Raw genomic sequence first — 72089 nt, forward strand, 5'->3', positions numbered from 1 at the left:
AGTTTATCAGTTGTTCATCCGGTATTCCATGTGTCCATGCTTCGAAAGTATCACGGCGATCCATCTGATGTGTTAGATTTCAGCTCTGTCCAGTTGGACAGGGATTTGACTTATGAGGAGGAGCCGGTGGCAATTCTAGCCCGGCAAGTTCGCCAATTGAGATCAAAGAGCTACCCTTCAGTTTGAGTGCAGTGGAGAGGCCGGCCTATTGAGGCAGCTACTTAGGAGTCCGAGTCCGATATGCGGAGTAGATATCCCCACCTTTTCACCAGCCCAGGTAATTTTCTATGTCCGTTCGAGGACGAACGGTTATTTTGGAGGTGGAAAATGTGATGACCCAAAAGGTCATCTTATATTTTAGAACTCTAATATGCGCTATTAATCCTTAAAAATCTCATTTTTATGCTCCTCGATTTGCGTACACAATCCGGGCAGGTTTCTAGATTCGTGTTTTGACAGTCCCGGTGGGTACGTATCGAATTATGGGATGTGGGTGTATGCCCGCAATCGAATTCGGAGGTCCCTAGCTCAAATTATGAATTTTTGATGAAAATTAAAAGTCTGAAAATGAATTATTTTTAAGAATTGATTGATATTTGGCATTGTTAGTACCGGGTCCGTATTTTAGTTTCGGAGCCCGGTACAGGTTCGTTATGATATTTAAGACTTGTGTGTGAAATTTGGTGAGAAACGGAGTTGATCTTAAGAATTTTATTTGATTTGGTGCAAAATTCATAGTTCTATGTGTTATTTTGGCGATTTGATCGCGCGATTAGGTCCATATGATGTTTTTAGACTTATGTGCATGTTTGGTTTGGAGCCCTAAGGGCTCGGGTGAGTTTCGGATAGGCTACAGGGTGATTTGCACATAGAAAATCTGAGATTTTTGCCGCAGCAGCTGTTCTGGTGTGCCCTTCTTCGTGTTCGCGTAGGTAGTGTCGCGAACGCAAAACGTAAAATGGGACAGGGGAATTTTCTTCTTCGTGAACGTGAAGGACTGGTCGCGAACGCGAAGCATTAGGGGTGGTACCCTTCGCGAACGTGATCTATCTCACGCGAACGCGATAGTTTAAGGGACTTGGGAGAGAGGGGTCATGTTCTTCTACGCGAATGCGTCCACGGGGTCGCGAACGAGAAGGTTTGGGGGTAGCTGCCTTATGCGAACGCGTAGGAAGACTCGAGAACGCGAAGGCCTTAGGCCGATGTGCATCACGAACGCGACAGGCCTCTCACGAACGCGATGAAGGCCTGTCGAGTGACTTAAAACAGACTCCAAATACGGGTTTAAGCCATTTCTTCAACATTTTTCAATAACAAAACGGGTAGAGGCGATTTTTCAAGAGTCATTTCTTCCCCAAATTGTTGGTAAGTGATTCTAAACCATTTTCTTTCAATTACCCATTACATTTCTTGAAATTTTAACCAAAACTCTAGAGTTTTCATGGTAGAATTAGGAGTTAGGGTAGAAAGTAGGGATTTCGGGAATTTAGGGATTTAGACCTCAATTTGGGGTCGGATTTCAAAACCAATTATATATTCGGGCTCGGAGATGAATAGGTAAAAGTACTTTGGTCCGAACCTCAGGTTTTGACCAAGCGGGCCTAGGGTCGATTTTTCGACTTTTTGGAGGAAAATTTGAGAAGATTAATTTATGAAATATAATTAATTTCTTTAGCAATATTTGATATTATTGAGTCATTTTTGAATAGATACGAGTATTTTGGTGGTAAATTTCAAAGAAAACGCTGTGATTGAGAATTAAGTGGTTTTCGGAGCAAGGTAAGTGTTGTGTCTAACTTTGGCTTGAGGGAATAGGTATTGTGTGAGTATTTGCTACGTGTTTTATTTTTGAATACGACGTATAGTTGAGGTGATGGGCATCTATACGTTGTGGTCAAACCATAGCATGCGAGTGAAATTCCATTTCTTGCAAATTTGTAGTCTTAAATCTGGTTATCCATGCTTATTGTTGTTGTTGAAAAGTTGGGAGACTTGTATTCGGTTCCACCAAGGTCGATAAAATTGTGAATATTGATTCGAGGTCGAGATGTTAAATTGTAAAAGTAATCATTGATGAAATATTGATTTCTTGTTAAACTTCTCTCTATCCGTGGTTATTGAATCTGTGAATTGTGAGGAAGAGTGTAAAGCACGAAGGGTGATGCCGTGCATAATTTAATTATATTGTGAGGAAGAGTATAAAACACGAAGGGTGATGCCGTGCAGTTTTCCTTATTGTTTTAATTGCTCAATTCATTTAAATATTTTTTGTTTAATTTTGTCTTTTCATTATTCTCACTCTTTATGTTGTATTCCCCCGTTGTATGTTCCCTTCCCATTATTTATGTGTTATTGCTTTATTTACTATCGTTACCACTAGCATGATTATACTGTTCAGGTTATATGTGGGTGTCTTGTCCTAGCCTCGTCACTACTTCGCCGAGGTTAGGCTCGACACTTACCAGTACATGGGGTCGGTTGTACTAATGCTGCACTATGCACTTTCTGTGTAGATTTTGATATCGGCTTAGGTTGATGGAGATTTGCTTCTGGTCCGTTGTCCGGAAACTTAAGTAGATCTGTCGGCGTTCACAGTCCTTGAAGTCCTCGTCTATCTTTTATGTCCTATTGTTTTCTTTCATTCAGACAGTTGTATTTCTTTCAGACTATTACTTGTCGTAAATTCTAGAATGCTCGTGAATGGTGATTCTAGATCCGGGTGGTAGTAGTTAATGCAATTTTATGATATTCCGCACTTATTATATTTCATCTTAGTTAATTATTTTTAATTACTGAATGGAAATAAGGAATTGGTTAATGATTCTCTAACGTTGGCTTGCCTAGCAAGTGAAATGATAGGCGTCATCACGATCCCGTCGGTTGAAAATTTCGGGTCGTGACACTATATAATGTATTTTTCCCTCAAAGGGTGTCATTTGACACCCCTTTCTATAAGGTGGCTCCGCCACTTGTCTTTAAATTCTTGGGGCCTAAAGCAAGCAGTGGCGGAGCCACATACACCAAAGGGGTGTCACCCGACACCCCTTCACCGGAATACATTGTATAATTGGGTAATTTTTAAAAATAATATGTATATATATTATATAATGATACCACTTGACTTTTTAATGAATTTTTTTTATATATTTTAACTCTCCTTTATAAAAATTCTGATTCACCAATAAGAGCAATTGCTTCACTTGTTGTATGGTGTGGCCGCCCATGCTTTATTGACGCAGCCGCATGGACTTATCATTGATGCATTTGCTTTCTCCCTGCTATAAAAAAATAGCAACTACTCTATAGCAAAGGTATATATTCATATATTGATTACCCTTAAAAGTACAATTGAGGTAAAAGTTTAATATAAATAGCAAAAGGTCACTTCAGAGAGTTAATAACATTGGAAAATTTGGTCCATCCAATTTCCAAATTATTACTCCGTTTAAATTTAGATGATATTATTTGACTCGGCACGGAATTTTAGAAAATAAACAAGTCTTTTGAAATGTATGATCTTAAAAGCTTAAGAAGTAAAAGTTTCGTGGGGTCATGATATTTGTGTGGTTATAAAAGCTTCCCAATAAGAGTAAAATGGGTAAAATGAAGAGTTTAAAGTTGAATTATTTCCAAATTTAAAAATATGTCATTTTTTGGAACGGACTAAAAAGAAAAGTACCTCATCTAATTTGAAACGGAGAGAGTAGTACTAAGTATTTGCTAGACCTTTCACTAACTTACCCAACCTATAATTCTAGTGATCACACTTATTTTATGTTACAAAATTTAATTTGAGGGTAGGTTGAACATCTGTCTCTCTAAAAGATTTCTTTTAATTTCCAAAACTAGCCATTTCTTTCTCTGTTGTGTAATATGACAAAAACAATGTCTACATCCAAGAAGAAAACGTTACTTATCTTTCAATCTCAACTTGGTCATCGAAATTCAAAATAAATGTTCTTTCAGCATGTAATATTTAAAATGAAATATATGTGATGGAGAATAATTCAAATGGCAAAGGGTTCACATTAGATTAATGGACGTAATTCTTGATTTTCCTCTGAAGATACGTTTTGTGGACATACTAATTCTCAAGTTGGAATTTAAAGACTAATGACTCATAAGAAGTAATTGTCGGTGCTCCTATAGTTTTTCTTGAAAAATCACAAGGTCAATCTAACCATGTGAATGGCCCAAACTTAATTCTCCATTTTGGTACTACAGACTTTTATACTACAATAAAGTGATTAAGGATGAAAGAATACTTAACACTAACTATTGTTGGTTTGAGTCCTTTTGTATGGAGTCGTATTTATTAGGGAGTATTTTACCTCCCAATGTGGGATTTTTCGATGCAAATTCGAGTTGAGTTGGCTTCAATGCTAATACCGGACAAAAGGCACATGGTAACTCGATGTACAAGGTATCCCGCATAGGGTTCGGTGAAGGCCGCACCCAGGGGCGAAGGTACATAGCCCTAAGGGTGGTCAACTTACCATCCTTCGTCGAAAAATTACATTATATATATAGGAAAAATATTAGATATTAATGGTATATAATATATATTGAACACCCTTTATTGAGTTTTTTTATTTTATTTCAAGTTTGAACATCCTAGATAAAAATTTTGGCTTCGCCACTGGCTGCACCCCAAGAGGTGTGATGTAGACATCCTACATCAGAATTAGTACCAGTTGATTTCACTGCTCGAATACGTAACATATAGGTTACACAGAGACAATTTTACCATTGTTCCAAGACTTTCATGGCAAACTAAAAAGAAAGATGTTCGCTTGGCAATATTGGAATAAATTCAAATGTGAGCAAAGAATTTCTCTATGTCTTCATCAGAGTGGGTTTTTGCTGAAAGGACGGAAATGTAGCACATGGAACACTTAGACATCGAGGTTGATAGTTTGACAAAATTTCCATTGAAATTTCAAACAAGTAGGTGTAATATTAGAATATTATTGATTTTCAGTAGAAATTATATAGTATAATTACTTTTTGAGAAGAACTATAACAGAGTTTTCTTCTCTTTTAGTAATAAATCTTAAGAGAAGATTGTGCCTTTAGAAATCAACAGTCAATGTTAGATTTATATGATGCACTATAACTAATTTTTTGGGGCAAATCAACATATTACTAAAAATTTGACATCTTTATATCAGTATTTATACTCTATCTTGAAAAATGACACCTAAGTTCGTCAAAGATGTAAATATATCCTAGAAAACTCCTTAATTTATAAGGACTCAAAAACGTGTTATATGAATTTTTTAACATAAGGGAGATTATAGCACTGTGTTTTTTTAATTTAGGTTTCTTTAAAATTATGGAATTACTGCATTTCGCAGTACCTACCACATCTATATAAGGTTAGTGTTAATTCTCGAGTATGAAAATAATTTAAGTCGGTATGAAGAAAAATATGACCCCGAACGAATTAAATTTCAGCAATCATGTGCTTTTTATCCATAGTTTTAGGAATAACATGTGTTTTTTTCATAACTGTTGACATTATCTCTGCCAACTAAAAACCACAAAAGAAAATGGATCACTCCTTAATTCGTCAAATGAGGCCGACTTTTCGATTAATTAGTCAAATATGTTGATTTCAAATTTTAACTGCCATTTTTTGTATTTGTCTCCCGGAAGTCATCCTATTAGTCTAAAACGTTTTCACTTGAATAGTGAATATTCCCTAGGCTAACTTTTATGGAAGACTCCCTCTACACTTAGGCTTCATTTGTTTATATTATAATTAAAATGTATGAATTTAAATATATATTTTATTATAAAAATGCTCTCTTTACATCGATCAAGCACTATCAAGATCTTTGTTTTCAGTATCTGAATAAGTATAATTTATCTTTATTTAAACTGTAACAATATAAGATTCAAATAGAGCAATAATTAAATATTATATCTATAAACTATTGAAAAATTCTTATTTAAATGGTATTGTAAAAACTGTTTGTTTGATAAAACATTACGTGGTGACCCAAAATGTCATCTTTAAATTTAATTATTAATTCTGTGTTCTAATATATGGAAAAGTACTAATTATCATTTTCCGACTTGCGTGCGCAGTCCTTACAATTTTCCGGAAAGTTTTTATTTGAAAAATGGATTAAAATTTGAAATAGAGTTTTAAAACTCAACTGAGTTGACTGTGGTCAATATTTTAAGCAAACGGACTCGGATCAGTATTTTGACAGTTCCGGTAGATCCGTATCGTGATTTGGGACTTGGACGTATGCCCGAAATCGAATTCTGAGGTCCCTAACCCGAGATATGAAATTTTGATGAAAAATTAAAAGTTTGAAAGCTTAATGATTTTTAAGAATTTACTAATATTGGATTTATTGACACTGAGTCCGTATTTTCGGTCTGGAGTCCGGTATAGATCCACTATAATAATTATGACTTGTCTGCCAAATTTTGTGAGAATCAGAGTTGATTTGACATGATTCGGACGTCCGGTTGTGAAAATATAAGTTTTAAAGTTTTCTTGAAAATTTCATTAGATTTGGTGTTCAATTTATAATTCTAGGTGTTATTTTGGCGATTTGATCGCGCGAGCAAGTTCGTATGATATTTTAGGACTTGTGTGCATGGTTGGTTTGGAGCCCCGAGGGCTCGGGTGAGTTTCAGATTCTCAACGGACCATTTTGGACATAAGGAAGATGGCAGATTTCTGGTGTTTTGTTGCAGAAATTTTACTCATCGCGATCGCGTGAAGTCGTTCGCGATCGCTTAAGGCAATCTGAGAGGCCATCCAAAGTTGTTCTTCGCGTTCACGAATTTGAGGACGCGATCGCGTATGGGGTGTGAAGTGGTGCTTCGTGAATGCGTGGCCAAGGTTGCATTCGCGTAGAGTTAAAGAGGCTAAAGTTGAGCCACACGCTTTACTCATCGCGATCGTGTGAGGACGTTTGCGATCGCGTAAGTCTGTGAGTCAAAGCATCGCGTTCGCGTGGTGTTTTACGCATTCGCGAAGAGCAGAAAGCTGAGCAGCCAAAAATGTGCTTCGCGATTGCGAAGCATTGTACGCGATCACATAAGGTAAAAATCCAAGAAACGGAACTTAAGTTCTCGAAAATGGGATTCGTCCGATTTTCAACCATTTTCTATTTTTGAGCTCGGATAAGGCGATTCTTGGGCGATTTTTACGGGAAAATATAGGGGTAAGTGTTCCTTATCCTATATTAATTATATTTCATGATTCCATACTCATTTATATCATGAATCCGTGAATTTATGGAGGAAAAATCAGATTTTTATAAAATCCTTCAAAACCGAAAATTTAAGATTTGAGGGTCCATTTGACATCGGAATTGGATAATTTTTGTATGGTTGGACTCGTCTCGGAATGGGTGTTCGGATTTCGTAAGTTTTTTTGAGATTTGAGACGTGGGCTCCACTGTCAAGTTTTAAAGTGAATTTCAGATTTTTATCTGGAAAATTAGTAAATTCATATGGAATTAATTCCTATGATTCGTATTGAGTATATCGAATTGTTTGTGAATAGATTTGAAGCTTTTGGAGAAAAATTTAAAAGGAAAAGTTATGGTCGAGTAATTGATTGGAATTTGCAAAGCGAGGTAAGTGTTGTGGTTAACCTTGACTTGAGGAAATAGAACCGTTAAATTATTTATTATGTGAAATGCATGTGAACGACGTATAGGTGAGGTGACGAGTGTCTATACGTCGTCAAATTAATGATTTGCATAAACATTTGAAAATCCTAAATTTATTTTAATACACGAACTAATTGTTTTGATAATTATTTCTCTCATATTCTTTGTCAAATATAAATTATGAAATTCGTACAATAATTGCTACATGCTACTTGAATTATGTGTCTTAATTGCTACTTGACATTTAGCATATTAAATATTAAATTACTTATTTTCTCCACGATTTTTATAATTAATTGCTATTTGTCATTGTTTGTTCATAAATAAATTATAGTTATTGTGTACCTTGATGCTTAATAGTTTCTCATTGGACATGGTATTTATTGTAGTACTTTTTATTACATTTATGAGTTGTTTAAAGTTATATTGAGGGAACGGGTTGCACGCCGCAACAGAAATAAAAGTAAATATATGAATATTGGGGATCAGATTGCACGTCGCAACAGACTTATTTAAAAGTCTATATTTGGGAATTATTTAAAAGTCTATATTTAGGAATCGGATTGCACGCCGCAACAAACTTATTTAAAAGTCTATATATATACTTGACTAAAATAAATATATTTGTGGGTTGAAAATGGATATATTGTGGGAACGGGTTGCACGCTGCAACGAAAATTAATTATGACTAATGAGTATTTATTAAAGGAAGGTTATATAAATGATACCATGTGTCCTTGTGTTTTTATAAAGAAAACAACATCGGAGTTTGTTGTACTTGCTATATATGTTGATGACATAAACCTTATTGAAATTCCTACAGAACTCCAAAAGGCAATTGATTATTTAAAGAAGCACTAAATGGGGGAACGGGGTTATAATACTCAAAATGACCGGCCAGGTCGTTACAGTGTATATTACTCCGGAATAGAGTTTTGACGGTTCCAATAGCTCCATATGGTGATTTTGGACTTAGGAGCGTGTTCGGATGTTGATTTGGAGGTTTGTAGGTCGTTTCGCCTTGAATTGGCAAAAGTTAGAAAGTTGAAGGTTTGGAAGGTTGAAAAGTTTGAACGGAGTTGACTTTATTGATATTGGGGTCGGATTCAGATTACGAAAGTGGGAATTTGAAGTCAATCGGAGTTGTTTAAGTATGAATCAGCATTAGTTTCGAAATTCAAAATTTCATAGTTTCAATAGGCTTGAATTAGGTTGCGATTCGTAGAATCGATATTGTTTGATATGATTTTTAGCCTCGAGTAGGTCCGTTATGTATTTTGGAACTTGTTGGTATATTTGAACTTGTGAAATTGCTGAAGTTTGGTTGTGACTGGTGCAATCGCACCTGCGTATTTCGGGCTGCAGGTGCGGCACCGCAAAAGAGGCCCTCGAGCTGCAGAAGCGAGGTTGCACCTGCCCAGATGGGACCGCATGTGCGGAGGGGGCGTCGCAGGAGCATATATGAGTGTGCCGGGGAAGGAGCGCAGATGCGGTCGAAGCTCCACAAATGCAGGCTCGCAGAAGCGAGCCATTAGTCGCGAAGCATGGGCGTAGGTGCGCTTGGGTGTCCGCAGTAGAGCATTTTCAGAATTTAAGTCATGGTTGCACCTGCAATGGAATTTTCGCATGTGCGGAGCCGTAGAAGCGACTGTTGGCCCGCAAAAGCAAAATCGCTGGGCAGAAATTGGGGTAAGAGATTCTAACTCAGTTTTGGCTATATTTCACGAATCAATTGTTATTTTCATCATTTAATTACTTATTGGAGTTGGAAATTTCGGGGAAAATTGTGAAAACTTCTTAGGCTAAAATTTGGGGATTTGAAAGGCAATTTGAGGTCGAATTTAAGTATTTTTTATATGGTTGGACTCATTATTGAATGGAGGTTTGAATTTTTTAATTTTCGTCGGGTTTCGAGGCTCGAGCCCGGGTTGACTATTTGAGTTGACTTTTCATTTCTCTTTAAAAAGCGTAACTTTATTGTTCAGAGTTGGTCCTAGCGGCGTACCATAGACTTGCTCGGATTTCAGCTACCAGAGGAGACTTGAGGTATAGTTGCACGACGTCCGCAGTTCTGAAGTCCTCGTCTACTTTACTTTAGTTATGTGTTTGTTTCTAGACAACTTTATTTTATTTAGACCTTTATTTGTAATATTCTAGAAGCTCGTGCACTTGTGACACCAATTCTGAAATGGTATTTAGACACCGTTATTTTTATGGATTATTCACTATATTTCAGACCTTACTTTTACATTTGTTTCCTTGTTATTAATAAATTTAAAAATTATTTTTAAATGGATAATATTATTCTAACGTTGGCTTGCCTAGCAAGTGAAATGTTAGGCGCCATCACGGTCCCGAAGGTGGGAATTTCAGGTCGTGACAGTTGGTATCAGAGCACCAGGTTACATAGGTCTCACGAGTCACGAGCAAGCTTAGTAGAGTCTAAAGGATCGGTACGGAGACGTCTGTACTTATTTCTTATAGGCTATGTAGTTTAGGAACAATATCACTTTTTTCTTATTCTGTGGTGCGATTTTATTCTATCATCGATGATTGAACCATTCTACTCTTATTCTCTCGCAGATGGTGAGAACACGTGATATATCTACCGATGGACAGGGACCAGAGCCCCCGGTTACAACTATGGCCAGGGGTAGAGGTCGAGGCTGAGGTCGTGCTAGAGGCCAAGGCAGAGGCAGAGGTAGAGCTCAGTCTAGAGCTCGAGCAGCAGCTCCTGTTGTAGAACCTTAGGTGGAACTTCAGGAGGAGATTTTAGTTCAGAATGTACCAGTTGGACCAGTTCAGGTCTCGGAAGGATTCATAGCTACTCCGGTGCTTGAGGACGCTCTAGTCCGTTTGGTGAGTCTTATGGAGGGCGTGCCCCAGAATGGTACATTTCCAGTGGCACCAGCCGTCTCACAGGCTGAGGAAGGAGCAAAAACTCCCATTACTCTTGCTCTGGAGCAGATGGCTCCCCAGAATCAGGCTCCAGTAGCCCCGCCAGTTGGGTTAGTTCAGCCAGTTATTGCGGCACAGATCGGTGATAGGCCCGCCATGTCTTTTGAGGTCTTATTGACACTGGATAAGTTTACTAAGCTCTTTCTAGTTCACTTCAGTGGTACACCTCCTGAGGACCCACAGGATTATCTTGACCGCTGCCATGAGGTGCTGCGGAACATGGGTATAGGTGAGACCAATGGGGTTGATTTTGCTGTATATCAGATGACTGGTTCTACCAAGAGGTGGTAGAGAGATTATACATTGGCCAGACCAGTTGGATCGCCTGCACTTACCTAGGAGCAGTTCTCTTAGCTATTTCTGGAGAAGTTCATTCCTATCACACTGAGAGAGGATTACCGCAAGCAATTTGAGCATCTACAGCAGGGCAGTATGACTGTTACTCAGTATAAGTCCCGTTTCTTGGATTTAGCCCATCATGCTCTCCTTTTACTACCTACTGAGGAAGAGAGGGTGAGGAGGTTTATTGAGGGACTCACTCACCCTATCAGGCTTCATATAGCCAAGGAGACCGGAAGTGAGATTTCTTTTCAGGCGGCTGCTAATATCGCGAGGAGGATCGAGATGGTTCTTGCACAGGAGAGAGGGCAGAGGCCTGATAAGAGGCCTCGTCAGTTCGGTAGTTTCAGTGGTGCTTCATCTGGAGGCAAGGGTAATTTTAGTATGGGTCATCTTCCCAGACCGTTTCATTCAGCACTTCATGCATCTCCCGGTGCTTCAGGGAGTCACAGTCCTATTATGCATTACTCTGGGCAGCCAGCATTTAGTGCACATTCAGCTTCTATCAGTGCACCACCACTCCAGAGTTACTTCAGCGGTTATCCGGCCCATTCGGTTCAGCTTCAGCTTTAGCATCCACGACATCAGGATGGGTGTTATGAGTATGGGAACATTGGTTACATCAGGAGGCATTGCCATCAACAGATCTCGACAGGATTCCCGTGCCATCATAGCGGCACCGGTTGCTTCACTGGCTGATCACCCAGCTAGAGGTAGGGGTCAGGCAGCTAGAGGTGGAGGTCATGCCATTAGAGGTGGAGGTCAGGCCATTAGAGATAGAGGTTAGACTGTTAGAGGTGGAGGCCAGCCAGTTCGAGGCGGTCCCAAGGACGCAGTTCAGAGTGGTGGGGCTCAACCCTGATTTTATACTTTTCCAGCTAGGCCTGAGGCCGAGTCATCTGATGTTGTGATCACAGGTATTATTCCAGTTTTCCATTTAGATGCATCAGTTCTATTTGATCCAGGATCTACTTATTCCTATGTGTCCTCCTATTTTGCTTCATATTTGGTTGTGCCTTCTGATTCTCTGAGTATTGGTGTGCATGTATCTACGTCGGTAGGAGATTCTATTATAGTAGATCATGTCTATCATTCGTGAGAGGTTACTATTGGTAGTCTTGAGACTAGTGTGGATCTTCTACTTCTTGATATGGTAGATTTTGATGTCATCTTGGGTATGGATTGGTTGTCACCTTATCATGCTATATTGGATTGTCATGAAAAGACAGTGACCCTAGCAATGCCGAGGTTACCTCGGTTATAGTGGAAAGGAACTCCTGGTCATTCTGCCAGCAGGGTTATTTCTTATATGAAAGCTCGATGTATGGTAGAGAAAGGGTGTATGGCCTATTTGGCTAATATTCGCGATCCCAGTCCGGATGTTCCTTCTATGGACTCAGTACCAGTTGTTCATGAATTTTCAGAAGTATTTCCTGCAGATTTGCCGGGGATGCCACCCGACAGAGATATTGACTTTTGTATTGATTTGGCTTCGGGCACTCAGTCCATTTCTATCCCATCATACTGTATGGCTCCGCCGGAGTTGAAAGAATTTAAAGAGCAGATACAAGACGTGCTTGATCAAGGATTCATTAGACCCAGTGTCTCGCCCTGGGGTGCATCTGTACTATTTGTAAAGAAGAAAGATGGCTCTATGCGGATGTGTATAGATTATCGCAGTTGAACAAGGCCACTATCAAAAATAAATATCCATTGCCAGGAATTGATGACTTATTTGATCACCTTCAGGGTGCCAACGTATTTTTGAAGATTGATTTGAGGTCTGGTTACCATCAGTTGAAAATTAGGGCATCTGATGTGCCTAAGATAGCTTTTCAGACTTGGTATGAGCATTACGAATTCCTAGTGATGTCATTTGGGTTGACAAATGCCCCGGCAACATTTATGGATTTGATGAATCGGGTATTCAAGCCCTATTTGGATTTTTTTGTGGTTGTATTCATTGAGGATATCTTGATTTACTCCAGCAGTCAAGATAAGCATGAGCAACATGTTCGGAGTGTGCTTCAGACTTTGAAGAATAATCAGTTATATGCCAAATTTTTAAAATGTGAATTTTGGTTAGACTCGGTTGCCTTCTTGGGGCTTGTTGTATCGGAAGAAGGCATAAAGGTGGATCCTAAGAAGATTGAGGCTATTCAGAATTGGCATAGACCTACTTTAGTTACGGAGATTCGGAGTTTCCTGGGTTTGGCATGTTATTATCGTTGGTTCGTGGAAGGGTTTTCATCTATAGCAAGCCCATTGACCAGATTGAGCCAAAAGGGTGTCCCCTTTATATGGTCTAACGAGTGTGAATTGAGCTTTCAGAAGCTCAAGACTACTTTGACTACGGCGCCAGTGTTGGTATTACCCACAGGTTCAGGATCGTATATGGTATATTGTGATACATCTCACATTGGGCTTAGTGCAGTATTAATGCAAGATGGCAAGTTAATTGCATATGGGTCACGGCAGTTGAAAGTTCACGAGAAGAATTATCATGTTCATGGATTAGAATTGGCAGCCATTGTTCATGCACTGAAGATTTAGAGGCATTACCTCTACGGTGTCTCGTGTGAGGTATTAATTGATCATCGTAGCCTTCAGTATCTGTTCAAACAAAAAGATCTTAATTTGAGGCAGAGAAGATGGTTGGAATTATTGAAAGACTATGATATTACTATTTTGTATCACCCCGGAAAGGCCAATGTGGTGGTCGATGCTTTGAGTAGAAAGGCTGTGTGTATGGGTAGCCTTGCGTATATTCCGGTTGATGAGAGGCCGTTAGCTGTAGATGTTCATACTTTGGCTAATCAGTTCGTGAGGTTAGATATTTCAGAACCCAGTCGGGTTCTAGCTTGCACAGTCTCTCGGTCTTCTTTATATGAGCGCATTAGAGAGAGGCATCATGATGATCCTCATTTACTTATCCTTAAGGACAAGGTGCGGCACGGTGATGCCAAACAGGTTACTGTGGGGGAAGATGGAGTTCTGTGAATGCAGGGTCTTATTTGTGTACCTAATGTTGACGGGCTTCGTGAATTAATTCTTGAAGAGGCACACAGTTCGAGGATTCTATTCATCCAGGTACCGCCAAAATGTATCAAGATTTGAGGCAACATTATTGGTGGAGGAGAATGAAAAGGGATATAGTTGCATATGTAGCTCGTGTCTGAATTGTCAACAAGTCAAGTACGAGCATGAGAGACCTGGTGGTTTGCTTCAGAAGTTAGAAATTCCTGAGTGGAAATGGGAGCATATCACTATGGATTTCGTTGTTAGACTCCCACGGACTCAGAGAACATTTGACGTAGTTTGGGTCATTGTGGACAGGTTGAACAAGTCAGCACATTTCATTCCAGTGGCAGTTACCTATTCTTCAGAGAGGTTAGCTAAAATTTACATTCGTGAGATTATCTGCCTTCACGGTGTTCCCGTGTCTATTATTTCAGATCGAGGTACGCAGTTTACCTCATATTTCTGGAGGGCTGTACAATGTGAGTTAGGAACGCGGGTTGAGTTGAGTATAACATTTCATCCACAAACAGACGGACAGCCATTCAAATATTGGAAGATATGCTTCGTGCTTGTGTTATAGACTTTGGAGGTTCTTGGGATCAATTCTTGCCACTTGCTGAGTTTGCTTATAATAATAGCTACCAGTCGAGCATTCAGATGGATCCATATGAGGCATTATACGGAAGGCGATGCCGATCGCCAGTTGGTTGGTTTGAACCGGGAGAGGCTCAGTTGTTGGGTACCGATTTGGTACAGGATGCTTTGGATAAGGTCAAGGTTATTCAGGATTGACTTCGTACAGCTCAGTCTAGGAAAAAGTGTTATGCCAACCGTAAAGTTCGTGATATTACATTCATGGTTGGAGAAATAATATTACTCAAGGTGTCACCTATGAAAGGTGTAATGAGGTTCAAAAAGAAGGGCAAGTTGAGCCCTAGGTATATTGGACCCTTTGAAATTCTTGAAAGGGTGGTGAAGTAGCCTACATGTTGCATTACCACCTAGTTTATCAGCGGTTCATCTGGTGTTCCATGTATCTATTCTTCGAAAATATCATGGTGATCCGTCCCATGTGTTAGATTTCAGCTCGGTCCAATTGGACAAAGATTTGACTTATGAGGAGGAGCCGGTGGCTATTCTAGCTCGGCAGGTCCGACAGTTGAGATCTAAGAGATATTATTTAGTTCGAGTGCAATGGAGAGGTCAGCCGGTAGAGGCATCTACCCGGGAGTCCGAGTCGGACATGCGGAGTAAATATCCACAATAATTCACCAGCTCAGGTACTTTTTCTAACTTCTTTCGAGGACGAACGTTTGTTTTAGAGGTACATAATGTGATGACCCAAAATATTATCTTTAAATTTAATTATTAATTCTGTGTACTAAGACATCGAAAAGCACTAATTATCATTCCCCGTCTTGCGTGCGTAGTCCTTATAATTTTCCGAAAAGTTTTTATGTAAAAAATGGAGTAAAATGTGAAATAGAGCTTTAAGACTCAACTGAGTTTACTGTGGTCAACATTTTGAGCAAATAGACTCGGATCAGTATTATGACAGTTCCAATAGATCCATATCATGATTTGAGACTTGGGCATATGCCCGGAATCGAATTTCGAGGTCCCTAGCCCGAGATATGGAATTTTGATGAAACATTAAAAATTTTGAAAGCTTAATGATTTTTAAGAATTTACTGATGTTGGATTTATTGACACCGAGTCCGTATTTTGGGTTCGGAGTCTGGTATAGGTTCACTATAATAATTATGACTTGTCTGCCAAATTTGGTGAGAATCGGAGTTGATTTGACGTGATTCGGACGTCCGGTTGTGAAAATATAAGTTTTAAAGTTTTCTTGAAAATTCCATTCGATTTGGTGTTCAATTCGTAATTCTAGGTATTATTTTGGTAATTTGATCGTGCGAGCAAGTACGTATGATGTTTTAGGACTTGTGTCCATGGTTGGTTTGGAGCCCCAAGGGCTCGGGTGAGTTCTAGATGCTCAACGGACCATTTTGGACTTATAGAAGATGGCAGATTTTTGGTGTTTTGTTGCAGAAATTTTACTCATCGCGATCGCGTGAGGTCGTTCGCGATCGCGTAAGGCAATCTGAGAGGACATCCAAAGTTGTTCTTCGCGTTCGTGAATTCGAGGACGCGGTCGCGTATGGGGTGTGAAGTGGTGCTTCGCGAACGCGTGGCCAAGGTCGCGTTCGCGTAGAGTTAAAGAGGCTAAAGCTGAGCCACGCGCTTTACTCATCGCGATCGCGTGAGGACATTCGCGATCGCGTAAGTCTGTGAGTCAAAGTATCGCGTTCGAGTGGTGTTTTACGAGTTTGCAAAGAGTGAAAAGTTGGGCAGCCAAAAAATGTACTTCGCGATTGCAAAGCATTGTACGCGATCATATAAGGTAAAAATCCGAGTAACAGAACTTAAGTTCTGGAAAATGGGATTCGTCCCATTTTCAACCATTTTCTATTTTTGAGCTCGGGTAAAGCGATTCTTGGGCGATTTTTACGGGAAAACATTGGGGTAAGTGTTCCTTATCCTGTATTGATTATATTTCATGATTTCATACTCATTTACATTATGAATCCGTAAATTTATGGAGGAAAAATCAGCTTTTTATAAAATCTTTCAAAAATAAAAATTTAAGATTTGAGGGTCCATTTTACATCGGAATTGGATAATTTTTGTATGGTTGGACTCGTCACGGAATGGGTGTTCGGATTTCGTATGTTTTTCTGAGATTTGAGGCATGGCCCCCACTGTCAAATTTTAAAGTGAATTTCGGATTTTTATCCGGAAAATTAGTAAATTCATATGGAATTAATTCTTATGATTCGTATTGCGTATATGGAATTATTTGTGAATAGATTTGAAGCTTTTGGAGATAAATTTAAAAGGAAAAGTTGTGGTCGAGTAATTGATTGAAATTTGCAAAGCGAGGTAAGTATCGTGGTTAACCTTGAGTTGAGGGAATAGAACCCTTAAATTATTTGTTATGTGAAATGCATGTGAACGACATATAGGTGAGGTGACCAGTGTCTATACGTCGTCAAATTAATTGTTTGCATAATGATTTAAAAATCCCAAATTTGTTTTAATACACGAACTAATTGTTATGATAATTGTTTCTCTCATATTCTTTGTCAAATATAAATTCTGAAATTACTACAATAATTTCTACATGCTACTTGAATTATGTGTCCTAATAGCTACTTGACATTTAGCATATTAAATATTAAATTGCTTATTTTCTCCACGATTTTCACAATTAATTTCTAATAGCCATTGTTTGTTCATAAATAAATTATAATTATTGTGTACCTTGATGCTTAATAGTTTCTCATTAGACGTGGTATTTATTGGAGTAATTGTTGTTACATTTATTAGTTGTTTAAAGTTATATTGGGGGAACGGGTTGCACGCCGCAACGAAAATGAAAGTAAATATATGAATATTGAGGGATCGGATTGCACGCCGCAACAGACTTATTTAAAAGTCTATATATATACTTGATTAAAATAAATATATTGGAGGGTTAAAAATAAATATATTGTGGGAACGGGTTGCACGCTGCAATAGAAATTGGTTATGACTGCTGAGTTGGCTTCAACTATTAAAAATGAGTTACCTGATTTATTTCTATTATTTTTGTTGTTAGTATTATTCTCTGGACGCTCGAAGGGTAAGAACGGAGTGGGTATTTTGGTGGACAGGGATCTTAGGGAGTCGGTGGTTGAGGTTAGGCGGGTGAGTGACAGATTAATGGTTATTAAGTTAGTAGTTGGAGGGCTCACTCTAAATGTCATTAGCGCCTACGCTCCCCAAGCGGGCTTGGATGAAGAAGTTAAGAGGTGTTTCTAGGAGGTTTTGGATGAAGTGGTGCGTGGTATTCCGCCCACGGAGAAGTTATTTATAGGAGGGGATTTCAACGGGCATATTGGGGAGTCTGCTAGTAGTTATGGCGAGGTTCATGGCGGCTTTGGCTTTGGGGTTAGGAACGAAGTTGGAACTTCTCTATTGAATTTCGCTAAGGCTTTTGAGTTGGTGATTGCAAACTCTATGTTCCCGAAGAGGTAGGAGCATTTGGTTACTTTTTAGAGTACGGTGGCTAAGACTCAGATTGATTATTTTCTCCTAAGGAGGTATGATAGAGGGTTGTGTAAGGATTGCAAGGTTATCCCGAGTGAGTCACTCGCGACCCAACAAAGGCTCTTGGCATACCGATAAGGAGGAAGAGAAAGGTGGTTTGGGGTCGTGTGAGGATTAGGTGGGGTACCTTGACGAAGGAGAAAGCTCACGAGATGGGGAGGAGGTTGTTGGCTTTAGGGGCTTGGAGAAGTAGTGGGGAAGCAAGCGGTATATGGACGATGACGGCGAACAGTATTAGGGAGGCGGCAAGAGAGGTGTTAGGGGTTCGAAGGGTTACTCGGGCGGGCACAGGGGTGACTGGTGGTGGAACGCCGAGGTCCAGGGTAAGGTGGAAGGAAAGAAAGCGGTGTATCGATGGTTAGTGGAGAGTACGGACGAGGAAGAGAGGCAGATGAACAGAGTAAGCTATAAGGAAGCTAAGAAGGTGGTGAAGTTAGCGGTCACAGAAATGAAGAATACAGCATTTGGTCGCATGTATGAAGAACTGGGGGACAAAGGCGGAGATAAGAAGTTGTTCCGGCTGGCCAAAGCGAGAGAGAAGACGACTCGTGATCAAGACCAAGTGAGGTGCATCAAGGACGAGGAAGGCAGAGAGTTAATGGAAGACGTGCATATTAAGCGGAGGTGGCAGACGTACTTCCATAAGATGCCGAATGAAGAAGGGGACCGAGACATTGTGCTAGGAGAATTGGAGCACTCCGAGTGTCACCGAGATTTCAGCTACAGTAGGCGCATTAGAGTCGAGGAGGTTGTCGGGGCTATGCGTAAAATGAGCAGGGGCAAAGCGACAGGGCCAGACGAAATTCCAGTAGAATTTTGGAGGTATGTGGGTAGAACAGGATTGGAGTGGCTAACTGGGATGTTTAATGTTATTTTCAAGATGAAAGAGATGCTAGAGGAATGGAGGTAGAGTACGATGATTCCGCTATACAAGAACAAAGGCGATATCCAGAAATGTAACAACTATAGGGGCATCAAGCTACTGAGTCATACCATAAAAGTGTGGGAGGGAGTAGTGGAAGCGAGGTTGAGGAGGCTGGTGTCGATATCCGATAACCAGTTTGGGTTTATGCCTGGTCGTTCCACTACGGAAGCTATCCATCTTATTCGGAGGTTGGTGGAACTGTACAGGGACAGGAGAAAGGATTTTCACATGGTGTTTATTGACCTAGAAAAAGCTTATGACAAGGTACCTAGGGAAGTTCTTTGGAGATTCCTGGAAGTGAAAAGTGTTCTGGTGGCTTATATTAGGGTGATTAAGGATATGTATGATAGATCTAAGACTCGGGTTAGTACAGTGGGGGGCGACTCAGAGCATTTTCCGGTTGTTATAGGGCTACACTAAAGATCTGCGCTCAGCCCGTTCTTATTTGCTATGACGATGGACGCACTGACACACCATATTCAAGGGGAGGTGCCATGGTGTATGTTATTCGCTGATGATATAGTTCAGATTGATGAGACGCGAGGTGGTGTTAACGAGAGATTGGAGGTTTGGAGACGGACCCTTGAGTCTAAAGGATTCAAGTTGAGCAAGACTAAGACTGAATACGTGGAGTTCAAGTTCAGCGGTCTGCCAGGTGAAGCAGACATAGACGTGAGTCTTGACTCTCAAGTCATCCCAAAGAAAGGCAACTTCAAGTACCTGGGGTCGATTATTCAGGGGGATAGGGATATTAACGAGGATGTTACGTAATGTATAGAAGTGAGGTGGATAAAATTGAGGCTAGCGTCTGGTGTCCTGTGTGACATAAAGGTGCCTCCGTAACTTAAAAGAAAGTTCTATAGAGCGGTGGTTAGGCCGGCCATGATATATGGGGCAGAGTGTTGGCCAGTCAAAAATTTTCATACACAGAAGATGAAAGTTGCAGAGATGAGGATGTTGAGATGGATGTGCGGACGCACTAAGCTAGATAAGATTAGGAATGAAGATATTCGGGTGAAGGTAGGCATGGCTCCCATGGAAGACAAGATGCGGGAAGCTAGGCTTAGATGGTTCGGGCACGTGAGGAGGAGGAGACTGGATGCACCAGTAAGGAGGTGTGAACGACTGGCCTTGACGGGTATGAGACGAGGTAGAGGGCGACCTAAGAAATATTGGGGAGAGGTGATCAGGCAGGACATGATGCGGACAGAGATTTCCGAGGGCATGGCCCTTGACAGGAAGTTATGGAGGTCGAGCATTAGTGCTGTAGGTTAGGAGATAGGAGGCTAGTATATTAGTATTTTGTTTTAGGCTGCTAGTGGCTCCAGTTGTGTTCTTAATACTTCATTAGGGTCGTAAGTTAGGTTGTAGTATGTTTAGTGGCCCTTTGTGTACATATTATCCCCTTGCGTCTGTAGTACTGTGCCTTTGTTACTACTTAGTGTTACTACTTGCTCTTTATTTTCTAGTTATTGTGTTGATGCTGTTATCTTTCTAGATTCCGTTGCTGTTACTGATACACTGTCTTTTTCCTTCTTGTGCCGAGGGTCTACCGGAAACAACCTCTCTACTCCTCTGGAGTAGGGGTAAGGTCTGCATATACACTACCCTCCACAGACCCCACTTGTGGGATCTCACTAGGTTGTTGTTGTTGTTGTTGTTAGTATTATTGCGTACAGGTTAATGTGAGTGACCTGCCTTAGCCTCGTCACTACTTCGCCGAGGTTAGGCTCGGCATTTACCAGTACATGAGGTCGGTTGTACTGATACTACACTCTGTACTTTTTGTGCAGATTTCGGAGTTGGTCCCAGTGGTGTACCATAAACTTGCTCGGATTTCAGCTACCAGAGGAGACTTAAGGTATAGCCTCACGACGTCCGCAGTTCTGAAATTCCCGGCTACTTTACTTTAGTAGTGTGTTTGTTTACAGACAGCTTTATTTTATTCACCTTTATTTGTAATAATCTAGAAGCTCGTGCACTTGTGACACTAATTCTGGGATGGTATTTAGATACCGTTATTTTTATGGATTATTCACTACAATTCAGACCTTACTTCCGCATTTATTTTCTTGTTATTAATAAATTAAAAAATTATTTTAAAATGGATAATATTATTCTAACGTTGGCTTGCCTAGCATGTGAAATGTTAAGCGCCATCACAGTCCCGGAGGTGGGAATTTCGGGTCGTGACACATTTTAAAAGTTAGCATAGGAACATAACCTTGAGGAGATCTAGAAATTCTTACAATTTCATAATTAGAACATCAAGTTAGACCGTAGGTAGTAATTAAAGTCATATTCAAAGGTTTAATTATTTATAATGTAAACAAAAATAATTATCAGTCTACCATAATTTTCCTTTACCTGGTATAATCTATTTATAATGTAAACAACAAGAGAGATATCTCGAACTCAACCTTTGTGCTTTGCCATAAATATGAGTTATTATTTCGCTTTGTGGCTAGTTTTAGGTTCCATTGACACCAATGAGAATATTGCAAAAATAAAATTATCACTATGAGATTTGAGAAAATTTTAGTCTTTTTTCATGTAATGTTTCTTAATTAATATCTAGCGATTATCTATAATTATTTAGAAGGCTTAAATTTTAAGGTTAATTACATATCATTCAAATAACTCAGATATTTAACATGGTTAATGTCAAATATCAAAATCAAAATGGAGTCATACTGGGAAAAATAATTCACTGGCTAAATTATTTTTAAAATTTTTAGATAGCCAACTAAAATGAGTTTGAATTAAGGATAATATATTCACTTATATTATTATAAAAATAATTATTATTGAAAAATAAAGTTTTAGAAACTGAAATTTTAAAAAAGAAATATTTTTTAAGAGATATCAACACACAAAATAAGAGTTCAAGTAGTAGTAAAAGAGTCAAGTCGTATCCAAAGAGTCATTCATAGTCTCAACATTTGATTGTTTTGCCAATAATTATGAGTTATTATTTTGCTTCCTCACTATTTTTAGGATCCAATGACACCGGCGAGAATGATATCAAAAAACAAAAATAGAAGAAATTGTTAAATTGTTTTCATGTAGTGTTTATTATTAATATCCAATGATTATCTATATTTACCGAAAAAGTTTAAATTTTAAGATTATTTACATATAATCCAAATAACTTAAATATTTGACATGATTAATGTTCGCGCATCCGCGCGGTTGCTAATACTAGTGATTTATACTCTCCGTTTCAATTTATGTGAACTCTTTTGACTGGGCACGGAGATTAAGAAAAGAGAGAAGACTTTTGAATTTGTGGTGTAAAATGAGACACATATATTTTGTGTGGTTATAAATTATTGCATAAAGGTAAATTATTTTCAAATAGGGAAAGAAGTCATTCTTTTTTGTATGGACTAAAAAGGAAATAGGTTCATATAAATTAAAACGGAAAAAATATAATAAAAAATTTACATGTATTCATGATTTTACGTGTATTACAAAGAATAATATTTTATAGGTTGCCATAACCAATTTGTAGACTTTGCAAATTAGAATAAGTCCGTCCATGTTCGGTGAAGTTTTGATCATTTCTCTTACATGAAAACACAGTCAAAAAAGCACATGAAATGAAGACAAAAATGGGGTTTGTCACCATTTCACGGATCCACACCATGACTTACGTACCTGTTATCATTACCCCAATCTTATTTAATTATAATTAATTAACCAATGAGATTACATTAATTTGAAATTATAGCCTTACCAAATTACTCTTATACTCATATTTCCCACTAATCACGGGCTTGCTTTCTCTTCTTTCTTTCTTTTTAAACTTATTTTCTTTTATTTATTTGTGAAAGAATATGAACGAGATCGAGACGATGAGCGCGCATTTTAAATTATCGAAGCTTTTGAGCATTTTCCTTGAGAATTAGAAATCACATGCATGACAAGCTTTGTAAATTATGCCTTTATATTCAAATTAATATAATGAACTTAATCGTTAGAATATTTGTTTACGCACCTAATGGACAAAAACCATAGCGAAAATATAAATTTTGCTAAAGGTGTTCAGAATTTAAAACGATATATTTGATCGGAAAAACAAAAGAAGATCACAACGCACAAGACAAGGGAAAAAAGAATAAAAACAAAACAAAAATATAAAAAACTTTTTACAGTAATCTTTTTCAAAATTGTAAAAAGGAGTCGGCATTTTAAAACCTGCACTCTTTCTTTGACCCAGAAACACCGCAAACTCTAGCAAAAAACAAGCAATTACTACTCCTTATTTAATACCCATGTTGCCATTTATGCTCAACTCGTGCCAAGATTTCAAGATGGTTCCAAGAAACATATCCACAATTAAAAAAACAAAACCCCAAAACGAGCCTTATTTACTATAAATATTGTTTCTAATTATTTGGTTGTTAGATCTGATTATATACTACTACTATATAATAGGAGTAGGAAGAAACAGAACCCCAAAGCTTACAACAAGTCACAAAGACAAAACAGAAAAACAAAAGGCAAAAATGGGGAATACTCTAGGTGGAAAAAAGACAACAAAAGTGATGAAAATCGATGGACAAACCATGAAATTCAAGACACCTATCTATGCAAACGAGGTTCTAAGAAATTATCCTACTATGGTATTATTAGAATCCGAATCAGTGAAGCATTTTGGGGTCAGAGCAAAGCCATTGGAACCACAACAAGAGTTGAAACCCAAAAGGCTCTATTTCCTAGTTGAGTTACCTAAGTATCCCGAAGAGAAAACCCCGAGGAGGGTCCGTTCAGGGATCCAAATGAGCGCTAAAGATAGGCTCGAAACCCTAATGTTAGCTCGGAGATCTGTGTCTGACTTGTCAATCTTGAAGCCTCCCAGTATTATTACAGAAGAGTCGTCATATCATAATAACTATGCTTCAGGCTCAGTACTTAATAATAGTAAGACGGAGAACGGTGGTGGGCCCGTGAGGCTAAAGTTGAGGTTGCCTAGAGCTGAGGTGGAGAAACTGATGATGGAGAGTAAAGAAGAAGGAGATGTTGCCGAGAAAATTATGCGACTTTGCTTGGTCAACAATGGTGGTGGTGGAGACATGTTTCAGAGTAAAAGTGGTCCGTTGTTGGAAGAACAAAGTAATTGGAAGAATAACAATGGAGGAATAATTAAGAAAGGAATCAGATCTCGAGAGGTAATGTTCTCTTCCTTATAGACATTGATCCACTATTCATGTTATGTTTTCTTTACATTCTTTTTTTGTCCATGTCTAATCGTGATTCTAAACTTAAGGAAAAAAGAAAGAAGAATTAACCTAAATAGTAGCTCATTTAATTATTTAATCTAAAAATATATATAACCACGTGTAATTAGTGTATAATTATCGTATACCGGCTAGAAAAAGTACACAATGAAACTGACCGGCTATTTGTGTAAAGATCCCAAAAAATAATGAGTTACTATTATTAATCGGTGGTTTTAAAAATACTTACACTATCAAGCCACGTATTATTGTAATATTTATCACGTATTATTGTAACCAATAGTGGATTGTTCTAGTGATGAACATACTCAACTTCTAACCAAGAGGTTGTGAGTTCGAGTCACCCCAAGAGCAAGGTGGAGAGTTCTTGGAGTTGGAGGGAGGGAGTCGAGGGTCTATCAGAAACAGTCTCTCTACCACAGGGTAGGGTTAAGGTCTGCGTACACACAACTCTCCCCAGACTCCACTAGTGGGATTATACTTCAATGTATAGGTTAAACTCTAAAATAAAATTAATTAATTAATTAGTATATAATAAATGTTGTTTAAGTTAAAATAATTTACGTTTTTTTTTAGTAAAAGAAGAACTCAATTTGTAGACTACTACATGATCCTATAGTGTAGCTGTGAACTTGATATAACTAAGTTATATTCACAAAATATGTACTCGAACATGATGCATATATCAAATTAATAAGTGATGAATGATATATGTGTCTTTTACGCAATTTTTACATGGCATTTAATCATAATTAATACATACACAAAAGAAATTATCACTTAAACATGATATATTAACATGGTTTGGTGCATGGACCTCGTTTGAGTGAGTTTTTTGGTAAAATAATTCTTGTATTGTGTGATATATTTTTAGTGGGAAAAAAAAATTAAGGCAAATTTTAGTAAAAGATAGGTATATGGAGACTTTTCTAGTTTCTCAAATTTGACTTCTCATTTCCTCAACTAGTGTTGTCTTTTGCTTATAATTCAGAAACTGCATGGTCAAATCAATTTTGCTAAATTACATGAGTGTGAAAAGCTTTCCCTTTATTGAATTTAATTTCCAGAATGACTGCTTCATTCTGAAATTCTTGTTTTACTTCGATCATCGACCAAAGTCAAACTTTGATGAGTTCAACTTTTTCTTATTTATATTAAATTTTGTATCCATATAGAGGATAAAAATATAAAATTTAGTCCCTTTCCCTATAAAAAAAACAAGAAACTGGTTACTGGAAAAGGAAATTTTGTTTCCATATGTGATAAGATAATGTATACGTACATGTACGTAATGCTAGAAAATATTAGTAACTAGATTTTTAAGACCAATTAAAAGAAAATAAATGAAAGATATTGAAGTTGAAGTGTGAATAGTGCCTTATCAACTAATTCGTTACCTAACGGCTACCAAGAATGGTTTTTAAAAATCTATTTTGGTTTTTTGTCAACTTTCCTCAGAGCATTATACATCATTTTTCTTTTATGGATAAGATTTACATGAGTTTGTGGATGATATCAAGAATAATTCCCAAAAGAAAAATCATTATTAAAAACATTTGAATTTCTTACGTACTTTTTTTTTAAAACGTACATATAAAAAAAGCCGTCGAACCTATTTTCGACTAATACAATCCTGACAGATTTTGCAGGAAATGTTCGTATTTTTAGTGGTATATTAAGTTCCGCTATTGAGATGGTTCGAACTCAAATACAAATTTTAGGAATAAATAATCTTTTGATAAGAAGTACTATACTCTCTCTAGTGAACCTATCTAATATAAATTTAAATTAGTCGAGTTAGTAGAAATAAGCAGTGTGGTGAGTGTAACAAACAGAATTGTCTATACACCAAATTAAACCAAACTTTCACTGCCCTGAGACACGTGTCTGGTTTTAATTTGACTGCCTAGCACACGTAATAGATTCTCAAATATTTAATTAATTATTCAGCTCTTCACATTATTACTATATTGATTCATTATAACTAACATGATGTCAAGTTTGGTTGCACGATTACTGACTCAAAAAATTATAAGTAAATATTGTGTCGACATCTAATTCTGATTGAAATTTTATAAAAAAAGTAACTGGATTTAACTTGAAGTAAAGGTACAATACCGAGCTCGAGATATTAAATGTATGTGTTTGTTATATATCAAGTGAAAAAATTTTGGTTTGCCAAATTGAATTTTACCTGTTATTGACTTGGCAAGAATAGTTAATAGTTTGACTATTTTTAGTAAAAGTATGTTAATCGACTTTGGGTTGGATTAATTCTTCCCTAGCAGTGGAAGGTATTCCCCAATTTCCATGACCAACTTTTCTTTTTTATTCTATTTAGGCATGATAACAATAGTCTCGAGTTTGTTTGATTTCGGTTTGATTTTTTTTTTTTAGTTAAAATCAAATCGAACCAAACCAAATATGGTCAGGGTTTTTTTTCTACTACCAAACCAAATATGATCGGATTTTTTTTTCCAATACCAAACCATAGTTGGATTTTTTTTCTAGGTTTTAAGGATTATCGGATTGGTGTGATTTGTCGGTTTCATTTTTATACCCCTAAGGATAAAAAAAAGGAAAAGGTTAGGCATTTTGGACACGAAAAAGTACTCGTTAATTACCATTAGTGGTTTTTTTTTTTTTGGTTCATTTTTACCAACCCAACATTATTGAAACACCCAAACAAGCTGTTACAGATAATCTTGAAAAAATTGTATATAATCTCCTATTTGTTAGTAATTTTTTTTCTTCTTTTTGTTGAATGAATTGCAGAAACGTGTAGGATTCTTGCCAATTACAGAAGGGGAGATTCAATTAGCAGTGGCTTCTTAACAAATTAAAGAGGAGAAAAATAAATCCATTTATTATATTTCTATCTTTTGTAGTGTACAACAGTACAAGTACTCCTCTCCGAATTCCCAGGCAAACTTTCTCAGATATTTACTACTATTATGTATTAGTCTTTTATTTATGTATAGTAAAATCAGGAAGCTGAGAATTATATGCCCTTTGTGAATTATGTGAGAGACAGCTTACAATATATTCCTGTTTTTTTATATAAAACTATGGTGTGCGCACATTATATTACTGTTATATCCATTTTTATTTTTATTTTTTATTTTGTTTTGAACCGTTCCTTAGTATGTCAAACAACCAAAAGAAAGCAAAGGAAAAATTAAGATACATTCTGGATGTTTGATATTTTCAAAACTTAGGCGCTTAAACAGCAAGTGTTCAAAATTGATATGGTTTAAAATAGATTAACAAAAGTCAAAGAGTCTTATCTTAGGCCAAGATTTAAAACAAATTATTTGATGCGTCGGCTGAAATTCAAAAATAGTCAGATTTATAAGTGTTAATTTAAAAATAGACACAGTTTTAAAAGTAATTAAAATTTAGTCACTTTTTATGTAAAAATAAATTTGAACGAAACACTTTTCGAATTTCGAAAAATATTTCAACACAATATACTAATATAATATGCTGGAAGTTCATACACATGTGCTCCAATCTCCGATATATTATACTGGAACTTTCCGTATGCTGGAGTTGGAAGTTCATACACAGGCACCAATCTCCGGTATATTATGCCGGAATTTTTCGTGCAGCAGCAAAATAGTGGCTATATTTCAATAACTTTACAAACACTGACTATTTTTCAATTACCAATCCGAAAATTAACTAGATCTTGACATTTAGGATCACATGTACCCGACAAGAGAATGTGTTGTAGTATATAATAATAAGAATAACAATGTTGAAGGATTGTTCTTAATCTTTTTCACATGGCAGACAAAATCTCCATAAAAAATCTGGTATCATAAAGTCATAAAGTCAATTCTATTATTTTTCCACAAGGGTCTATTACGTTTTATTTATTTTTTATTAAAGAATTTCCCTTTTCTCCATTACAAGAGAAGTGACAGGAATAAAATAGTGCCCTACTCTTTCTTGAATGGTAATAAAGTTGATGTACGTAAAAAAAAGTGGAACATGATTTGGAGTTTATCCCATAGTCAAGATTAATTTACAATTGTTTTGGAAAGACTCTCCTACTATACTTCCCACAAATGTAAAAGGAAATGTGGGAGGAAAAGGCTGAGCTCTTTTAAGAAGACAATTCTTTTAAGATGAAGTTTAAGCTCTACACACCAATTATGTAATAATTAAGCGTTAATTTTTATGATAAGCTTAACTGATAACCTGCTAAAATGAGACAACTAACCTATTATCAACAACAAATCCAGTGTAATCCCACAAGCAATTTAGGGAGGGACGTAGTGTGTATGCAGACCTTATCCCGACCTTTAATAAGGCAGAGAGGCTGTTTCTGAAGAACCCTCGGCTCGGGAATATAACTAACCTATTATTGTAGGTTAAAATACACTAACAATGGAAAAAGGCTTTACACTAGTGGAAAAGTACTATGCAGAGAGAAGGGGAAGTCTAATGCAAACTGATTTGCAATAAGAGACATTTGATTTCATTTACTCAATGAAGCTTTTGTATAAATGTACAGATGGTCAAATGTACACTTTGCAATATTTCTTAATAAAGATGATAGTCCCTACTTCTCATACACTTTTCCAAGGGGAATTTTAACCCCAGATGGCAAAACAAATATGAACCAACTGGAAAATAACTAACCTTCCTTCATCTGCAATTTTGTGCAATTAGGAAAGTTTGCTTATTGGCAGAAGGCTCTAAGAAAGAATAGAACAAATTCAAGATTTTCAAGATGACCATTGATCTGGTACCGTGAGAAAATAGGTTGTCATCGCTTTTCTGAATCTTTTCTTGTATTGTAGTGGAGAAATAATAGTCGGGGATTCATTCTTCGGTCCTCCAAGTATGCCGGATGCCTTTACCCATGTCTCTAAGTGCTTGTCCCAAGTATACTGCCTCATGAAGTCTATGATCCCCAAGACTAACTCTTTTCGCTCTTCGTCCACCCCAACCAGCAAAGAGTAGTCCATCACATCAACAGACTGTCAAAAACAAAAAACTTTATTCAATCATCGTTGAAATTTACACTTAAAGGGAGATTCACCAGTTGCGCTCCCTCAAGTTGTTCATCATAAAGTGCTCACTAAACTTGAGTTGTGGCTATGTTCCTTTATTGCATTTATGAAATTGCAAAATTCTCATTTAACTTAAAAATCTATATCACAATCTAGAGAGAGATAGGAAGCAAAAGTAGCTTACTGCCAAAAAGGATGTATCGTTCCAAACAGCTCGCTCCAGGCTTCTTTTTGCTTTGCTTCCAAGAAATATGGGTTTCGTATGCAATGTTTCTAAAAGATTCATATCCAGCAACACTTTGTTTGCCCCAGTTGTATCTGCATTGTAGCGAGATCGTAGAGAACCCTTGAGATCATAGACCCTCGAGATCTTTCTTTCAAAAAAGAGATTCTCCATCACAATTAAATCCATTTTTGTTTCCCTGCCGCCTTTCAAGTGTTTGACCGAAACCTAAAACATTGAATATGAATAGGAATAAGACTTGTGCTACAACTAAAAACTAGTTCGAAAATTAAAGCCACACCATTTTTCACTGTCATAAGAAGGAAGTTTATAGGAGAAAACATGAAAAGGAAGTCGAACCTGGAATATTCCAAGAACTTTAGCAAGGCAAGTTGGACTCTGTGAGCTAATAGAATCTGTTATATATTTGAAGTACTCCGGTGCAAATTCTTCAAAAGAGTCCAACTCAGTTTTCTGAACTTGTTTTATTATGAATCTTTCATCCAATGACTTGGCAAAATAAACATTGCTCTTTCCCCCTTGAGCACTCCATCTTTTGCAACGACTCAAGGAACGTACAAAATCCAGTTCATCAGGACAGCACTTCCTCCTAAGAGCATCAAACTGCTTTGCAAAGTAACAAGTGACAGAAAATTTGACCTTTCTCCCAGCAATCGAAGATTCGTCATCAAAAGAGACCCTTAGGTGAGGAGAACTTTTCGAATCTACAAATAGGGAAGTAATTGTACTGGAAGCATCTTCAGAACCATAGCTACCATAATGCATATAATCCATGTCGAGGGAGCCAAAGGACTGCCATGCCGAGAGGCGAGGAGCCACTCCAGCCTCCTTATTGATGTCACTTGTGTTCCAACCCCGTCCATACACGCTTGCCTTGTCAGTGACGCAATCATTATATGCTTTCGAACAAAGTGCATAAGATATTATGCTAGTAGGTTCATTGTCATAAACAGCTACGACAACATCTCCATGTGAAACCATCAACCGAGCTCCGTCAGGTATAAGAGATGCATAAGAAATAAACGAGGGCGATGAACCCATAAGAAGATTAAACTTATGAGCTTCACTAGGTGACATCTGAGAATAACTTCTCTGAACACTGGAAACAGGGTCTCTGATCATATTCCTGTAGTCACCAGAAGCATGAAAAGACCTAATTGTTGATAAATGTAATGAAGAAGGCGGCAGTCCCTTCCTGATTCTTTCCTGAAGTCTCAGAGCAGAGTCAAAGGAGTGAACTCTTGCGGGTGACCGTAGCTTTCTAAAAGGAGGGTAATCAAGTTGACTTGGTGGTCTAAAAGAAGCAGCTTCAGATCCTTCTCCTTGCAGCATCAGAAGCAACTGACCTTTTTTGGGAGATCGGTCTGTGCCAGTCCAAGCAGAATCTATCTGATCGGAAAGGACTGATGCAGCTGAAGGAGTTCGTGCCAAGGATGTTTCAGTAGCCACATTCTCTCCTTCCATCTGCATTTCCTGCGTTCTCTCACTATCAGATGAGGTTAACATGGAACTTTCGAGCTCACCAGAACCATAAGGTGATACGCGAGTTTCCTCCTGTTCGGACTGCAAAGCTTTCTCGGTATATTCTTCTAAGTCTGAGAACCCAGGCACAGATTCTTCATAAACATGTTCAAGAGTGTCATTCTTCAGAAACATGTCCCTCCTCCAGTCTATCAGCTCATTACAAGATCCAGAATCCTCTGAACCCACTGAACTAGAACTCTTTTCAAGAAAAGATTTCACAGACAAAAGCCGACGATCCCAAACATGCGAAGCAATCACAAGGGAGTGCCTCAAGTGATTCAGCTCAAGAATGTCTATTGCAGCCTGCCTTGAGTCGAAAGTTTCTTCATCATCCGGTTGAAGAAAGTCCTAGTGTACAGGCAAACAGAAAGCAAAGCAGTAAGGAGAAAGACAGCACTAGTCATGCATGCTTTACTACATAATCTGCAGCAAAACTGCAAAATTATACTCATGAAAGGAAAATGTACAAGTATTAAGATTGATGACCCGTTGTTTCTTACATAGTAATCGTTCTTTTCTTTCATAAGCAGGTCCTTTAACTCCACGATGCAGTCATTCAACTGAGTTGTATATATTTGACATTCTAAAGAGGAACTTTTCTCTTCAATCCTTCGAAAGGCACTGGATATTTCCGCGTACAAAGCTTTGGCTTTACACAGTAACTGCAGGAAAGACAAGACATGTCACACAGAGCTATTGTAAGCAAAAACAAAACCAAAGATATTACAAAAACTCAGAATCATTTCAAGATAGCCACGAAAAGTATTTATAAATTCTGGCACCTCAGCTGCTTCTTTCCTTAGCCATTCCTGTTCTGTGTAGCCACTAAATTCAAGAGTTAATGGGGGCAGACGAACTGACAGAATGTCAATAGGAGAATAGCGGAAGAACGCAACCATACTTCCACACCTGCAAAAGCAAAGTCTATTTTATTCTCTTCACAACAAGATGATGAAGCAATGACTGAATAATCACAGTGATTTCAAACTGTTGGGGAAGCCAACCCTATTCTTAAGGAAAGTACTACACAGTACGGACCCATAATATCGGAGGCAGTCTCTTTGCAGAGAATGACCACAGCTAGCAACACGGTTAGCAGTTGTATGATTTGAAAAACTAAGTTCCAAGAACTTCCCAAATGAGAGTCCCCAAGCAGCATCTGACATTATTACTCTGCGAGTCGCTGGTGGAACTCCCTCTATTTGTGCACACTTAAGACATCGATGCCACATCCAAATCTTTTTGTCCCGTTCACCAGGAAGTGAACTCACCGAGGGAAGGCGTCTAACATTTATGGTAAGATTCCCCTGTTGGTGTGTATAGCAGATGACATGAGCCTCGGCTGGCTCCTTGCATGATTGACAGGAAGACATCTGACATCATGAAGTGAAATACAAAAATAGCATGAAATTATTTTGGGTAAGGGAATATCATGTATTATTGAACTTAGAGACAAAATGATGATTTACCTGACCAAAAAGATCATCCTGAAGATATCGCCCAAGTGGTTTATCAAAAGAGCTATAGAACTTGATGCGAAGTAGCCGAGAACGTTCACACACACTTCCATTTAAAATACATCGACTAGAGAAGGAAACTAATATGCTTTGACGACCGTCCGCAGCTGAATAGAATTCATTGGAGGCTTCGTTTTCATCTGACTTTTCAAGCTTTGACAGCTCTCCTAGGTCTCTGGGCTGACTCTCTTCTTGACCTGAAGTTTCCAGCGATCCTTCATTAGTTTGATCTTTGATTTCAACAAAACCAACAGCTCTCGAATCATGCGCAAGAAACGGTGCTAGATTTTCAAGACCAGCAGTAGAGAGAACATCTCTTGCTCCACAGTCATCTAGGTTAGATTGATCGCCGCATTGAGGGTAATGATGCTCCAACAATGACTCCGGTAAAACTACTTCCACACTGCAATTGGCAGATCCTAGTTGAACATGTGAGTCATTTGCAACTGTCTGCGCTCTTGCAGCCGCAGCAGAATGAGAAATCGCTGAGATAGAATTATCAGCAGATGTACCCTCGGGTGCTGCAGATGCTTTAGGTAGACTAGCACCCTCATCAGCAAGGAACGATGTCTCGAGGGACAGATGATATGCAGCAAATACAGCATACTGAACGACCTTCTTCAGCTTCTTCAGCTCTTCACGACATGAGCCCCTTAGCAAGACCTACATATTGTCAAATGAAAGGATAAGTGACCCTCTATATCTAACTTCAACATTTAATATACAAATAAAGATACAAGACAATATCTTGTCAACTTTGCACATAAGCTTGAGTTGAAACTCGCAAACCCCATATTGGCAGAAGAAAAAAACATGAGAGCTACACATTTAGTGACGAGGGAACCCCATTGAAGTTTCACAACAAGTTTAAACTAATGTTCACAATGCTATTAAAAACGAAATGCTTATAAAAGCATCAAATGTTTCATGGGCTTCAAGCTCAACGCACAACTAAAGCCCCTTGTTTTTATGCGCAATGCAAGAAATTATATATGTAAACACAAACAAAATCTGCTTGGAGTTAGAAATGAAAAAAAAGGGCTATTAAGTTAAATATATGAAGTGAAACATCTTAATTAAGTTCAAATAACAATTTAAATTTCTTAATCAGATGTAAAGATGAAATTTCTGGTTTCTACTTGAAATTGGTGACTAGAAGGGAGAAGCACAAATGGCACAGAAGAAATCATCATATAAATGCCATAACATGAGCATAACCATAAGGGAACCCACTTGAATAAACATATAATTAGAGCAAGGTGGTCAAAGTTAAATAGATGCATGATATTAGTAGTAGTTTAGAGGAACTTTGCATGCTCAAGGAAGTAAAAAAGACGAGTATACCAACAGGTATGCAATATTTAAATCATATTTAGAACTTCAAATAATTCGAATTTCAGTAAACCAATAATGGATTCAAGGTAGGGGAAAATACCGTGCAACCTAAACGCCTAGGACAACCATCAAAAAACATCAGAGTTTTTGATGGCTTCTTGTTTAACTGGTTGGCATGTTCATGCTCTTCAGAAACCTTTTCTAAGCGGAAGAGTTCGCAATGTCCCAATCTTGTTGTGGTTATGTTATCAATGGATGGGGTTACAAGAGCACCAGTGCACCTGGCTATCCGCTCTAGCAGTGGCCCCTTAACATTTAACACCAACGAGATCTCTTTTGCCAGTAGAAGCTCCTGAGCATATGAAGAGACGCTTTTCTCCACAAGCAGCACATTAGGATGGTGAGCCTCTATTCTTGAAACGATCATCTTCAGGTGCTCCTTTTCCTGTTAGGCGAACAGAACATTTTAATCTGTCTCTATTTGCTCTTATCTCATCCATTAACAGATAAAGATCAAGTCAAAACCTGTTGCAATAAGGTGTCAAAAGATGCCAACTGATTGGCAGCTCTTTGGTACTCAAGTGCTCCTCGTAAAATAAGTAATCGGGCATTTTTGTACTGTGAAGTCATGCGCTTGTGTTTGATATTCTTAGTACAAACTACTCCTTTAACGAGGGTGCTGCATTGAACCAAAACTCAATCATGAATCTAACAAAAAACAAACCTGAACCCGCCAGACTTTCACATGATCAGAAAAAATGGAAAATATTAATGTCCGTGTGGTAAGAAGAGAAAAATTCACCTTTCACTTTGGCTTCCTGAAGCTACGCACTTGACCTTTACATAATCACCTGGATCCATGCTGCCTCCTTTACTAGTATCTGGCTTCACATAATTTGCAGCTTGCCATGCTATTGATGTAACTATGTCAATCCAGTCATCAGTGCTGCCTTCCTTCCCTGAATTTATACCTTCACCTTGCAATAGCTGCAAGACAAGAGCCCTGAAATGACCGTGTACAACAGCTCGTAATGGTTCCTTGTGATCCGCTTGCTGTTTCTCCTTTGCAGGGAAAATGCTGGCAAGGCTCCCACTGGAAGAAAATGATGCAGAGGTCTCTCCGATTTCATCATCCTCGTCATCATATGTAAAGAAATTATTTTGTGCCTCGTCATCTTCATCGTCAGGTGGAGGAGGGAACCATAGACGACCATTGTTTTCAAAATCCAATGGTTTTTGCTGCTTCTCAAACTGGTCTTGGTAAATGGACAAATTGTCAACACAGTCATCAGCAGTCTCTAGACCCTCATTTCCTTTCTCAACCCTTCCTAAAACAGCTGACGCTTCATGATCAAGGGGACCATCATTCCGAGACATTGGGGTCTCTTGTTGGTGCTGTACAGAATGCCCAACTCTATTGGAAATAAAACGAATCCTAGAGGGGCTTTTTGAAGGACTAGATCCAACTGATCTGAAACCGTAAAATTCATGTCTAGTACTAATACTACTTGATTCTATATCAGAAGTATCATGACAATAGTCACTTGATGGGCTAAAAGAATGATCCATGAAGTCCCCTCCTTCATCTTCATCACTCCTACAATTATAAGCACAAAAGTAAGATTTCTTAGTTCAAGGAAGCAGCTTTGAAAACACAAGTTGAACATATGTTAGCAATCTCATAAAATCTATGTAGCTTCTGTTTGATGGGTAATTTTTTTCCAAAAAGAAACAGTAGGCTTTATTCGGTAGTCAAATTAACATACATGAAGTTTGTCTTCTCTTTGTTCAATGTTGCTTGAGTGCTACCGAGTACGGTGGCAGATGCCCAGTCAAGTTGCAGGATGAAAAAATTTGGGATGGGGGAACGATAATTGGAAGGTCGCACCATTGTTATGTTCTAGATGATGTGGGAAAAAGAGTACATAAGATTTTTCAAGGAGTAAAGAAGCCCATGTGGAGAATTAGAAGCTCTTTAGTGCTTGTATTTTTTTGTGTCCAAAAAAAAAAAACTTGTTCAGAAAGCTATATATAGATATGTCGGAAATTTAATGATACAACACAAATGTGAAGTTTTTGGCACCACTTTGGTGCAAACGAAATGATCTTTTGACTTGCAAACAAGATAATAGAAAACTGAAAAAACAGATATAAGTTAATATCACATGCCGAATATCTTGGAACGAAACTCCAGCCTTTACACATAAGATTATCGCAACATCAGCTACTTTAAGCCAAGCCAAATCTTGGGATAGATCCAAATCTCTTTTTGAGAAAACAAAGTAAAACCAAGCTCTTATACCCACAATTACGGAAACTAAAACAACTAAATCAATAATTAGATAACAGGTTGATCCTGCCATATTTGATGTTTCATTTAGTATATTAACATACATGGAAAACACAAAATTTCACCCTGGAATAATTACAAGGAAATAAAGAAATCTAACAAATATTGAACCAGATTGTTACCTGCTTGGCGAGTGACGCAAAGACACTGAAGATGGATGACTCGAAAAGGCTGTAAAACTACTCTTACTTGCATCATGCGGAGAATAAACATCAAATCTGTCACTACTGAAATTTGGTGACAGCGGTTCTGGGCTTTCTCTTGGAGATTCAGAAGGATAAACTTTGTCACTAAACTTCCTAGTGCTTTTATGACAATTGCTTAAGTCAGAACAAAATTTGCAAGTCTTGATATCAACCGCAGCCCTCACCAAGCTTTCTGATTCTCCTGATCCAGATGCAACAACATCTGAAGATCCAAAAATGTGCACGCAATCATTGCAGAATACTCGACTGCAACTTAAGCAATGGAACTTGAGGTAAGAATCAGTAAACTTCATCTTGCATTCATAACAGGTTTTGCAACTGTCAGCATCCATCTTGCGTCTGCCAGCCAATGAAGTTGGATCACTCATAACCCACGATATCCAAGTCCTAACCTTCTCTATCAAATCCAGTAGTGAACTATCAGGTACTCCCATAGACCAGAAATCACCCACCAAATATACCGATAATTCGCCTCACTTAGATAAGCCTGACTACAACTCTTCTTCTCCTAATCTAAGAATTTTTGTAATCTGATTTCTTTGTGCTAAAAGAAGAAACTCTATCAAAATATAATGGAATCTATAATCCACAATAAAAAAATGGTGGATTCAGGGTTATATTTAATGTTTTTTTCTTTAAAAATTACACAAAAAGCAGTAAGCTTTTCCCCCAGAAATCACTAAATATCCTCAAGGGGAGAACAGATTACAACAATCTATTTCACACTGAATTTTGATATATACAACCAAAATAGCTTGAAACTTATGACAACAAAAAGATTGAACCTTTGACCAATCTGTTGACTCAAACCTAAAAACCCAACTCAACCAATCCCAGAATCATCAAGATTTGATCCCAAGATCAAATTTTTCATTAAAATCAAGATCAGATCCAGAGGTCAGCACCCAAATAACTACTGAACAAGACTCATATCAGATTCTGCAATTAAATCCTCTAAACCCCAGATAACAATATCTAGAGATAAATAAACAATCCCACCAAAAAAGGAAGAAACTTTTGGAACTTCAGTGAGAAATTAATAGAACCCCAGATCAAGAAACACAAGTATAAAGATTTTTGGGTATAAAAATTGAAACTTTTTAACAAATACAGATTTGTGAGCTGATAAATTTAGCCTGCAAAAACCCCAGAGAGCAATATTTAGAGATAAATAAACAACCCCACCTAAAAAAGGAAGAAACTTTTTGAACTTCAGTGTGAAATAAGAGAACCCCAGATGAAGAAACCGCAAGTATAACAATTTTAGGTAATGAAAAATTGAATCTTTGAGGAAAAAAAAAAAGACAGAGATTTGTGAGCTGATGAATTAAAGAACAAAGAGAATAAGAATGAAAAGGAGAAAAAGGAAGAGTACAGAGGAAGTGGTGGCTCTCATCTCCATGAACATAACATTCATCATCTGTTTCTTCAGCAAAAACATTATTTTCTCTCTCCTTCCCATTTTTCCCGGCATTGCTCTTGCTGCTTTTAATTTCTCACTTCTCTTAACTTAATAACATTAAAATAATCATCTTCCCATTAAAATACATAACCCATAATTTGCATATGATGCTGAAGATTTCAAATACACAGAACCCTTTTCTTCTTCTCAATACTCCAATGTATAAGTAATAATACTACTAGCAGTACAGCATTTGTTCGTGTATTTATCCCAAAAAAAAAAATCATTTCTCTCTCCAACTTTACTTTTAACTGTGCACTTTATCTTACAGTCATGAACATGAGACCTTTTGATTTTGACATTATTTTTTATATTTTATTGTTATTCTGAATTGGATTTGTTTAGTCTACAGTAATGAGTCTATAGTCACATAGTTGTTTTAAGATGTATAGGATTCCCAACCTAAAAATAAAAAATAAAATTTTATAATATGTGTCTTTTATAATTGGCCTTACGTGGTACAAATTTGAATTAATCAAGACTCAAAAAAATACCAAACGTCGAGTAAAAAAAAGGTGTACAGCCGTTAGTTAGAATGAGATTTATTAATAATGTTGGGGGGTTTGTTTATTATTTATTATTTATCATTTAGTTTGTTTGATATTTTTATTTGGAATCTTTTCTTTAAAGGGTATTCAAATTCTTGAGCTACTATTGGTCAGCAACAGCGTATGGAATGAAGTATTTTGGCAGCTTAGTCAGCGACAGTATTAAGATAGTGAAAGACTTTTATTTTATTCATTCGTTTGTTTTGTTCTCTTTTTTCTACTATTATATATTTTATGGTAAGTTTTTAATAAACTTTTTTATATGGTAAGTAATTCACAAGCTGCAACCACTCTCACAATACTAGAATACCTATTATATGGTAATGTCATTTACAGTAGTATTAAGATATAAATATACCATTATGGTATTGAAAAAGGCAAGCTTCTTCGTTAAAAGATGACAACTAAGGTTTATAAAGAGAATTATCCACATGGGATATTTAGACGGTAGAAACTAAGGGGTCGTTTGTTACAATGGATAAGTAAAAATAATTTTGGGATAAAAAATTAATACTGTCTTATTCTTTGTTTGGTTATTAATTCTAGAATAAGTTATTTTAATATTAAAAATAATACCAGGATAACTTATACTTTCAGATGGTGAAATAGTAATCTCAGATAAGTTATCCTACGATAAATCAGTAAAATTAACAATTATAGAATTAATACAACATACTAAACAGTCAATAAGAAATAATACCAGAATAACTCTCGCATAACCTAATCACAGTATAATTAATCTTATCATAACTAATCTCAGCATAACTTGTTTTCAAACCAAACGACCCTTTAGGAGTTAATCCATTTTGTAATAATTCCTACTATCAATAATTCAAATTGTAGGTGCAACAAATTCGTTTCTACATAAAAAGATCCGTAAATCTCCTAAACTATTTTTTTATGGATTTTCTTCGCTCGTCATTTCTTGAACAATTTTTCAACACGGCTTCTTTATTATTGTTTTTCTCATTCAAACTTGTTGAGAAATGCTTTTTTTGAACTGAGAAATAGTTTTTTTGCCTTCATAAGATAAAATAAAGTCCGCGTACACATTATTCTCCCTAAAATCCATACCGTGGTATTATCATTCCATGAACAATGGTTTAGTGTCAGATGAGATAATCGTAAGAATTTGGGAAAGTGAAAGGATTGTTATAAGTATGTGATTTCCATATCCATTTCTGTGGATTTTTATCGTTTTAATAGATCCTTTCAGGCTTCCAAAGTTAACATTTCTACGAGGGCGGCCCTTTCCTAAAGCAGGTAAAACAATTTTTTTAGGCCCCACATTTGTGGAAGAGGCATTTTTTGTTACAACTAATAAGCTATATATAAGTTTAAAAAATTATGTGATTGAAAAAGTTTGATTTCCTTGTTTAACAAATATAGAGAAGAAGAATTTGCAACTTCTATAATTTCTGCCAAGAAAATTGCATTATGATATATAAGAAGAAATAATTTGATGAGAATATTGATAATGAAATCTCAAAATCTCTAAAAGAGTCCTTTAGATTTGATTACTTTTTATAGATAGTAGACTAGGCTATTTTTTATTTCAAAATATATTTGAACAATTCGAAGCATATGAATATATTTTTTATTTTTCTATTTAGCGGTAAAAAACCTAGATAGAAAATTTGAAAAAATATTATCTTAAATGTTCCTTAAAGCATAATCAATCTGATATTGCTGGTTTAGATTTATTTTTGAATAATAGTGCTAAAAAAATAGTACAAGTAGAAAATAACAGTTTAATTGATATGCCCAATCAAATAAAAAGATTTGATTCTTATGCAAATGCCTATATTGCTTATAGAATATTGTGAATAACTCATGTTACTGTTACTTCATCGAAAAAAGTTTTTTAAAATTAAAATTGATAAAATCTTACCAAAGATCAACAATGTCACAAGAGATGTTAAATGGATTAGATATATTATCAATTGAGAAAGACTTATTAGGAGAAATTGATTATAAGAAAATTATTAATAACTTTGCATCTAAAAAAAAGTTAAAAAAATAGAATTCAAATAAAAAAATAATTCTTCTTAAAGAAGTTAAGGCCCCTAATAAAGTTTGGTTTTAGGCCACAAAATTCATCAGGTCGCCCCTGCATTTCTAGATATTTATTCTCAATATTATCGTTTATATAATTTATTACCAACATTTATCTCCTATATAAATGGACAGTGATCTACATTCAAATTGATAGGGTAAATAAGCTTATAATAACAGCTGGGACAGGTTTGGACAATTGTCTCCAATATGCTGAAGAAATGTCCAAATTCATAAAATACTAGCTATGGGAGCAACTAATAAAAGATTTATAATTTGTCTTCACAAATATTCAGAATTATATTTTTTTCATTAATGTTTATGTGGATGACAGTTCATGTTCAAGTTGACATTTTTCAATACGATCCTATTAAAGTATAGAGTGGGCATACGTTTTTAATATTAATTAAATTGAGATATAATCTTATCTTTTGGGTCAATTGTTTTTTGAAAAACAAAATGCATTATTGTCTACGTAATGTCATATTATACAGTCATCAGATATCTTGTACCCCAATTCCCATTTTGTCGTTCGTCTCGACTATCATGCTTCAGTGGGTACAACAAAAACATTACGTATATTTCTTATATATTATAATATATCTTCTTAAATTATCCACATTTATATATGTAAATTATCCAAGCAAGTATTTTAATTATTCATAATTTACTTATCCACCTTTTGAGATTTATTTGGGCCACTTTTCTTATTTTATACCTCGTGAGTTTGGAAAAAATAATTAACATGCATGAGATTGGTTGACAAATATATAAAGTAAAGGAAAAACTGAAGGGGTTGGTATCCCTTCATGGTTCTCCGCATAATTAATTCAAGTTCACATCAAAATTCATCAATATTAAGGGATAAAAAATGAAATTAATATTATATTAAACAACTTGTATTAATAAAATTAGTCTAATATTCCACTTGATTTTTTTTTTTTTATGATGTACTACATTCAAAACTTTGGCCTTAACATTAAGCCCGGTTAAGATTTGCTGCCTGTTTCTTAAGAACGATGAGATTAATTTTCAAATAAATCACTACATAGTACAACGGACAAATTAAATACTATATCATTTTAGAAAAGTCTTAAATCTAACTAACTCCTCCATACAATGAGAACATGAGCAAGGCAGCTCAACGAATCTCGTGACCTAGGGCGAAATCATATAAAGACCCTTAAATTTATGCTATAAAATATTTACACTAATAATAAAATTTGCTTTTAAATAACAAATTAATCATTTAGGACAAAAAAAATTGAATTTCAAAAATAATAATAATAATAATAAGAGGAAGAGCACAAAAAATAAAAGTGGTGGACTATCGAATATTGAGGTCCAGAACTCAAAGTGAAAATTTTGATTTAGGTATCATCACAAACAAGAAAAAGAAATAAACATACATAACGTAATAGCTTAAGTTTTGAGCATTGACGGTATCAAAAATATTTACTCCTTCTAGTCAATTTAAACAATAATTGTAATTTATTCTATTAAGTACTTATATTAGCACTTATTGGTGAATATCTAAAATAGATCGTAAATAACCTAATATAATGTGTCGAATTACACTAAAAGAAAATCGGTGCGGAAAATGCATAAGTACCCCCACACCTATAACCGGATTTTCAATTACACACTCTACCTTTGGCGGGGGTTTTATTACCCCTTAATCTATTTTAAAATAGAATAAATCCACCCTTGAAATACTACAACCTGATTTCTATTGGGAGGTGACCTACATGTCATAGACAAGTGTATATTTTATTAAAAATTGTTTTTCTTTTCTTTTCCTTATTTTTTTCTTTCTCTTTTCTCTTTTCATTTACTCTCGTCACCACCAAACTAAACAATAAAGTTTCATCCCATGTTCTAATTTTTGGCCCCCGATATATTCTTCTTCTTATTCTTTTTTTTCCCGGCGGCTAAGATAGGGTTGAGACCTTTAAATGGCTATTGTGGTGATGGCATTTTAGATGGTTTCTATCACCAGTAATTGTGGGGCATAAAAATATCGACTTTTATGATTAAGATACGAGTGATAGTAAATTATGTGAGTATATGTGTATTTGCTTTGTAAGAAAAGGCTTCTTCCAGTTTGAAAATTCAAAAACTCCATTTTTTATTTTTCGGTGATAGATATTTCTAGATCTGAGTGATTTTTATGAAAGTGTGATTTGTGTGTTTGAGAGGGAGAGAAAAAGAAAGAAACCGACTAACCAAAATAATTAAAGAAGAAGGCCATAAAAGTCGTCGGGAATGGCAAAGTGGAGGAGAAGAAGGAAAAGACAAAGAAAAAGAAAAAAAGTAAGAAATTATACACCTCGCTAAAAATGTAAAAAAGCAAAAAAAAATCTGAAAAATTATTTTTTCTTGCTTCTCACTCTCCCAAGGAGAGTGAAGTACACACACTCTGCCACGTAAGCTTTAAGGGTGCAAATAATTCTACTTTAAAATAGTTTAGGAGGATAATAAAATTCCCGCAAAGGTAGAGCGTGTAGTTGAAAATCCGGCTATAGGTCAGGGGGTACTTATGCATTTTTCCAAACCGGTGCATGAATGCTTTTGTGTTCATGCAGTTTTAGAGAACATTGTAAAAGAAATTCATTATGTTGTCGATATATATAACTTAATTCCTATATAAAAATGATAAAATTAAAATTGAAGAGTAAAGCAAATGTACTAATTAATGAGGGAAGAAAATTATCATAATTTATAAATTTATTGGTATAAAATAACCTCAATCGAGTTACAAAAAAATATATTGTAATATCTTTCTTTATAGTAAATATTTATATAAATTATATAATATATAGTATATAGTAATAATAATAATAATATAAATTTAAATAAATTTGGAGCCTTCAAATTTTGGGGCCTAAGACAACGGCCTCACGGAGTAAAGCCTTCGAGCCGCCCTTGAATATGAGAATACTATACATCATTGAGTTCTAAAAAGATTGTCATCCAAACAATTCATTTTTCTGAATGAATAAATTATAAAAACAGTAAATCATGTTGAGGTATATTACGATAGAATCGGAGGCGGTCCTATATGTAAGTATGTAACCATGAAGGGTTATCGGACCGTTAACTTCGATATAAATCTTGTATATGTATATGTATATATCTTAAAGGTGATTAATTTAAATTACTTGAAATTCTGCATGCTAACAACCTTTATATGATGCACTGCTTGAACATAATACTAATGTCCCGTCGCGTTAAAATAATGATTTCTCCCCTAAGTAAAATGTATAGTATCCATCCATCCTTAGGTATTATGTTCGAGTCTTGGGAATTGAAAGAATTTTGGTCAGGAAACATCTCTTTAATGAACTCAAATTAGTCGGGATACCAAAATAAGTACCAAATATGGAACATAAAATTAAAAAATATATGATCCATTGTCTAGGAAAATCCAGGGGGCAGGTGGTGGGGGTAGTGTGGAACATAAAAAGGATAATAATATGTCTTCTTTAGGGTTAGCTTTTAACTTAGGCTTTCGGTTTGGTGAGAAGACATTGGTGTGTCAACTGTCAAGTTATGTTTGCTCTCTGCCAAAAATCCTTTCATGTTTATTTGCCGAAAAAATTCTGTCCTTTTCCTATTTTTTCTATTTCTTGCCCCTTTTATTTTGTTCTTTTTCCTCTTGGAATTTTCTTGATTAATAATTCATAAAATTCCTAATTTTCACAATGCTTTCTTTTTTATGGGATTCCATCTTTTTCTGCAATTTTTTCTCCTTGGCTTTTTCTTCAGAAAACAACTTAAAAATTCTTAATTTGTCCCCATATTTTTTGTTGTGATTTTAGTTGGGAAGGAGTATTAATTAAATCAAATAAATTGCCTAGGATTCTAGGGGGTTAGGTGTGAGGTCTGCACCCCACAAAAAGTCACATTTGTAGAAAAAGGTTACACATCATTTCTTCAACATTTCATGTCATTTACAACTAAGGAAAATGGAAGGATATATAAGAGTAGATTTTTGGCACCTACTTTTATGCCTTATAGCAGAAAAAATAACTTATTTTGAGAAGTGCGGTTTTTTAAAGTGTTTTTTAAAAAATATTTTTGGTGAGAAATAATTTGTGTTTAGTTAATTAATTTAAAAAAATACTTGCGAGCAGCAATTAACGTTTGATCAAACTTTAAAAAAAATACTTATAATTGTATTTTTCTCAAAAAGTACTTCAGGAAAAATCTACTTTTTTGGCTTTTCCAAAAGTGCTTCTGCTATCACTCAAAAAAAAAAAATCCTCTTCTAATAGCTTGTCCAAACAATTCAATTTTGAAAAAAAAAACCTTTTTTCTAAATAATTATTTTTTAAGCTTGAAAAAACTTGGCCAAACTGGCTATTAATATTCGATAAATTGAGTGCAAAATTTGAAGATTAGAATTCACAATATATAAATATGTGTGTGTAAACGGTAATTTCTTTTTATATGCCTAAATATTTATGAATAAAGTTATCTTATGTATATGTTGTTGATTAGAGATAGCAAATATCTATTAAAATAATTAAAATAGAGAGGAATATGTACTTCCAGCATAGGTCTAACTATCTCAATTTTCGATTTTAGTATGCTATGGTTATTAAAGTCTCTCCACGGCAAGAATCTAAGGTTAGTTACTAGTAGGCCAAATACTCTGTGAACCATATTTAACTTTGATACATTTCATTATATTTTAATTACAGGTTATAATTAGCCAAACTCTTCTTTTCCCACGAAACTCTACATTCTTTGAACCGAAAATTAGAGCAAAAATAATTTGTATCTATCTTCATAATCATTAGTGACTCATCACCATGTGAAGGATATTGTTATTTTATAACTTTGAGAAGAATCCATCTTTGCTTCTCTTTTCTATAAGTGATGCTTTGTCAATTTAGGGTTACAAATGGGTCCTACCTAAGTGCATTTATTCATTTAATGTTCTCAAATAGCCTTACCAAATTCCTATTTTCTCGTGAATTGAAACCCCATAGCCACGCGCCCACCACAACACTAAATCAATATGCATATACTTAATTATATGTATATATTTTTTAAAATGGTTTTCTACTTGATATAGGTTAGTTCGTATTGTTACCCGATTAAATAGTAAATTAAATCGAAAAGTCTCATTCAAAATGGCTTTTTGCCTAATTATCCGGTTTGGTCAATATTCCCATGTGGTGTATTAGGGTACTAATTTCTCATTTTAATACTTTTCTCTAGGTATTTATATCTAAGATTTGCAATTTAATTAGATATGACTTTTTAGACCCACTAGCAAGCACCGACCTATAGCTATTAGAGCCAATAATGTTAGATTACATCTATTTAAAGGAGGTATTAATAACTAATTAATAGAAGAAAAAGGCAAAGAAAATTATAAAAGTAAGAAGAAAGAAAAACGATATAAGATCCGTTTCAATTGTTCTACTTCTACCTATGTTCATTACATACAAATAAATAAACTTTAGAAATTAGGGGAGAAATTCTACACTTTCTCTCGAGTTGAATTAGCAATTCCTTTCACATAAGGTTGTTATCTTATACAGAGACGAAACTAAGATTTGAAATTTATGAATTCGGAATTCTAGTCATTTTAAGCTACTAAGTTCTAAATTATTTTTTATTCATATTCAATCAATTTCTTAAGATAAATACAGGTTTAAACCAAAATTATTAGATTCAACTGAACTCGTAGTGTTAACACCATCACCGCCCCTATATGGAAAAAAAATGATAGATATTATATAACTAAAAAGAATATAATAAAATCTAAATAGAGTTTGAACATTCCAGGACAAAGGTTAGTGTATACGAATATAGATCGTCCAATATGTAGCCATCATTTTACTTGTTGACTAGACTAGTTTTAACAAATATAAAGTTTAAACCATTGGTTGCGGTTGGTTTATTTTCTTTGGAGTGCTCTTTAGACCTTTATGGAAAGAGGATTTTTATCCTCTAAATTTAATGATTCCCCTCAAGAAATTAAAAGGGTAAAACCTTATCTTCTATTGGAAAAGGAAAGAAAGAAAAGGGATATATTTAATTCTTAAATATCTAACTTTTTTACTCGTACATAATATTTATATCAAGTTAATAAATTCAAGATAAATGTACTCGCTCTAGTAGTGTGTTTTCCATATAAATATTTGTCACTTAATCATAGTTAAATGTACCCAATATGACGATCTGGTTTTTAGTAATTTTTAGTAGTGTGTTTGTCATATCAGTATTTATTTTGTCACTTAATCATAGTTATCTTGCAATAAATTTTAGTTGTTAATATTAAATTATTTGATTTGATATAAATACCGTCCTATACGAGAGAGAAGAGAAGATCATATATTGTTTCCCTTTCCTATTATTTTCGTGAACCAAACTAAGAAAATATATACTCTTCTTTTACTTTATTTAGTTCACTCATTAACATAAAAACTTATTTTACTAAAAGTTATTATTCCTCTTTTCCTACTATTCAACGTTACCAAAATTATTTTAACCTTTTAATATCTTAGGATTATACTTTTAAACCAGTATTAGCACCCGCGCGGGCGCGCGGACATTAACCATGTCAAGTATTTGAGTTATTTGGATTATATGTAAATAATCTTAAAATTTAAACCTTCTCGATAAATAAAGATAATCACTAGATATTAATTAAGAAACACTACATGAAAAAGATTAACCATTTCTCAAATCTACTAGTTATAATTCTATTTTCTTTTTTGGTACCATTCTCGTCGGTGTCATTTGATCATAAAAATAGTCAGGAAGCAAAATAATAACTTATATTTATGGCAAAACAATCAAAGGTTGAGAATATGAAGGACTCTTTGGATACGACTTGACTATTTTACTACTACTTGAACTCTTATTTGGTGTGTTGATATCTTTCAAAAAATATTTCTATTTTAAATTTCAGTTTCTAAAACTTTATTTTTCAATAATAATTATTTTTATAATAATGCAAGTGAAAATATTATCCTTAATTCAAAACTTATTTTAGCTGGCTATCTAAAAATTTAAATAATTCTTTAGCCAGTGATTTTCTTTTTCTTCTAGTATAACTCCATTTTGATATTTGACATTAACCATATTAAATATCTAAGTTATTTGAATTATATTTAAATAACCCTAAACTTTAAACCTTCTAGATAATTATAGATAATCGTTAGATATTAATTAAGAAACACTGTATGAAAAAAGACTAACATTATCTCAAATTTTGTAGTGATAATATTTATTTGCACAATTTTTAGTGGTGTCAATGGAATCTAAAAATAGTCACGAAGCGAAATAATAACTCGTATTTATGAAAACGCACAAAAGTTGATAAAATACGAACAACTCTTTGGTTACGACATGACTCCTTTACTATGACTTGAACTCTTATTTGGTATGCTGTTATCTTTTAAAATATATTTCTATTTTGAAATTTGAATTTCTAAAACTTTAAATATATTTCAATAATGATTATCTTTATAATGATGCAAGTGAAGATATTATCCTTAATTTAAAATCTACTTTAATCGGCTATCTAAAAATTTAAATAATTTTGTTGCCGGTGAAACTTTATTTTAGTATGACTCTATTTTGAGTTTAACGATATCTCTACCCACAGATTTTGAATTTTGAATACCCTATATATACAGATTTTTTATTCTTTGAATCATTAAATGTTAATTTAGGTGATTTTTATTATATAACATTGCACATATTATCTTAAAACTGCCAAGTAGTTTTTTTTCGATACCATACTTGGCTTAACCTCAATGCAAATAATTCAAATTACATTTAAATTCATATTCGAATATCATATCAGTTTGTTAGTAACAGTGATTTTTGAAAAATCGACACACAATGTAAATTAAAAAATTCTTATCTTATAATCTATGTATTTGAGTTGAAAAAATATATATTTAAAATTGATGAGATCAACTTCTAAATCTTTGAGAAATTCGTTGTCGTCTCTTATTTCTAGTTTTTAGATTTTCCATACATTTTTTTCCACATCTATTTTCTTTTATCTTATTTGTTATTTTTCTGTTTTTTTGTTACAAAAAATTAATTTATTTCCCTATAAAAGAATGAGTTATAATAGAAACTGTCTACATAAGAAATTTATTTATATTTTTAGTCTTTGGTTGAAGTTCTTTCATATTTTTCTTTTGGCTTTATCTAATCAACCTAAATAGGCGCTCACCCAACTACTTAAATTAATTGAAGGATGTGTAATTTATATATAATTTATATATAATATGTGTATAATCGTGTATTGACAGTATATCATCTATGTATATCAGTTATAAAAAGTAAACAATAAATCTAGCCAGATTTTTACGTAAATATTTCATAGGATTTTGGTTACTTGATTTTATCCGTGATATGACTTCTATTATAATAAATTTAAAAAATCTTTACTAAAATACAAAAATATCTTATCCTTTTATTTTTAAAATTATATTATATTTTAAAAAATAGTTCCATTTAGAAATAATTTATTTAAATTTTAAAAAAATATATTTCACGTTATACCAATTTTATTTTTTAAAATATATATTTTATTATACTTGAAGATTGATATATAAACTATCAGTTAGAAAGCCAATATTCCTCTTGTTAAAATTCGAGAAAAAAATATCTTTCATATAATATAATTATTCAAAATTAATATTCTTCAATAAAAAAATATCATACCCTTGCAAGGTTGGTTTGACTACAACTAAATGAAGAGATTCAGCTTATATCCTTCAATTCCTAGAAGATGCTAAATTGAAATTAATGATAGCAATTGTATAGCCAAAGTTTTGCTATTTATTTGATGTCCATTTATACAAATTGACTAGTCAAACAAACATTCTTCAAAAAGAAAAAAAAACTTTTTTGAATATTGACTAATTTTTGTGATGCTTCTTTCTCCAGCATGTAGGTTTACTTCATTATATATGTTAATAAACTTTTATTTGATTTTTAAACTCTTTTTTGTTATCTGGATAAACATAGACGTGTACCCTATGTATTATATTTATTTTAAAAGAAATCCCCTTTATTCAAATCTAGCTATATTATCTTAAAGAACTTTAATTATATGGTTTTTGATGTGAAAGAGTTTTATAGTTATATGGAGTAGTTTTATTATTATTATTATTATTATTATTATTATTATTTTTATTTTTTTTGTCAAAGGCGAAGTAGTATTTAAATAATTAGAAAAGATAACAAAAGTTCCTAACATGATCAATCGTCACTTAATCACAGTTAAATGTACCCAATATGGCGATCAATCGCTATTGGTCGGTATTTTTTTCGTTGGTTTTTAATAATTTTTAGTAGTGTGTTTGTCATATCAATATTTATTTTGTCACTTAATCATAATTATCTTGCAATAAATTTTAGTTGTTAATATTAAATTATTTGATTTGATATAAATACCGTCCTATACAAGAGAGAAGAGAAGATCAAATATTGTTTCCCTTTCCTATTATTTTCGTGAACCAAACTAAGGAAATATATACTCTTCTTTTACTTTATTTAGCTCACTCATTAACATAAAAACTTATTTTACTAAAAGTTAGTATTCCTCTTTTCCTACTATTCAACATTACCGAAATTATTTTAATCTTTTAATATCTTAGGAGTATACTTTTAAATTACGTAAAGTGGTGGTCTACATTTTTTCCACGATTTGACTATGCATCCATTTTAGCCATGTCTTTTCAATTTCTTAATCTCATTTGCCTATTTTGGAAAAATATTTCTTTTTCATTAGTTGGTATATTTCTCAATCGTTCAGATGGAAGTGTTTGGTCCCATGCAGAAAACCCACTCAATTCCCTATTATCCCAAATGAAAAAAAAAGGGTGAACATTTATAGGAAAAAACAATAAAAGAAGGAATTTGATATTAATTGGTAGGTGGCTATTTGAGTTTTGACTATTACAAAAAGTTAAACTGAAGAAAAGATAGATTGGCAGCCTAATTAGTGGATAAGGCATAAGAATACTTTTTCTTTTAATAAAAATGCACTCAAATCTCTTAGAGTTTTAAGTTATATACACATTGTCAACGATATTTGTAAGATTAAATTTACTTATAAGGTAAATAAGAGCAATGTAATACATTAATTATTTGCGGGAATCTAGAGAAGGGTCATAGCACATTAGGTCTATGTTGTGCAATCTTACTTTTTTTTGCGATAAACTATTTTTATAACTTGAACCCGTAATCTCCTAGGGATAATTCTTACTATTACTCCTCCCCTTTATAAGTAATTGTCCTTGTAGTTATTTATAAGATAATTATAGATAATTTTTTATGATAAACGTTACTTTCTACTTTACATTTTCATCAATTTTTTCTATGTATCTAAAAGCAAAGCTATGTGGTAAACTAATTTTAAGAGTTGACGTCAAATGGGTTGAAAGCAAACTTTAAAAGAGCCCATGTTATGCGCTAAAAGCTGATTAACTTTTAATTGAAACATTAAAATGTAATGGTCTTAATCTGGATCAACTTAACAAGCCTATTCGTCTATGGGCCATGATATTTTGAATTGTCAGTTTAGTTGGGGAATTAGAATTGGGGTATTATCATTTCTAGCCCGTACCAAAAATTATTTATATTCAGTAGCTGAAAAGTGTATAAAATTTGTATATAACATTATACATTTTTTTTACTATTATTTTGAGAGCGGCTATACAATATCATTTTTCCATTAGAATTTGATACTTTGATGTAAAAGTAAATGAACTCCATCCAAATTATGGTGCAAACCTTTGGTCTTTTACGATCAAAAGATATGCATATATGTTGACGTTACCGTATATAGTTGAGGGGTTTGATTTCTTTTTATAAAAAAAAATAGTGATAATCGTGACAACTTCGTTTAGTGAAGCATGTTGAGCTCATTTCAATCCTACTTTCTAATAATGGAGAGATTTGTGAGGCTTAAATATAGGTTTTTTTATTACGTTAAAATTTGAATTTATAATGTGAGCTTAACTAACGATAATGTGGTTGTACTCTTGCTACTTGACCATACCCCTAAATTAAACTCCATCGGTCCATTGTTATACCATATATATCTCTTTGAAAATTAATAGTCTGTTTGGCCAAATTTCTAAAATCAGTTTATATTGAGAAGTGTTTTTTTCAAAAGTACTTTTTAAAAAAGTGCTTTTGGTGAGAAACAGTTTGCGTTTGGCTAATTAATTTGAAAAATACTTTTGAGCAATAATTAGTGTTTGACTAAACTTTTGAAAATTGTTTCTAAGTGTATTTTTCTCAAGAGTGCTTCTCAGAAAAATATTTTTGGAGAGAAGCTACTTTTTTCTGCTTCTCAAAAACTGCTTATGTTTCTCCTCAAAATCATTTTTTCCCTTTCAAAAGCTTGGCCAAACACCTCAATTTTTGGCCAAAAGTGCTTTCAGCTAAAAAAAATACTTTTGGCCCAAAAATAAACTTGCCAAACAGGCTATAAATACTATAAGCTTTAGGTTGAGGCATGTTCTCTTCAAAGGAGGAGAGATGACATCATTTTATTAGGCATTACTATATAAGTTCAAGGGAAAAAATCTTCAAAAAGATATTTTTAAGGCGGCAAAGTGCAAACCGAAGATAGTTACGTGCTTATTTGGTTTAAACTATTTCAAGTTTGAATTAACATAATTTCTTCGATCACAATTTGTGTTTTATTGTTTTAAAAAATAGCTTTTATTTCCTAATAAAAGTTTTACTATGTAATATTAGCTATTTTAATTAATTGATTGATGGTCTAACAATAATTCTTTTTATTTATTTATGCCATGACAATAATCTAAATAATATATTAGGGTAAATATTATGTATTGTAGCTCCAAAAGATAGAGTTTTGTTTTCTAAATGATTGAAATCTAAAACTGTTTACTCTCAAAATCGGATAACAACTGAATTTATACGTGATTTTAAGGATACGTGATCTAACTTAATATAAAAATGAGAAATCAGATTAATACTGAAATAAACGATGAAAAGGAAAAATGCAAACCACACAAGTTGAACAATCTTAGCCTTGAAGGTTGATCACCTTTGAGTAAAAAAATGCTTTAATTGATGCCAGAACAGAATGACGAGATAATAATAACTAGGAATAACAGTATATTTCTTAGGGATATGTGTTACAGTATTTTTAATGAATTATCAGACCCCCTTTATATAGTAGAGGAGTCATATTCTAGGTACATTTGTATAAAAGGTAAAAATCTATTGATTTGCTGATTACTAGTTCCTTACTAATTTGTGCAGATATTCTTGCCGTAATATCCGTCTGATCGTGAATATTTAGGTCTTCTGTTAGTTATCCCCTAACTCGTTCGAGGATAAGGTCGATACCGGATTCAATTTTCCTCGAAGGCAGGTTTTTCGACATCGAATTCTAGATCGGTGAAACTCGAGGCCGATCTTCAGTCCGTGGTCGCCATGTTCCAAACCTAACCTACCAAGTTGAAGTCGAGCTCGACTTCGACCGTATATAGATAGTCCCCTCATTTTTCGGAGAATAATCGACGAGAAACGATATGAGCCTCTGATATCTTTCCTCGGTGTTCCTCGTCAGAAACGATAAATTGAACGAAACGTCTCGTCAGTCACATCTTCATGGCATTAAATGCTCGTCAGTCGCTGGTCGATCACTTACGGCTTTGAACCGTCATTTGGAAACTATAAATATCTTCATTCATTCAAACTTTTTACATCCAAATCTTCTCTACCCTTGTTTCTTAGAAATATCAACACTTTTTCGGTACTAAATCTTTGGCTATTTTGAAATCTTTTCACAAGAACTTCAGATTTGTTTTACCATCAAACGTAATCTTTAAATTTCCTCGCATTCCTTCACATATTAAAGAAATAATGAAGACCTCAAAGTCTGTTCCCCAAAAAGAAACTCTATGTGCCTCGCGACCGGCTGTAGAGGAAAACGTTTCATCTGCTGCTACTGAGGAACCGACACCAGAACCTCCTCTGAGGATGTTCGTTCCTACGGGGTGCCCAACCGGTGCCGATTTTAATATTGAGAAAACCTTTTTTGGTACCGGGTCGGTGCGAGCCGATCTCGAGATACATATGTTTGGTCACCGACATTGTCCTCGCCAAGGTCAAGGAGGACTGCAACTGGGTTGATAAGCACGTGGTGGTTCCTGCGCCCGAGGGAGCGATCACCACCCACATGGAGCGATCGCCAAGGTCAAGGAGGACTGCAACTGGGTTTACACTTACCCTTTCACGTTGGGTCTTTAGATCCAGTTATTATAGCCTTTTGCAAAAGGTATGAGGTGATTATTAGGTAGATTCATCCTTCGTTTTGGAGGATTGTAATTCTCTTTCGCTTCTTCGTGAGAAAACTCGAGGGGTGTCCCTTTACCATCGACCACCTTATGCCTTTGTATAGTCCCCGACTCTATCGAGAGGGATTAATCAAGCTTGCACGTCGGGCCAGTAAGGACCCATTCTCGAGCATCGACGAGGATCGGGATCGGGGCTGGTTGACCCGATTCGTTAGAGTGAAGACCTCGGATTTAATCCCGACCGAGGATATGCCATTTCCTGAGAAATGGAACATGAAATGTAAGTATAACCTTGGATTTAAGATTTCTTTTATTTCTTTTCCTTTTCCTCCATTCTCATTTATATTTTGTGATAGTGCAATTGTTACTCGGATGTCGGATGCAGTTCCTCGACTCAAGGAGTGGGTCGGGGGTATTACAACACAAAGATCTTACTCCGGGCGCTCATAGCGTGAGCTTTCGAAAGTTCGCTGGGAGGCCCGTTCTCATGGTGAGATTTTTTCATTAAGTTACATTCGACCTTACTTTCACGCCGTCGATTTCTAACTTTTTTACTTTTCTTTTGCAGGTTTACCAAAAGAAGTTGAAATTAGGCCTCCGTTCGGTGATGATGACATTTTCACCGAGCCCCCTGCTCCAAAGCAAGATAAATAGAAGAAAAGAAGAAAATCTCTGAGCTCTCCAAGCTACGAAAAGAAGAAACCGAAGAGGCGGTTGGTGCGCACATCCAAAGAAAGTACCAACATCCGAGAACTCCCATCGGACTCACTCTACCAGTTGAGGGATAAGTCTAAAGAAGAAGAAAAAAGCTCTGAATTGGTGACCCGTGTGATAAGCGGTACCGAACTGCCTCAAACCAGGGAGGCTGATGAAGAGGTAGTGGTCGACGCCTCCGAACTAGGGAGGGTCGAGGCCGTTTTGCCCCGAGCTGGGGAGGTCGACAAAGAGACCGCGACCAGTACTTCTCGGGCAGAAGATAATGTACCGAAGGTCACACTTGGGGTGATAGATCTCTCCGGGTCGCCTTCATTTACTGATTCTATGATAAATGAGGTTTAGACGCTGAAAGGTCCCCTCAGCGAGGGGCCCCAAAGAGCAACATATTCTTTTAACCACTTTTTCGATGGCTTGGATTCTATCGCCTCGGAGGACATCACCGAGTTGGGTGACTTACTGGTACCCAAGAAAATACTGTCTCTGGGAGATGGCGGGTCTTCTTCAAGTCCGAAATTAGTAAACCGATTCCCATCTCTGAGTGCATATCCTACCCGAAAACGGTCAATCATTATGTCCACTCCAGAGGATGCCCGAGTTCTTTTCGCCCCCGAGGGGATTGCCAATTATCTTCGGTGCCTGGTGACCGAAGAGGATCAAGCCAGGATGAACGAGGTGGAAGCGCCCTGCCTGTTCAACGAAGCTCAACAGGCGTTAAATCGGGTAACTTCGAATGCCCCTCTATTATGTACAAGTCGTAAACGATCGTAATATTTTCTTTTGTGCTTGCAGACCTCGATGCTTCATCAAGAGACCTTTCTCCAATACCGGGAGGAGTTAAATCATAATGAGGTAGAGACTCGGGAGCTTACTGAGAAGTGGGATGCTTACAAGCTTCTTAGTGAGAAACTCCATGCTGAGTTAGAAGCGGCTCGGGAGGAGCATGCCGACCTGGTCGAGCAGGTAAGAAGATTTTTTGAAGTTAGTGACGATGAGTCAGACACAATGTCTAACGATTCGAACCCGCAGGTTCAAAAAAGACTTGACCAGATCGAGCAGCTCCAGGTGGAAGTGGATACAGTCAAAGCTGAGGTCAAAGAATGGAAGAAAAACATGGATAGCCTGGCTTCGGAGAAGGATACTGCCCGGGCACAGTTGGCTTTGACTGAGGTTTAGCTTTGGGCTGCAAAGGAGAAAACCCCGGTACAAGCCAAAAAAATTGAGAAACTTCAGTCTCAGCTGAACTCAGCTGTCTCCTGTCAAAAAAATCTGGCCAAGAATCTTGAGGCGGCCAAGTCAGAGGTACCGTGGTTAGGGCCGACGCCGATGATAGAGTGGCTCAACACAAGGACGATGCCGAGGTGGCGCAAGACCAAGCGATAAATATGGTGAAGCACACGAAGTGGCAATCCCGAAGGGAGGCCCTCGAGGAAGTCCATGCTCGGGATTTTGATTTATTGCCTGAAATCGAGAATGCCAAGATATATGAAGCCAAGGCCAGGAAGCTGGCTTATCCTGAGGAGGAAGATTCTGAAGGGTTTGAAGGTTCGGGTGAGTCCGAAGGTGATGAAGACCCCGAAGGTGATGATGTGGCCCCCGACAAAGACTAGGCCACTTAGGATGTTTTTGTCTTTTGCTTTTTGAGGTCGTTTGGCCATTGTAACATTTTGTATCGGGGCTATTTAGCCCTTGTAATTTTTTTTGGGATATGAATATATAAGACTTTCTTTCCCTTTCACAGCTTTTGAATTTTTTCCTTTGCTTTATTATTTGTATTCATAAAGATGGAAATGCGTTAGAATAAAATAATTAGGTTATGTTCAAAGGTTCGAACAAACCTTGCCTTTACATAATTCTGTTTTAAGGCATCCTGCGAGTTCGGTATTACCGAAAACTTTCTCCCGAAGTAAGCAATTTAGATTATAGTCTGCTCAGGGTAGCCTTTAGAATCGGTTATGAAAAATAAATTCGAAGGCCTTATTTTTGTTACGGTTCTTGGACGGCTAAATCGGGTTGCCTTTGTACGCAGGGCCCTCGATTCTTTTGGATCAGAGGGAAGTTTACCGGTTCTGAGATATTCCACGTACTTATTCCTCCAGTCCAAAGTTAGGCTCGTTGAGTTGATCTCGGTGTGACCTTCTTCCATCACCGATCTCATGAGCTGTACGACTTCTCCCGAGTTGAACTCGTCGTCTTCGATCGACGACCCCAAGTTGGCGAGGGCATTAGCCTAGCTGTTTTGATCCCGAGGTACATGTTGCAGAGTCCATTCTTTGAACCAATGTAATGTCACCTTTTACTTGTCCAAGTATCTTTGCATTCATTCTTCTCTGACCTCGATTGCTCCATTAACCTGGTTTACCACGAGAAGGGAGTCGCACTTGGCTTTGATCACCTCTGGCCCCAAGATTTTGGCTAGTTCAAGGCCTGCAATCATGGCCTCATATTCGGCTTCGCTGTTAGTCAATTTCAAAGTCTTAATATATTGTCTAATTATATTACCTATTGGTGGCTTTAGTATGATGCCAAATCCGAACCCTTTTACGTTTAAGGCGCCATCCATAAAGAGGGTCCAGATTCCCGAGGAAGTTTCTGAGTTAACTAGTAGACCTCTTTCGACCTCGGGTATTAGGGTCGGCTTAAAGTATGCCAAAATTTAAGATTGATGGCGGTCCAAGGTCGGTATTCAATATCATACCTACTTATTTCTACAGCCCATTTGGCCAACATGCCCGAGAGTTCAGGCTTATGCATAACGTTTCTCAACGGGTAAGTAGTTACGACACATATGGGGTGACACTGGAAGTACGATTTTAGCTTCCTAGAGGCGCTTAGCAAAGCGAGCGCCAGTTTTTCTAGGTGAGGGTACATAGTATCGACCTTACATAAGGTTCTACTAACATAGTAAATTGGAAAATTGCGTACCTTGATCTTCTCGAACTGTGAGCACGTAATTTTTGCCTCACAAAATACTCCTATAAAATCCACAAAAATAGATTTTTTCTAATTATTTTTATGTTTCATAGAATTCTAGGAATTTCTTGTTAATTGTTATTTGCATTTAGTTGCATGTTTAATATCCTAAAATCATAAAAAATACAAAAAATGTTCAATGTTGCATTGCATAAGCATTTTAGATCTTAATTGCATTTATGATTTAATTACACGAGTTAATTGCATTATTAAACAAAAAATCACAAAAATACAATAGTTATGTCTACATTTTAGCTTTTAGTTTTAAATTAATTAGTGTTAAATTAGTGAAAATAAGTAAGATTAATTTTACAAAATAATTTCAGTTAGAGTCTAATTTAGGATTTTATTTAGCTTTGTTTAATTAATGAAATTAGAATTTTTAAAATTAAAGAAAAAGAAAAGAAAACAACAAAGAAACAAAGAAGGCTGTTTCACATTGGGCCAGTTGCAAAGGGCCCAAATCAATTTTCTGCCCAGGCCCAAACCCCCTCCAACCGGACCCCTCATCCCATTCCCTTAAAAATGTCGGACCCACCCCCCACCCCAAAACACCTAGAGATACCCTTCAGTTCCCTATCTCTCTCACCACTCTAATTAAACACTCTTGTTGAGGGTTATCAATTGGAGTCGACTTTGGACCTATTCTAGGCCACCTGAATCCTGCCACAACTAAGCCTGGCAAGTGGGCCGGTCCAGGCCCGGGACCGGCCCAGGCCCGGGACCGGCCCAGGACCGCGGGCCAGACAGGCCAAACGGCTAAACGGGCCAGGACCGTTTGGTCCGATTTTAGTGGGCCTGGTCCGGTCTCGTGGGCCGGTCCTATGATTTGGCCCGTCAGGGCCCGGGGTCGCCCGACCCGGTTCCCTTAGCGGGCCTAGCGGGCCCAACGGCTAATTTTTTTAAATTTTTTTTAAAAAAAAACATTTGACTGTAAAAAATAGCCGTTGGCTATTTATGAAATAGCCATTTAACCCCTCAACTTTATTTTAATCCCAAACTTTTTATAAATTAATATGTAACTTGTATTTTGGCACATCTTGATTAGTTTCTTTTTCTTCTCAATGGTGGTATTAGCACCTTGTTGTGCTCATTCCATAGGGGGAGGAAGACTAAGAAAGATATTGCCATGATTTTTAATGCTATAATAAAAATATAACGCATTGATTTGAATATCTCTTTACAATATTTTTGTACTTTTATATCTTAAGCTATACATATAGTATAATATAGTATATATACATAGTATACTAGATATATTTTCGATATACTACATATAGTATATACTATATATGCATCTAATAAGATATATAAACTATATTCGATATACTATATATACATCTTAAGATATATTATATATACATAGTATACTAGATATATATAGTAGATATACATGTATATATAGTATATCTTAAGCTATACATATAGTATAATATAGTATAGTATACATATATATATATATATATATATATATAAGCTTATATTTATACTATACTATACTAGGCCTGGCAAGTGGGCCGGTCCAGGCCCGAGACCGGCCCAGGAAAGCGGGCCAAACGGTTATACGGGCCAGGACCGTTTGGTCCGGGTTTAGCGGGCCTGGTCCGGTCTCGTGTGCCGATCCTATGATTTGGCCCGTCAGGACCGGGCCGGGCCCCTTAACGGGCCCAACGACTATTTTTTTTTAATTTTTTTTTTAAAAAAAAAAACGTTGGACCATATATACATCTTAAGATATACTATACTACATATACATCTTAAGATATACTAAATATACTAGATATATATAGTAGATATACATGTATATATAGTATATCTTAAGATGTATATATAGTATATAAATCGAATATAGCTTATATATATATAGTATATCTTATATATATACTATACTATACTATAGTCTATACTAAGATATACTATATATACATCTTAAGATATACTATACTACATATACATCTTAAGATATACTATATATACTATACTATATATACATCTTAAGATATACTATATATACTATACTATATATACATCTTAAGATATACTATATATACATAGTATACTAGATATATATAGTAGATATACTATACTACATATACATCTTAAGATATATTATATATACTATACTATATGTACATCTTAAGATATACTATATATACTATACTATATATACATCTTAAGATATACTATATATACTATACTACATATACATCTTAAGATATACTAAGTATACTAGATATACTAGATATATATAATAGATATACATGTATATATAGTATATCTTAAGATGTATATATAGTATATAAATCGAATGTAGCTTATATATAGTATACATATATATATATATATAAGCTATATTCGATTTATATACTATATATACATCTTAAGATATATATATATATATATATATATATATATATATATGTATGTACTATCCTATAGTTTATACTAGATATACTAAGATATACTAAGTATACTAAGATATACTATATATACATAGTATACTAGATATATATTGTAGATATACTATACTATTTATACATCTTAAGATATACTATATATACTATACTATATATACATCTTAAGATATACTATATATACTATACTATATACATCTTAAGATATACTATATATACTATACTACATATACATCTTAGGATATACTATATATACTATACTATATATACATCTTAAGATATACTATATATACTATACTATATACATCTTAAGATATACTATATATATATTATACTACATATACATCTTAAGATATACTATATATACTATACTATATCCATCTTAAGATATACTATATATACTATACTACATATACATCGTAAGATATACTATATATACATCTTAAGATATACTATATATACTATACTACATATACATCTTAAGATATACTATATATACATCTTAAGATATACTATATATACTATACTATATATAGATATTAAGATCTACTATATTATATATACATATTAAGATATACTATATATACTATACTACATATACATCTTAAGATATACTATATATACATAGTATACTACATATACTAGATATATATAGTAGATATACATGTATATAAAGTATATCTTAAACTATACATATAGTATAGTATACATATATATCTACTATATATAAAAGCTTATATTTATACTATACTACAATATATACTATATATACATCTAATAAGATATATAAACTATATTCGATATACTATATATACATCTTAAGATATACTATATATACTATACTATATATACATCTTAAGATATACTATATATACTATACTACATATACATCTTAAAATATACTATATATACATAGTATACTAGATATATATAATAGATATACATGTATATATAGTATATCTTAAGATGTACATAGAGTATAATATAGTATAGTATACACACATATATATATAAGCTTATATTTATACTATACTATATATACATCTCATAAGATATATAAACTATATTCGATATACTATATATACATATTAAGATATATATATATACTATACTATATATACATCTTAAGATATACTATATATTCTATACTACATATACATCTTAAGATATACTATATATACATAGTATACTTCTTAAAATATACTATATATACATAGTATACTTCTTAAAATATACTATATATACATCTTAAGATATACTATATATACATCTTACTATATATATATATATAGCTTATATATCTTAAGATGTATATATATATTAAGATCTACTATACTATACTATATATATATAGTATATCTTAAGATGTATATATAGTATATTTTAAGATGTATACTATGTGTGTGTGTGTGTATATATATATATTTTAAGATGTATATATAGTATATAAATCGAATATAGCTTATATATCTTTATTACTATTTTTTTCTCTAACTTCTATAAAATAAATAAATTAAAAATAGAAAGTTTATGTTGGGTCCGTCTAGGCCCGGGACCGGACCGGGGCCGGCCCACTAAACCCAGGTCCGTTAGTTCATGGTCCCGGTCCCGGGCCGGTTACAGCAATAAGCCCGCGAGGCCCAGGACCGTTTAGGACCGGACCGTATAGGACCGGCCCACTTAGAACCGGCCCATTTAGGACCAGGCCCGGCCCACTTGCCACCCCTAGCCACAACCATGAAAGCTCCATAATATTGATTTTTTTTGCCGGCATATGACTGACATCGTCACATATAGTATTGGCTACGCCTCGAGTGTGGGTTAATGTTCATGTAACAATGCCGGCTGTTAGCTGGATGTTTTATTTTGGGGCATCTTTGTCGTCAAGGAGTAATCCTTCCTTTTGTTTTTTTGATTATTGCTTATTTTAGGTTCATGCATTGACATTTTTGTGTTACATGTTATATAGATTAGGTTTATTTCAAAATTAACAGCATGTTTTTAGTATTGGCTTCAACTTTTGTTAAATTAATCAATTGATTGTTAGTATGTCTTCTTGTATGTTTAACATGCTGTAGATTAGTTAGGATTTCATATTCATCAATTCTGTGATTAGGCCAATATTTTAAAAGCATAGCAGTCAGTTTTAATTGGTTTAAAGTGGCTTTAATTAGTTAATTACATGTTGAATTAGTTTAATTACCTAAAATAGGTTAAAGTTTGAATAGTGCTGTGATTGTTAATCCATTTAAGTTTTTGTGATAGATGTTTGTAATTACTGAAATTCAGCGATCTAAAAGAATAGGAAAACAAAGGAATATGTTTTTGTTTGGTTGGAAATACATTAAAATGCGGAATACGTTTTAAACTTGGGGTAAAAATTGAAGTTTTAAAAGTTTAAATGGTTCTGGGAGTAAAAAGAAGCTTCTAAAAGGGGACAACTGTCCAAACCTGTTGATAAAAAATGCTAAAAACTTGGATAAACATTAAAAAAGGACAACTGCCCATATATTGTTGAACCAGATGTTTTTTTCCTAAATTTTAGGGACCAGAATTATTCTCTGATTTTCCCTCACACAGAGCACATGCTCACATTCTATAAAAAGGACTCCTCCTCTAATTTTACCACGGAAGTTAATTTTCTGGAATTTTCAACTGCACATTCACTAATTCTCCACAGAAAAACAATCTGAGAGTTGAATTTGACTTAAAAAACCCCCCAAAAAATAGAGAGTTGAAAAGCCATTTTGAATTCCATGGCACTGTTTCACTAGTTCTTAAGTTCTCGTTGGGTTTTGGAGTGGATTTGAAGCTGTTTTCTTGCTGTCATTGATGCTGTTTTCTGTTGTTTCTTTTCCAACTTCAGAGATCTATTTTCTTATTCTGTTTACTTGCTGCATCCAGGTATCACCTTGATCAAATGATGTAAATTTTGTTTTGTTTGACTGAAAGTTTTATAGATGTGTTTGTGCCTTGTTGTTTCCTTTGTTGTCAATTGGTTGATATTCTTTTAAGTTTGTTTTACTGATTCTCCTCGAATAACTGGTGCTACTAAGGATGAGATTTGGACTAGGATACATGTGAAGGCAGGAGGAGGAAATAGTATGTGTTGGTTCAAGTGCCTGAAGCATATTTTCATTAAGCCACTGTTAAGATATTACACTATTTTTCTCTATTTAGTTTAGGTCATGACTTTGTTCATTAAGGTGTAATAAAAAATTATTACTGTCAAATATAAGTTCTATAGTTTAGTTATGTCTGTAATTTTGGAATCGAACAAATATTCATGCTCGTAATGTTGTACCTAATTCAGTCCCCTGCAATGATAGCTTTGTGATTGTAAACTGCCAATGGGCTTAAGGAAGTTACATATCTGGAAATATTAGTAACGGTGAGAAATATGTAATTAGTATAAACCAGCACTCACAGGTGTATGTGTAGTTCATTCGATACTTTAAATGTATGAATTAATTATTGATTTTTATTAAAGCTAGCAACCATGTTAATTTGATGAAGTGGTAAATTATGATCCATTTACTTGGGACTCTTGTCTTGATTTGGCCTTAATTTTAAATTTGTGGCTACTCGTGAATGTGTAATGAGCATGGCTATCTTTGTAAAGAACCCATATGAGTTTAAAGTACCGATTTCTTCTTGTTAAACGTCCCAAACGGTATCATTGGGCCTATATGTCACTTGGTCCATTTCAGGCGTTTAGGACTAGTTTGAAAAATCACTAAACACTAGAATAAGACCAATTTAATCCTAAGAATTCATTCCATACTCTTAGTTTTAGTAGCTCTTTGTTGATTAACTTCACGTGATTTAGTCTAATGCCTTACATTAATTACAAAATCAGAATAACATTTGTAAACATCGTAGCTTACCTTAGGCGCGATTAATAATAAATCATCATGATTATGGATACGGTTCCCGTGGCATAGTCATGATATATAATCCCTAATTCGAGTGTGCGTTTCACGTGACTCGACCATAACTTCGAATAATAATAAAATAAATATGTTGTAAATTGCGGGTGCATTTCACGTGGTGCGATTTCTGATGTGCACAAAATGACAAGTGTACGACATCGTAGCTTGCTCAAATAAATTCCATAAATATTAAAAATAGTTTAAATATATAATAAAAGCGATAAAAAGGTAAAAATACACAATAGATTTTACATATGTAATAAATCAGATAATTAGGCCAATTATTAATAGTTGAGCGACCGTGCTAAAACCACGGAACTCGGAGTGCCTCACACCTTCTCCCGGGTTAACATAATTTCTTACCCGGTCTTCTGTGTTCGCGGACCATAAATAAGAGTCAATTTCTTCGACTTGAGATTTAAAATAAACCGGTGTCTTGAGATACCATAAATTATTCCAAGTGGCGACTCTGAACAAATAAATAATCCCATTTCGATTAATATCACTTTAATTGGAAAAACTCCCCTATCCCTCGAAAAAACGGAGGTGTGACACGAACTAGGACTCCACTTACCGCTATCTCCGAGACTGCTAAGTACAAGTACAATTATTCATATGGCATTGGTGTGTGAAGCAGTGGTGGGCTCGACAAGTACCACTTGAGTTCCTCCAAAGCTTGTTGGCATTCCGGGGTCCACGAGAAGTTATACTTCTTCTTCAATAGTGTGAAGAATTGGTGACTTTTGTTGGATGACCTAGAAATAAATCGCCCTAGGGCGGCTATGCGCCCGGTTAATCTTTGTACGGCCTTCACATTATCCACGATCGTGATATCTTCGATGGATTTAATCTTATCGGGATTGATCTCGATTCCCCGATTGGATACCATGAATCCGAGGAACTTACTCGACCTAACTCCAAATGCACATTTTTCCGGGTTCAGCTTCATATTGTATTGCTTCAGTATGCTGAGGGTTTCCTACAAATGTTTTAAATGGTCCTCTGCTCGCACGGACTTAACTAACATGTCGTCAATGTAAACTTCCATTGATTTTCCTATTTGTTCCTCAAACATCCGATTTACTAGGCATTGGTATGTGGCACCAATATTTTTTAATCCAAACGGCATTACATTATAACAATATATGCCGTATTTAGTGATGAAGGAAGTTTTTTCCTGATCACCCGGGTCCATCTGTATTTGGTTGTACCCGGAATAGGCGTCGAGAAAACTGAGGATCTCGTGTCCAGCCGTGGTATCGATCATACGGTCGATGTTGGGCAAAGGAAATGAGTCTTTGGGACCTGCCTTATTCAAATCTTTATAGTCTACACACATTCTTAGTTTATTCCCTTTTTTAGGGACTGCCACTACGTTTGCTAACCAATCCGGGTATTTAACTTCCCGAATAGACACTATTTTAAGAAGTTTAGATACCCGTCCTTGATGAAAGCATGCTTGATATCGTGCTGGGGTCTCCTCTTCTGTTTGACCGGGTGAAACTTTGGGTCTAGGCTTAGCTTGTGAGTGGTTATCTCCGGCGGGATCCTTGTCATGTCAAGGTAGGACCAAGCGAAACAATCTTCGTTAGTTATAAGAAATTGAATGAGTTTTTCCCTCAACTAGAAGCTTAACCCCGTGCCCAGGTATAACTTTCGATCGAGCAAACGTTCTCGTAATATGATTTGTTCCAACTCTTCAACCGTCGATTTAGTGGTGTCAGAATCATCGAGGGCTATAAAAGATTTTGGAACCCCATAATCATCATCCTCAGTTTCCCTTTGTTTGTCCGAATCTGCCGAGGATGGTATCGGTTATTGCTATTTGGTCCCGTTTTTGACCATCTGATTTGGATCCTTCGGTGTTGAGATTGCAGACGCCGGTATCACTTCCTTGACCGCGAACATTTCCTTTGCAGCCGGTTGTTTACCGTAGACTGTTTTAACTCTGCCAGGTGTTAGGAATTTCAGTGCCTGGTGCAGTATCAAGGGCACCGCCCTCATGTTGTGGATCCATGGCCTTCCGAATAAAACATTGTACCTCATGTCTCCTTCGATCACATAAAATTTAGTCTCCTGGATGGTCCCAGTGGTGTTTATTGGCAACATTATTTTGCACTTAGTGGTCTCACATGCCATGTTGAACCCGTTTAGAACTCGAACTGCATGTATAATTCGGTCTTGTAGACCGAGCTTCTCCATGACCCTTGATCAAATGATGTTGGCTGAGCTACCTGGATCAATTAACAGACGTTTAACCCAAATTTTATTTACGAGTATAGATATTACCAGTGCATCATTATGGGGTTGCACGATCCCTTCCACATCCTCGTCATTGAAAGATAAAGTTCCTTCCGGTATGTAGTCCCGAGTTCGTTTCTCCCTAGTGATGGATACTTTGGTGCGTTTTAACGTCGGCCCCTGTGGGATATCAACCCCACCGATGATCATGTTAGTGGTGTGATGAGGTTCTTATTGTTCTGCCTGTTTGTTAGAATCCCTGTTCCTGAAATGATTCCTAGCTCGGTCGCTCAAGAATTTTCGAAAGTGCCCATTGTCGAATAGACGAGCTACTTCCTCTCTTAACTGTCGACAATCTTCCGTTCTATGACCATGAGCGCCATGATATTTGCATATCTGGTTAGGATACCTTTGGGTTGGATCGGACTGTAGAGGTTGAGGCCATTTGGTATCTTTGATATGCCCGATAGCTAATACAATGGCGGCATCATCGACATTAAAGTTATATTCCGATAGCCTCGGTGCTTCCTTAGGCCCGATGGACCCGTCGAAGCCATTTTTGGTCATGAGTCCCTAGTTGCCTTGACCTTGGTCGTTTATCCTTTCGTTTCTCATGGAGTTCCGCCCAGACCTACTACTTCTCATATCTCCATTATATGGCTGGTACCAATCCCTGTTTAGCCTCGGTTCACGATCGATGTCTCTCTTGACTCTGTCGAGGGTTTTGATAGGATAGACAGACCTCGAAGGGCCCCCGAGTTGATCATCTTCGACTATGATTTTTGATTGATACCGGTTATGCACATCGGCCCATGTAATGGCCATGTATTCTATCAGGTTATGCTTCAACTGCTGTGAAGCCACCAAGCTTCGAATATTGAGTCACTTAGTGAAAGCTTGAACAACCCAATCATCAGCGATCGACGACAAATCCATTCGTTCCATTTGAAAATGGGACACGAATTCCCTAAGCATCTCGTTATTCCTATGTTTGACTTTGAAAAGGTCCAATTTCTTAGTCTCGACCTTGATGGCACCAGCATGTGCTTTTACGAAAGAGTATGCAAGCATAGCAAATGAGTCAATAAAATTAGGAGGTAAATTATGATACCATATCATAGCTCCATTTGACAGGGTCTCCCCAAATTGTTTCAACAGAACAGACTCGATTTCGTCGTCTTCTAAGTTGTTCCCTTTGATGGCACATGTATAAGAGGTCACATGCTCATTTGGGTCGGTCGTTCCATTATACTTAGGTATTTCGGGCATACAAAAAGTTTTTGGGGATCGACTTCAGAGCCGCACTCAGAGGAAAAGGTTTTTGCACGAACTTCCTGGAATCGAGTCCTTTCAATATGGGAGGTGCTCCTGGGATTTGGTCTACCCCGGAGTTGTAGGTCTCCACCCTTTTGTCGTTAGCTTCGATTATCTTCTCCCCTGATTCTATCCACTTTGTCAGCTCCTCAAGCATCCTCGAACCGTGCACCGATTCATGTTCATTTGACCTTTCTATGACCGGTTCATCCCTGCGGGTGACTTCCCGGGGAGGATCAGGCTCGATTCTGCTCGGTGCACGGCTTTGGTTCTGTAATTGAGATATTGCCGCATGTTGAGCCTGCAACATTTCGAAGATCAATCGTAGACTAATTCCGTCTCCTTCAACGTTTTGTGTGTTTCGAGTTGCCGATCAGGCTCCCCCACGAACGCTATTTTCGGGGTTGGTAGGCAAGTTTGCATCGATAGCCACATCCGAATTAGTGTCAATCGGGTCTGCGATCGGAACTCCAATGGGATCAGCAGGTGGTACCTCATTTCCGGGAGCTTTGTTGTTATTTTCACCTTGATGATCAGACTCGCTGTCAACATACAAGGGTGCTGATTGAGAGTTCGACATTTTGTATTTTAGCCTGGAATCAAAGACACTTCGAAGAGCAAGTGTAAAGTAAAAATGTTTACCCTCAAAATTAGATAACAATTGAATTTATACGTGATTTTAAGGATACGTGATCTAACTTGATACAAAAATGAGAAATCAGATTAATACTGAAATAAACGACGAAAAGGTAAATGCAAACCACACAAGTTGAACAATCTTAGCCTTGAATGTTGATCACCTTTGAGTCAAAAATGCTTTAATCGATACCGAAACATAATGATGAGATAATAAGAACTAGGAATAACAGTATATTTCTTAAGGATGCGTGTTTCAACATTTTTAATGAATTATCAGACCTCTTCTATATAGTAGATGAGTCATATTCTAGGTACATTTCTATAAAAGGTAAAAATCTCTTGATTTGCTGATTACAAGTTCCTTACTGATTCGTGCCGATATTCTCGCCGTAATATCCGTCCGGTCGCGAATATTTTGGTCTTCTGTTAGTTATCCCCGAGCTCGTTCGAGGTTAAGATCGACACCTGACTCAATTTTCCTCGAAGGTAGGCTTTTCAACCTCAGGTTCTAGCTCGGTGAAACTCGAGGTCGACCTTCAGTCCATGGTCGCCATGTTCCAAACCTAATCTATCAAGTTGAAGTCGAGCTCGACTTCGAACGTATTCAAAAACTCTAAATCCTTTATATCGCTAATTCCATCTTTTATAAGGGGGAATCCGAGTTTGTCCTTGATATTTCTTGTGATATTTTTATAGTTTATTTTCTTAAACGCATTCATAGTCTAACTTTTAACACTTTGTTTAACTCAAATAAAGTAATCAACAAGTTTTAAATGTGCGAGACATTTTTGAAAATTTTGATAAACATACTAAAAACCAATAAAATAAAATAAAATAGCCCGATTATGTGATAATTTTCAAATTTCCCCAAATGATACTTGATTATAATATTTTAGCCCCTTCGTTTTTATAAAAGTGATACTTTTAATCAAATCTTTAAAATATTTTTGTCTAAATAGAAAGAGATGGACAAAAGGACTCATACCTCAAAACCTAAAACCCTAAACCCTTTTGTGCCATCCCCAATTTCCGGCGAACCTTCGACGGCAGAGCACCACCATAAACTTCCAAGTTTCTCCACCTAATTTATTTTCCCTTTATTAGTCTTTAGATATTTATTAATATTTATAAAGCTTTGGAGAAAATTTTCAAGCGAGAAAATGGTGGTAAAAGTGGAGAAAATAACTCCGAGAAAAAGTAAGACCGTTACTGATGAGGTGAGTTTTTAAAATTACTTTTTCAAATTTACATACAAAATGGTGTAAAGGGCAGCTAAAAAAGTTGCTATTTTGAATCATGAATTGAGAAAAATTTGTTCTTGGTCACTCACTATTAGAAATTTTGCATATTATGTATAATAAATTAGATGTATTGAATAAGAAGAAAGTTAATTTATTAGCTACACAAGTTAAGCATAAACGAAGAAGTGATGATTCATATAGCCGATCTCAACTTGTTTGAAACTGAGTGCAGGGGCCGAGCTAGAAGCTCGGTTAAGGGTTTGGTCGAATCCAGTAGATTTTGCTTGAATAATGTATTTATGTTAAGAAATTCGTTAATTATGTACAGATATTAAAAATTAGAACTCAATTATTAGCATTTGAAGTCGTCGTTCCAAAATTTAGAACCTTGGCTCCGCCTTTGGACCGAGACATAGTTGTTGTGACTGATTATTAGCTGGTATAAAATTTATTTTAATGATCCTGTTGTGGTGGGTTTTTATATTACTTTTCAAATTACATATAAAATGACGTAACGGGTAGCTGAAAAAGTTACATTTTAAAGTCAGGAATTGCGAAACTTTGTTCTTGGTCACTCACTATTAGAAGTTCTGCATCTTTATGTATTAATTAGATGTATTTCACAAACAAAAAATTTGTTACTTTCTGAATTTACAGACAAAATGGGGTAAATGAAGAAGTGATTTGTTCTTTGCCATTCAAAATTAGAAATTTTCATCTTTATGTATCAACTAGATGAATTGAATAAGAAGAAAGTTATTTTTATGTAAACGTGACCGATTATTAGCTAGTTTCTTATTTAAGCGGGTTGATGTGTAATGTTGTATTTTTACTTGCATTCCACACACACGAGATGCTTCATTCCCTGAATTTTATTTTTGGATTTTCTTTATTTGATTTAAATGTTATAAGTGGTGGAATGATTTTCTTCATTAGAATCAGTATGTGGTTTTGTGTGAAAATAATCAGATTTTAGCAAATAATGAATTTTTGTTTGAACTGATTAATTTTCCAAATTATCTGAATCAGAATCAATTTCATAATCTAAATGAAACAGGCCAATTTTGAAGTTTCTGTTACTTACTGGCATTCGTATTTGGCCACTATCCTATACTCTTTAATTTTTGGTTGAGTTGGGTTAAACTATAGGATCCGTATGGCAATCCTGATTATTATCAACACCAAGTAGGATTGTTTGCTTTATGCCTATATTGAGAAGAGGAATCGTGTTGTGTGTTTATTGTTAAGCATTTTTATGGACTTTGCTTCCTTTACAATAATATTAGATCTTAGTGTTAGAAACTTAAGTTATGACATGTTGAAACTTTAGAATATCCAGACATGTTTAACCTAGTGAAAAGAGAAGGTGGGGCGGGGCAGGCTGGGGAGGGGTATTATTCTGTCCCGAAAAAAGGGGAATGCGTGTTTTCTGTGCGTTTGGAACCAAATAGTCATAGGATCAAAAGGATTAAATTTGATTATTAGACATAAAATTTCTTGATTAGAAGTACCAAATATCACTGTGAATAAAAAGAAACTTGACCAATTACACTCTTTTTCTTACTCTACTGCCTTGTGATTCTTTTTGATATCTTGATTGGCAGGTCATTTCTGAAGAGATGGATATGAAAGTAAAGAAATACCTTAGAGGTGAAGGAGCAAATTTGGAGGTACTGAAGTTTGTTAAGACTTCTAAACTTGCTTTTCGCTTAACTCTGGTTCTGGTTAGTTTTTCTTTTCGTTGATAATCATATGTTAAAGAGCTGTTTTTAGTAATTTGCAGGCATTGGAGGACAAAAAATTAAAGGGTCAGATTGCTGTGAAAGAAGAGTTATATGGAAAATCTGCAACAGCTGCTGTGAAGGCTGAGAAGGTGTCTAGCATGTATTTAGATAGTTTAGCTTAAATTTCTAGGCATCTACAGTATATTTTTTCCCCATTAAACTCAGCTGCAGAAAACCTAGGTTAAATTGCATGTATCAAGTTGTCTTTGTTAACCTTCTAGGGTGTCAAATTACTTCTAGGGTTTTCAAGGATCCCACCGGCTGTAACATATAATAATCTGGTTTAGTATGGAGTAATCTTAGCATGAAGAATTAGACAACTTGGTATCATTAATTATATTATCACATGCATCACTTAGTTTATCAAATGAATAAGTGCCAATATCATTTTATCTTATAACATGTTGTTGAAATAATATCTTGTACTACATTTGCATTAAGGAGTTCCTCACCACTTTTTGAGGCTCAGGTGTACTTATAGCTTCTGCTTCTATTCCAGGTCAGGAAAACGGTGCGTGATGTAATATTCTTGCATAATGAACAATTTTTTGCTGCTTCTCAAAAGAAGTAAGACACATTTTGTAACGACCCGACCGGTCGAGTTGAGCCATAATCGTTCAGCAGTTTGAGGCCCTGTACAACTTCACTTCAAGTATTATGACTTGTACGTGTGGTCGGAATTGAATTTCGGGAAATTCGGAATTGGTTTAGAAAGAAAATTCTCTTTTTGGAAACTTTAAGTTGGAGGATTGACTAAAGTGTGATTTTTGAGTAAACGGCCTAGGAATAGGGATTGGAAGGTTCCAACAGGTTTGTATGATGATTTTGGACTTGGGCGTATGTCCGGATCGAGTTTTGGATGATCCGGGAGCATTTCGGCGCTTATTGTGGAAGTTGGCATTTTGGAAGGATTTCATAAATTTGGGTTGGAGTGCATTTTAATGCTATCGATGTCCG

General features: G+C 35.5%; 4 protein-coding genes and 1 pseudogene across 4 annotated transcripts; 4 read left to right on the plus strand and 1 right to left on the minus strand.

Moving 5' to 3' along the window:
• Positions 1–19497: 19497 nt before the first annotated feature.
• Positions 19498–19812, plus strand: LOC138900439 (uncharacterized). The gene has a single exon (XM_070187183.1). It carries the CDS (start codon positions 19498–19500, stop codon positions 19810–19812), a length of 315 nt encoding a protein of 104 aa, XP_070043284.1.
• A 162-nt stretch (positions 19813–19974) lies between these two features.
• Positions 19975–20625, plus strand: LOC138900440 (uncharacterized). Its single transcript, XM_070187184.1, has 2 exons — positions 19975–20311; positions 20540–20625. Exons 1-2 carry the CDS (start codon positions 19975–19977, stop codon positions 20623–20625), a joined length of 423 nt encoding a protein of 140 aa, XP_070043285.1.
• A 2815-nt stretch (positions 20626–23440) lies between these two features.
• On the plus strand, positions 23441–27380 carry LOC104102770 (uncharacterized protein At1g66480-like). Its single transcript, XM_009610588.4, has 2 exons — positions 23441–24215; positions 27060–27380. Exons 1-2 carry the CDS (start codon positions 23553–23555, stop codon positions 27117–27119), a joined length of 723 nt encoding a protein of 240 aa, XP_009608883.1. The 5' UTR covers positions 23441–23552; the 3' UTR covers positions 27120–27380.
• A 1367-nt stretch (positions 27381–28747) lies between these two features.
• Positions 28748–38121, minus strand: LOC104102771 (putative 1-phosphatidylinositol-3-phosphate 5-kinase FAB1C). The gene is made up of 11 exons (XM_009610589.4): positions 36401–38121; positions 34731–35525; positions 34454–34607; positions 34029–34373; positions 32546–33256; positions 32115–32449; positions 31859–31985; positions 31577–31738; positions 29892–31424; positions 29493–29759; positions 28748–29275 (listed from the first exon to the last, which is right to left on the minus strand). The coding sequence occupies exons 1-11, from the start codon at positions 36916–36918 to the stop codon at positions 29021–29023; spliced, it is 5202 nt and encodes a 1733-aa protein (XP_009608884.1). The 5' UTR covers positions 36919–38121; the 3' UTR covers positions 28748–29020.
• Positions 38122–71322: 33201 nt separating this feature from the next.
• Positions 71323–72089, plus strand: part of LOC104102775 (probable U3 small nucleolar RNA-associated protein 7) — a 12148-nt pseudogene continuing 11381 nt past the window's right edge.

Source organism: Nicotiana tomentosiformis, chromosome 10 (genome assembly GCF_000390325.3).
Source record: "Nicotiana tomentosiformis chromosome 10, ASM39032v3, whole genome shotgun sequence".
NCBI classification, from domain to species: Eukaryota; Viridiplantae; Streptophyta; class Magnoliopsida; order Solanales; family Solanaceae; genus Nicotiana; species Nicotiana tomentosiformis.

Excerpts from the sequence above, each read along its gene's own strand:
- LOC138900439 (XM_070187183.1), top strand. The coding sequence starts at position 19,498 with ATGGACGCACTGACACACCATATTCAAGGGGAGGTGCCATGGTGTATG.
- LOC138900440 (XM_070187184.1), top strand. The coding sequence starts at position 19,975 with ATGAAAGTTGCAGAGATGAGGATGTTGAGATGGATGTGCGGACGCACT. Across the intron at positions 20,312-20,539 it reads GTCGAGCATTAGTGCTGTAG|ATTCCGTTGCTGTTACTGAT; the intron begins GTTAGGAGATAG and ends TTATCTTTCTAG.
- LOC104102770 (XM_009610588.4), top strand. The coding sequence starts at position 23,553 with ATGGGGAATACTCTAGGTGGAAAAAAGACAACAAAAGTGATGAAAATC. Across the intron at positions 24,216-27,059 it reads AAGGAATCAGATCTCGAGAG|AAACGTGTAGGATTCTTGCC; the intron begins GTAATGTTCTCT and ends AATGAATTGCAG.
- LOC104102771 (XM_009610589.4), bottom strand. The coding sequence starts at position 36,918 with ATGGGAGTACCTGATAGTTCACTACTGGATTTGATAGAGAAGGTTAGG. Across the intron at positions 34,374-34,453 it reads TTGACACCTTATTGCAACAG|GAAAAGGAGCACCTGAAGAT; the intron begins GTTTTGACTTGA and ends TTCGCCTAACAG. Across the intron at positions 33,257-34,028 it reads CTAGGCGTTTAGGTTGCACG|GTCTTGCTAAGGGGCTCATG; the intron begins GTATTTTCCCCT and ends GACAATATGTAG.